This window comes from Mustela lutreola, chromosome 8 (assembly GCF_030435805.1).
Source record: "Mustela lutreola isolate mMusLut2 chromosome 8, mMusLut2.pri, whole genome shotgun sequence".
Taxonomy (NCBI): Eukaryota; Metazoa; Chordata; class Mammalia; order Carnivora; family Mustelidae; genus Mustela; species Mustela lutreola.
In genome coordinates, this window is record NC_081297.1 from 67,237,612 (window position 1) to 67,309,700 (window position 72,089).

General features: G+C 40.4%; 1 pseudogene; it reads right to left on the minus strand.

Annotated features, from left to right (window-relative positions):
- Positions 1 to 21,654: 21,654 nt before the first annotated feature.
- On the minus strand, positions 21,655 to 25,278 carry LOC131839775 (bifunctional methylenetetrahydrofolate dehydrogenase/cyclohydrolase, mitochondrial-like; annotated as a pseudogene).
- Positions 25,279 to 72,089: the final 46,811 nt, after the last annotated feature.

Sequence of the window (72,089 nt, forward strand, 5' to 3'; positions counted from 1 at the left end):
AAAGCTATAAATTTTTGACACTAGGATGTAGGGATTGAGCCTCATACCTACTACAATGTTGATTTAGCTATAGTGACATCTAGTAGTTTACATGGTTGGTTGAGTATGTGATACAGGCTGTTTTCTTTCTTTCTTTCTTTTTTTATTGTGTTATGTTAGTCACCATATAATACATCATTAGTTTTTGATGTAGTGTTCCAAGATTCATTGTTTACCCAGTTTTCCATGTAATACGTGCCCTCCTTAATACCCATCACGGGGCCAATCCACCCCCTCCCATCCCCTCCCCTCTAAAACCCTCAGTTTGTTTTTTGGAGTCCACAGTCTCTCATGGTTCATCTCCCCTCCTTCACTTTCCCTTTCCTTCTCTTAATGTCCATGTTATTCCTTATGTTCCACAAGTAAGTGAAACCATATGATAATTGACTTTCTCTGCGTGACTTATTTCACTCAGCATGATCTCCTCCAGTCCCACCCATGATGATGCAAAAGTTGGGTGTTCATCCTTTCTGATGGAGGCATAATATTCCATTGTATATATGGACCATATCTTCTCTATTCATTTGTCTGTTGAAGGGCATCTTGTCTCTTTCCACAGTTTGGCTATTGTGGCCATTGCTGCTATGATCATCGGGTACATATGGCCCTTCTTTTCACTACATCTGTATCTTTGGGGTACATACCCAATAGTGCAATTGCCAGGTCATAGGGTAGCTCTAGAGGTAGTTTTCTATAATGATTTGCAAATCTGCATAGGAATTTTAGGTCATTTTCCTCAGGGTGGTGGAAAGAGACCTGAGCTTAGGGGAGAAGCCCTATCTTACAGTCCAACATGGCCATGTACCATGTACCATGACTTTAGGCTAAGGTTGCCATAAGAATACTGGACATTCTGATAAATGTGGATTTCAGATAATGAATACTATTTGGGATGTATTTACACCAAAATATTATTTGTTATTATTTGAATTAGATTTAACTGGGTATCCTTTGTGTCTCTCTCCCCTGCCCCGCCTACATCTAGCAACCTTACTTTGGGCAGGTCATTTAAACTCTTGGAGCTCCAATTTCCTCATCTAAAAGATAGAATGCTACCCACTTTGGAGTGCTGTGCTTAGAATCAAATGGGGTTCCAGCAGCAAGGGGAGACTTTTTCTCTACCTTTTGAGGATCCCTGGCTGGGTCCAAAAATTGAACCAGCAAAGATAGGTTAGCAGGAGAACATCATACAAATTCCTTTAATACAAGTTTCGTGTGACATGAGAGCCTTCATAAGGAAATGAAGACCTAAAGAATCAGCTAGACCTGGGTTTTGTTTTTTTTTTTTTAATGACACACTAATTTATGTGTTCTACACAAACATCTGCCATCTTGCCCATCTTCCCATTTTCTCCCCTAGAGTAGGAAAATTAACAGTGTAATACATAAGGCATCAAAGAACCATTAGGATGAAATTATAAATGAACCAGAGGGCCTTGGCTCAATGGGCCATGCCTCCGCCCGCTGCTCAGGCCACAATCCCAGGCTCCTGGGATTGAGCCAGTATCCGGCTTTCTGCTCAGCGGGGAGCCTGCTTCCCCTCTCGCCCTGCCCGCCTCTCTGCTGGACCTGGGTATTTTTTATCCTAGTTTTGATAAGGAGTGAATGGTCATGGAGGACTGTGATAGATTCAAAGTTATGAAGTAAGTGGAGGAAGCTGGAGAAACCAGCAAGGCCTGTTTACTAGGATTCTTCTCCATGTCCCTGTTTCAGAGGTAAGGATACTTCTTTCCTCTGAGTATAGGAAGGGTACCTCTCCCATGAGGGTTCTATGGCCTATTTGGGGGGAAAGGATGGAGAGAAGATCAAAGTGACTTTCCTGTTTCTGTTTTCTCAAACTCCTTCAGCTTAAAGTATTTGCTATGCCAAGGGTGCCATATTTTAGGGCAGTGTATCCTGGACCCCATCATTACAATCGCTGACATGATTTAGAATCTATAATCCTGCGTACTCCTAGAACAGTTCTGAATTGTTAAGTCTGTGTTATATAGGACAAATTTAGGTGTTAATTCTTCTACTTAATAGATGTGTGTTCTTCATATCCATAATATAGGATCACAGTGCTATCTTCCTCAGAATGTAATTATGAAGCTTCAATGAGTTAATGACTGTCAGGTGCTTAGCTCTGCGCACGGTTATGTTATAGGTGCTTGATAAAGAAACTTGGTTACTACCGCAGTTGTACAAAGATGATGTAACAGTCTCTAGGTCAATCAGGAAGACTTGGAAAGGAATCATTGAACTGAGGACCCTATCTGGAGTGCTCTCTCTGCACTGGGTGCTGATGGGTACTATCTTCTCCTTCCAGTAGGTAATCAGAGGAGGACAGAAATTGGGAGTTTTAGTTTAGCAGGGAAAGACATTTACACCTTTCCCTGGGTACATTAAGAGATAGAACACCTTTGTGAACATTTCTGAAGAGTCTAAAAAATTTCCCGACTCTTGGTGCCTTCAGTAAACGCAGAAGAAATCAACAGCTGATGCCTACATTTTACCGCAGGCAGAAACATCCCCATAAACAAACGGGGGCGGGGTGGGGGGGGAGTGCGCAGCGGCCCTACATGTATCACTAGCCCGAGGCTAAAAGGCTCCCCGTGTATCAGATGAAACAGAGGCAGTCTGGGTGACAGCACTGGCGAGGGGCGAGCTGGCCTTGCCCCCATGCTCTGGGTCCTTGAGCACAGAGGGAGAAAAAGGAATGAATCAAACAGCTCGCCAGGGGAGTTTCAAGAGAGGCTCGGATACCTTTTAATAGAGGAAAGCCGTAAGATGTAAGCACACGGAAAGAAATAAGAGCTAGGGAAGAACGGCAGCGGGGTGCGTTTTGAACAGCTATTGACCTGGTGTAAAAACTCTAAGTATTTGTGTAGCTGCCTTTCTTGCAGTGTAGGCTTTTCAGGGACTCCAAAGACGTCATGGATGCGGGGACCGATCAGCAGATGCAGCTGGGGTGGAAAACCGCTCCCCGCCAACCTCCCTCTCAGAAGCCCTTAGCGCAACTTGCCTGCCACGCCCAGCCCGCGCACCCTGACGCCCAGGCAAGTGTCCTCCGCCGCTCTCCTCTCTCCAGATCTTTCAAGCGCCTTCTTTACCAAGTTTCTCCATCCGAAGCTCTCACAAGCCAGTTTCCATGTTGCTGCCTTGCGAGTCGTTTTTAAACATTGGGCAGGTTTCACTGCTCAAATAATCATGCGTCTCCCTGAACCAAGGTGCTGGACCCAAGAGTGGGATCTCGTATCTGTTTGTAGGGTGAAGAGCGCATTGACGTCGATCGAGATCGAACCACATGGTGTGAGCTGACATAGAAGACGCCCCTTGGGAATGACCAATTTTTCACTTTTTTTTTTCAGCTGAAGTATTTATTTCATTTCATGTTTCTTTAGCGGTGATCAAAGCTTGTTAGTGCAAATGCACAAGTCAACATTTCTTAAAAAACCAAAAACCAAAAAACAAAAACAAAAACAAAACACCCCAAAAGCAAAAAAAACCCATAAAACCCACAACTGCTTTCAAACCTGAGAGCCTGTGGAAGTCAGCTGTATTTTCTTATCTTAAGGTAAATATTTGCCTGTGTGGAAGCCTTGTTGTGTAAACCCACTGCAGAGGCAGTGGCAAACAATTCCTGGAAGCCATTGGCTGGGTGATGAAAGAGTCTTATAAGTTGAAAAATAAATCATGCTCTCTGCTAAAAGCATATATTTTCCCCTTTTCTTACATTAGGTTCCCGTAGAGCCAAATCCAAGGGTCGTCTAGAAGCCTCCTGCATTCATTAGTTTGGTTTCCCTGGTGACTCTCTTTAGATCACCTTGTCATCCCCAAGTCGCTTTCAGTTTGCTCTTTTCTCGTTTTCTCGTTCTTTCTCTCAGAAAGCTTACATAGAAAAATCCATTGCTAGAGAGCATGTGTTGACTGTGTCCCCAACATGGGGTCTCTCTGTGGTCTGGAGTTTGGGGAGGTGCAGATTGAAGAGTGGGGGTGGCAGCCCATGAGGCTGACCTGGTTAAGCAGGATGGAACCCGATCAGTCATCCCATCCCTTCTGCTTCCACCTTCTGCCCTACCAGCTCCTTCCATTGCACCCAGGTTTAGACAAAGGCCCTTTCTTGAAAGAGCATGGATTTTGGAGTCACACAGAGCTGTCTTTGCATCCTTCTACCTTGTCAGCCAGGCAAGGCATTTGGTACTGCAGATCAGGGTTTCTTTAGCTGAAATGGGAGTAGGATACCGTGTGCCCCACTTTCTCCTGGCCAGTCTTAGTTTATGCTTTGTGTCCTGGCACACTTATGCATAGCGTCTCCTTTCAATGTCTCAGTTGTCCCAACTAGGTTATATGGTGACCCTACAAAAGGAGGCTAACTCCTACCTCCTGTTGTTATGATGAGGGTGGCATTTTAAGTGGCTACTGTAGTGTCTGGTACATAGATCCTCGAGATGGTCCCTTTTGTTATTATTAATAATGATTTGAAATGATGCCCCCACCTGATCTAAGTGGTTTCCTTGATATGGTGAGTTCATACACTAACTTGGAACAGAAAAGTTCATTTCTGTTTTGCGTTCTGGAACCCATTTAGATTTTATGCTTTTCATCAGAAATGGAATTAACTCCTACCCTCCTTTTTTTTTAGGACTCCAGTTAAATGTAAGACTTACCAAAATGAATTCACCAAAGTCAGAAACAGTAATGATCAGCTTGGGTTGAAAAGGAGAAGAGAAATAAGGCACATTTTATTTCATTTTTAACAGGGAAAAAAAAAAGTGCTATTTAAAACAAAAACAAAACAAATAAAGCATTCCAGGGAAAGGTGGAATTCATCACAGGGTAGATTGCTTTTTCAAAAGTAATTCCCCTCAATGAGCTCTTTGGGTAGAGGTGAGAGCTGAACACTCTGGTAACAAAGCCCAGAAGTCAGAGATATTTAAGAAGATGGGTAAGGTGTCCTAACAGAGAGTGGGGAGTCCAACTGATGCTCAAGGTAAAACATACATTTGAAAAATAGTGGAAATGGCAGAGGAATTTATGGGAATAAGTTTGTTAGGGAGAAAACCAAGGTTTGGCCCAGTTTTTTTGTTGTTGTTATAGTTTTTTGTTTTGTTTTGTTTTATGGAGTCCTGAACCAACTGTCAGACCTATTAACCTCACCCAGGTGCCAGGCCCTGGACTAGACCCTGGTACTGTGGGGATGGGGCACAAGACGTACAGACTACTGAGAAGGAGACAGACACATGGGCAGTGGCAGGACTATGGTACTGCTGTGCTGTGTAGGTTAGGATGGGCTAGTTGCTGTAACAAACAGCCCCCAGCCCATGACTCAGCTTGGTAGACAGTTGTTTCCCTCTTGTATCCAGATTCATGAAGGCAGTCCACAATCTCCATGTTCTTGGAGTTCTCTTCTGGATCCTTGGCATCTCATCAACAGATGGGAGAAAGAGACAAATGAGTGTTGCACAGGAAGGTTTTTTTGGGGTTGGGTTTGGAGGTGGTCCCCACAAGCCATTTGTCAGAGCTTAGTCACATTGTCTCTGCAGAATGCCATGGCTGGGTAGCCACTTTCTGGCAACAATTCTACACGATGGAAGGGGAGTATTAGTTCTTTGGTGAACAGTCAACTGTTTTTGAGACTGATGACAGACGAAGAGTATAAGAAAGCTCAGAAGAGAGATAAAGCTAATTGTGTGTATGGTTGGGGAGGCAAGGGATATTATAGCAATTGATGGCTTCCCAGAAGAATTGATATTGAAAATGAGTTTTAGAGAAAAACAAGATTTAAGTCAGGAAGGCAGTGGGAAAATACAATTTAAATAGCAGAAGCAGCATGTACAAAGGCACTGGGGTATTCATTCATTTGTCTAGCCAACAAATCTTCATAAAATTACCTTTAAGGTGCCAGAAAGCATTCCAAATGCTGGAAATGCTGCTATACAGAAGATAGACAAGTTTTTCACCCTCATTACCCTATATTCTAGTGAAGGGAGATAAACTATAAACAAACCAATGAAAAAGTACACAACTTGTTATATGAGGGAGAACTGTATGTCTTTCAGTAGGATTGGAGCTAATGGTGTATATTGAATGTGGGGTCAGGAAGTGAGAAATGCTGAGATTGGAGGACATAGAAATGGCCAGCCAGGAAAGGGCCTTTCATTCATGAAGGGGTATCAGGAAGATGAGACGAGCTCAGCTTTAATTGTGGAAAGGTCTTTTCTTTTCTTTTTTAAGATGTATTTCTATAACATCACAGAAAAAAGCCAAAAAAAATTGGATTTCTACTCTGTAATCTTTTATTAGACAGTAGTTGGTGCAATTTATTAACTTAGTGCTATTTGATTTATGCATTTCAGTTGTTGTCTTCACTATTTCCATTTCTTACATCCTCCATCTGTCTTGGTCGGGGGTGTGGCCCTTGATATTGCCTGACTAGGGAGCTAGAACATGACAGCACAGGGAAACTCCTCAGAGCCTTCTGTTGGCCCCCACCACCATCTCTGAGCCAGGCTGGAGCACGAACCACTCTGCTGGGTGCTCCTTTCTTTTTAATTCTTCACATTTCACTTTCTTTCAGCTTTCAAATGAGATGGCTCAACATTCTTCCTGACTAACCTGGAATTCTAACTAACATCTTCTATTTTGAACCAAAATTTAAAAAAAACTTAATAGCAACGGATAGTTTAGAACTGATTTCTATTGTAATAGAAGTGTACAGATATATTTGGGGGACTAGGAAAGAAAAAGAATATTGAAGTAACAAATGTAATTATCATCACACAGAACAGCTTTCTTGAAGATTAGAACTTCAGTCTTCATATGTTTTTAAATTAACTTATAAATGATGTGACTTAAGGTGCCTATTCTCTGATTACAGCTTTGTGTGCAGCTGTGGCTCCCGGCATTTTTAGCATGCAATTTTATAGTAATGCTTTGTAATAGGAACATGGCTGTTTCTGAAAAGATTTAAAGTATTTCTCAGAATAAATATGACCATCAGCTAGGCAGGAGACTGTTAGAAAGAGAGTTTGATTTCCTAAGGTGTATCATTAATACCAATGGCTTTATGTTTAAGACCTTCTCCCCTTGGGTAGAAAAATGGAACCACAGTAGTCAAGGCAGAACATTATGCTTGTCATCTTCCGGATTCAAATGATTGGGCTTTAACCTCAGTGTAATGAAATTTCAAAGACGAACTGAGTTGCCAGAGGTGCAGCTCCTTAGAGCATGGAGAGAGGAAGGAAAAGCATCAGAGAGGCATTCCATGATTACTCTACTCCACATGTTCTGCAAATGTGACAGATGCTGCTGCTAAGGCAGGGATTAAGGTTGTGGAGCATTCCCTCTGGGCAGCGGCAGAAGATGTCACTGTGGAAGGAGCTGGGCTCCTACACCTACCCCTTGGCAAAGGAAGGGAAGCAGGAAGTTTGGAGACTAACTTGTTTCCTTAGTGAAGTCAGCCAAATCTAGACAGAAATCAGAAGCCTGGAATAAACAGTCCTTCAAAGTTCAAGTTATCTAAGAAGGAAAATTGTTTCCATTCTGTTGTGTGTTTTTTCTAAGAAATGATGTGCTAGATGTGAGTATGAATTAAAAACCAGTGTTATCGATTGCTTATTTATTTATTCAGACTCACACTTATTGAGTATCTACAGTGTGCCAGAAAGTAGACTTGACTCTAAGGATCTGAAGATGAATACGGTATAGTGTTTTACCTTCCCAGGCTCAAAAACCCAGGAGGAAGTCATTTAAACAAATAAGTTTAATTTGATAATTAATTTATTATCATAAATAATTAATTTAATTTGATAATTGATAAATGCTAATAGAGGTATGTACAACATGCCAGAGGAAACCATGCTAAAACCAGCTCAGTGAATTTGGAGAAATTTTCATAGAGGATATGATATTTGGGTAGATTAAACTTATCTTCCCTTATCTATCTAAACTCCAGTGAAAATCAATAAACATGAACAGATTTTCTAGTTCAGCACTTCTTCTTTTTGTTTTGTTTTGTTGTTGTTTTTAAGATTTAATTTATTTATTTGACAGAGAGAGAGAGAGAAAGCACAATAAGCAGAGCAGCAGGCAGAGGGAGAGGGAGAAGCAGGCTCTCTGCTCATGCAGGGCTCAATCCCAGGACCCTGGGATCATGATGTGAGCCAAAGACAGCTGCTTAACCGACAGCCACCCAGGTGCCCCAAGTTCAGCACTTCTTCTTAATTGCCTAAGCCACAAAGGACAGGAAAACAGTTTCCAAACCTGGCACTAATCAGATTCACCTGTGGGGCTTAACAAAAATTCCTGTGACCTTTAAACATATGAAAGGACTCACAACCACACTCACAATAAAACAAATGCAAATTATTTGTTGGATGGTAAAAATCTAAGACCTAAGACCCATTCTGTTTGTGAGACTTATAGGGGAAACAGATCCTTTCATGTACTGTTGGTGGGAATGCACACTGATTCTAAGCAGGGGCATATGGCAATATATTATACAGTAATAAAGTAAAGAAGCACTTATTCTTTGGCTGGGCAATTTCACTCCTGAAAATGTATCCTAGACATATACCTGCATAAATACAAAATAATACATATGAAAGTTATTCATTGTAATGTGCTCGTCCCCTTCCTTCCTTCCTTTCTATAATTTAAAAATATTGGAAATAATTCTAATGAGCATCAATAGAGGGCTGGAGGATAAGTCCAGCTACTCTGTGGGGCACTATGCAGCCATGAAAGGAATGAGGAAGATCTCCATGTACTGATGTGAAATGCTACCGGAATACTCTGTTAAGTGTAAAAAGCAAAGCAAAACGAAACAAAAACCAGAGTGAGGAATAGTGTGTGTGATACTACTTTTGCTCAAGAAGGGAGGACATAAGAATTTATGTATTTCTTTTCTTAATTTTGCTCCCCACAAACCACTGGAAGGTTAAATCAGAAACAAATAAAAATGGTAACCTATCTAAAATTTTAAATAATCTCAAAGTTAAGAAAAATTGCAAGTCTGGTGCCAATAATTTTTTTCAGAATCATATAGAGTAAATTGCTGAAATGGTGATTCCTTCACCCCCCCAAATTTAGTGTGCGTTTCCCTGAAACATGTTACATTCATCAAATCAGGACATTAACATGGAAACATTGTAAGTCTGGAAACCCTAGACCCCATCCAAGTTTCAGTCTCTGAGTGTACTTTAGAGCAAAAGAATCCTTGCTGAGAATCACTGCTACATTTAGTGTCAGGTTATTAAGTCTCCTAAAGTCTAGAAGCGTTCTAAAATTTTTTTAAAAAAGCTTTTTAAAATTTATTTGTCAGAGAGAGAGAGAGAGCATAAATGGGGGGCGGCAGCAGGCAGAGGGAGAAACAGAAGCCTAACATGGGGTTCAGTCCTGGGACCTTGGGATCATGACTTGAGCTGAAGGCAGATGCTTAACCCACTGAGACATCCAGGCTTCCCAGTTCCTTACTCTTTGCTCCATGACCTTCTGAAGGTTTTGAATATTGCTGACCCATAATGTTGAAGACTATCCCTTGGTTTGGGTTATCTGATATTTCCTCATGATTAGATTCAAGGTTGTGCATTTTGGGAGAAACATCACAAAAATGACGTGTGTTCTCATTTCAAAATTTCAAGCTGTCCCATCACTGATGATGTCGACTCTGATCACTTGATAGTTATTCTCTTTCCCTTCGTGATTAATAAGTAGGTGGCAGGAAGGGACTTTTGAGAGTGTGTAAATATCCTGTTCCTCAACAAACTTTGGATTAATTAATTCCTATCATGGTTTCCTATTCTATTCATGGATTACAGTTTTTTACTAGCATTATTTTGAGGCTCAAACTATGCCAGATTTGACTAGTAAGAGCCTCTTCAAGATGGTTTCTGTGTCTTTCTGAGATGATTTTGTTATTTTTGGAGTACTTCCTTGCTTTCTGGCACAAGGTGTTCAAATGGACTTTCCCTGCCCTAGCCCTGGAAGTAGTCACTTCTCCAAGGATACCGGATCTCTTTTACTGGAGAATGAGGTTTAGAAACTAAGATTTATGTGCTAGCTGTGCTTGCTATTATTTTGGCATCTCCTCTCAGGCCATATCAGTGGACAGATGAATGTACATATATGTTTGTGTGTGTATAAATTTACATCTATATTTATTTCTATATCTATGAATATATTTTGAAAACTGAGGTCAGATTAATAGCTCCAGTTCCTATTTCATATCCCAGCATTCATTCTAATTTTCTCCCTTCCTATGATTTGTTACTTCTTTCTCTGACACAGAATCATCTGGCTCCCATTTTCCTCAATAGATTCACTTATTTGCCCAATCCACATTTTTGCAATCAATCTCCCGTCTCTCATTTGCTTAAAGTAGAAGCTCTGTATTGTTTAATTTGAATTGGAAATTTCTATATGAACATGTGATTTAAAAATATACACGTGTTTATTTCCTCCTACCTTTATCCATTGAGGGGGGCTTAGAAACACTGTAGATCCAGGGACAGTGAGTACCCCTAGCAAGCAGATTTTGGTTTCTAGGACTCCTAAGGAAAATAGCTGATTTGGAGTCTGGGTGAAGGAATGAGCCTGGGAAACCTTGCTGTGCTAGAAAAAGAGCCAATTTAAAAGGAGTCTTATGGGACAAAGGTGGATAAATTTGAGCTTCAGAAAGAATGAACACAATGGGATGAAACATGCTGACTATATAAATCTGTAGGTCTATAAAATGATACTCAAAAAAGAGAAAACCAAAGACAAAACAAAACAAACAAAACACCATTTTTCACCTAATCCTTAATCTGAAAAGTGATAATTCAAGACAATTATTTACTTTGCCTTTCCAGAAGGAGCAGTTATGAGACAAATCTCTTGCTTTTCCTCTCTCCTTCTCATAAAGGTTATCAACTGATAAATATAGAATGAATGATAGAAATAGAAAAAAAGTCACCATTTTTAACCCCTAATGAAGGAACTGACTAAGACAAGAATCATCCGTGGATGATAAAGCCATTAGGTGATATACTGATGGAGAATGAGGTACTGTAGTGCAAAGTATTGCTCCACAGATGATCTGATGGTTTAAAAAGAAAATGGAAATTTACAGTGGAGGAAGGAAGCTATCTCTGGTTCACCAATAATGGTTCAATTAGATATGATACACCTCACAGTGTGTTGCAATGTCATACAGCATAAATAATGACATCTTGCTTAAAATGTTTAACCTGGATGTAATCCAGCCTCTAGGTCCAGACTCTAGTTCATGGGGAATGCATGAATGAGTGGAATAAACCACATGACACTACAAATACAGAAAGTGGGTCATTCTGAGGGATACCTGGCCTGGTACCCTCAAGTCATGCCTAAGAATGGGGCAGGGGGAGGATTGTTTTAGGTTATAGATGACTAAAGAAATATAACAACCAAACGTTATGTGATTGGATCTTGGTAGGACTAAACTGGGAGAAATACATATTTTTGGAGCAATTGGTGAAATTTGAATATGGATTAGGTATTAGATAATAATAATAAAGAATTATCATGATTTTTCAAAGCAGTATAATGGTATTGATTTTAACAAGGAAAATATTATTTTTTTGATGTCCATGTAATTTCTTTAAAAACCTTTAGTAAAAAAATTGGTGAGGCAAGTATGATAAAAATGTGAGCAACTGTTAATCTAGATAATAGGCATATGGGTGTCATTATACTCTATTTTTCTATATGTTTGAAAATATTCATTATTAAAAAGTTAAAAATAATTCTGATTCCCACTCCCCAACCCAGACCTACTGAATGAGCCTAACCCTCAGTTGGTATCTTATTTTATCAAGTGTGCTATCTCAGTGAGGGGCTGGATGAACAAATGTCCTTTTCATCTGTGTAATCTCCTTCAGTGAATATTGGTCAAATCCCTACTGAGGGTCAAGTACTTTTCTAGGTCCTAAAGAATCCGCAATGAACAGATACAAGGGATCTTAAACCCATGAACTTAGCATCTTGCCTTCTCCATAGTAGGACTCTTTCCAGCAACTCCGTCTCCCACCTGGATGGCCGTGGGCCCATCTCTATGTGGTGACGCCTCAGTCCCCTCCTGTGTAGATGGAGGCAGATTCCCCACAGAGATGCTGTGAGGATTTGTGGTGACACCTGCCATTGACTGCGTGCTTACTATGGGCCACCGTGCCCCTCCCGTGTGCCCCAGGCATGTCTGCTGTCTCCTGTGTTCTCAACGTTCCCACCTGCCCCCCACCCCCGTTACTCATGAGCAACTAGAAAATGGAGGACGCATAAGCATTTTGAAAAGAGCGCGCTTTGCTCTTTCTGCTCCCAGCCCCTTAGAGAGGCTGCTTGATTGCCTCCTGAGTCCTCAGTTAATAGTTTTAATCTCTCTCCAATTACTTAATCTCTCTAAACCTGAATTTCCTCAAGTTAAAAAATGAAGACGAAAAGAGGACCTCCCCATGGGCTGCAGTAAGGATTAAATGAGATAATGAGTTTTTGCTTTCATGAGTGGCGAGTCAGGAATAGTTCGCAAAGTCTGGGGCCTGAGGCCCAGCTGCCTGTGTGGCAGGCTTCCCTGTGCTCCCAGGACCCCCATCTCACCCCTCTTGGTCTAAAGGAGGGGGGGATGATTTGGAAGGAGCAGCTGGGGTTCCAGGATGACAAATGTCATTTTCAGTTTGTGACGGGAACTCCTGCTACGGTCCAGGCTTCCCACAGCGAGCCCTGGAAAACATCAGTGAGAGATGGGGAAAACACAATTGGATTTTCCTTCTCTCATTATCTATCACTGCCTTCTCTAGTCAATAAATGTCTCCCAGCTATTGCCTCTTGGCGGCTTCCTTGGGGTTTAGAGCCTGACACTTTAAGTTTTAATGAGGAATAATAGCCACATTTGGCCTTTTATCCCCTTTGCCCAAAGCCTTATATTTGCTTTCTGGAGGAAAAATAAAAGTGTATCATGTTGTCAGTCTTGGGCTGGACATCAGATAAAAACAGCCAAATTGAAACAAAATGTTAGCAATAGGCTCTGGGGTTTGGGAGTGAGCTTCCTGGCTCTGAGGCCCTGGGAAGGGTGGCTCCTCACAGAAGAAGGAGCGTGGCTCTCTCTTCCTGCAAGTCTTAAACGGCCTATTGTGACAGAAAGCCATTGGGTTCTAGTCTCAAGTTCTGTCCTGTCTACATTTTATTTCTCTTCATGGTGCTCATCTGCATGTAGGATGTGTGTCCAAGGACTGGGGGAATCATGCTGTGCTCCTTCCCAATGGTGAAATCCAGGAGAGAGCTTATGTATTCTACAAGGGTCTTTCTCTCCTTAAAATTTGAAGCAGTACCTGCAATTTCATCTGAAGGGATGAAAGCAAATGATGTTACTGCTTACACTTGTAGGAACACTTTATTACTTAGAGAAGTAAAAGATCTCAGTCTTCATGACATCCCTGCAGTTGGCTGGCAAGGAAACATTATTCCAATCTTATAAATGAGAAAATAGACTTGGGGCTCGAGCAACTTACTTTGGAATACACCATAGTCCATTTTGCCTCAGCAAAATAATCAGACCAGGGGCGTAATACACACCCTAAATGCACCCTGGTATCTGGTGGCTTTGAAAACAGAATCTTTGCTTGGATGGAAGGAAAATAATATTTATGGAGTGCTTACTGTCCAGCGCAAAAGGGTAAGTCAATTTGCCTGTATTCTTTCATGGTGGGTGACCACCTTCCTGGGTTGTTGTGTGTGAATTATCCCCACTTTACAGATGAGAGAACTGAAGTTCAGGAAGTGTATGTGGCTTGCCCTACTGGAAGTTGGGGATGGATTTGAACTTGTCTTCTTCTACTCCAAAGCCCAGGACAGCCAGGGATCATGGAACACAAGTCCTGGCTAGACTTTCCTAGCAGGGTCATTGTAGCAGAGCTTCCCTTAAGCAAGGGTGGTCAAGGCTGGGTGTGGCTATACAACTCAGGCCGGACTGTCCAAGAGCCACAGACCTTTATGGAGATTCGTGGAAATCCTTCATTAATGTCCCTGTTGACAATGCAACGTATTTATGCTCCAGGCCATATTTCTTCATGTAGTCGTCAAATCATTTAAAAAGGCATTTAAGTAGGCCTATTTATTAGTTATGCTCCATCTGACTGATAAACACAATCTGTTGGACTGGCTTGAACTAAAAGTGTATTTATTATTAAAACATTACTGAAATATAACCAATTTCCTGGTTTCTTGGGTTTACATGGAATCTCATGGTGTTGATAGATTATCCATTCTGATACTTAGGCTCAAATCATTTTGTCTCTCTTTGTAACTCGTGCTTTGTCATGAAGTTTGCTTGGCCAAATGGCAAGTTAGATATCCCCACAGAAAACTCTTTTATAACTCCATATATATATATTTTTTTTTCAGAAGAAGACAGAAGTTATAAATATGCCTGGAGAAGGAGGCTGGGAAAAAAATTTACAACTCTTGATAACTTTGGGCGAACCGTGTACAACATCAGAGAAAGGAGAAAAGTTATCTTGTGGGCAAATGAGTATGGTTGTTGGTTGAAAAGTCAGCACGGGGAGGGGGTAAAAGTCCAATGGATGAAAAAAAGTTCCCACTGAATCATTTTTCTTCAAAGTTTTGAAATGTTTGATTTATGAAGGTAATATATTTAGGTAGTTGTGGCTGAATCGTGTTTTTAAAAGGACGCTTAGGTAAAGTTTCTTTCCTGTTTAGGAATTCTGAGCTTAGGAAGAAGTATAGAAGAAATTTGTTTCCATCCTCTTGATAGAGACCCAAAAGGTGAAGTGACTTGTCTAAGGACACACAGCTGGTTGGGTCAGAAGCAGAATGGATGGGGTCTCCTGACTCTGACTGGGCTGAGCTCGCCTTTGTAAGAAGTAGGAAATTAATATGTTGGTTAATGGGAAGTTGCTGCACCTGAGTGGTCCCTACTCACAGGTGACTGATTATGTATATATTTATAATGTTACATACCTGTAAAAATTAAAACAAGATGAGGGACGCCTGGATGGCTCAGTTGGTTAAGCAGCTGCCTTCAACTCGGGTCATGATCCCAGCGTCCTGGGATCGAGTCCCATATCGGGCTCCTTGCTCCGCAGGGAGCCTGCTTCTCCCTCTGACTCTGCCTTCCACTCTGTCTGCCTGTGCTCGCTCTCACTCTCTCTCTCTCACAAATAAATAAATAAAATCTTTAAAAAAAAAATTAAAACAAGATGAATATATATAGAGTATGTACAGGTGAAAGCCTACCTTTTCCTGTCCCCTTCTGGTCTCACTTCCCAGAGCTCACCACCAATAGCCCGGTCTATAGCCACCGGATTTTTCTATGTACATTTAAAACTCTTCCTTCTTCCCCCAAACACACAAAATTTACTTTTATAAATTAAAATTAAACTGTTTACATATACATAATTTTCTGTTATTTGCATTTCCGTAGCAAATTTAAAAAAATTATTATGATGTATTTTATAATCTATTTCAAGAAAATAGATCATGGGTTTCTTCCCATGTCAGTATATATAAGGCTATCTCCCTTCCTTGTGTGGTATTCTAGTAGGTAGAACAGAATTTATGTAACCAGTTTTCTACTGGTATAAACCTTGCTGTACTCTATTGCCAATTTTTTAAAACTGCAAATCATGACCATGGCATATTTTATTAGCAGAGTCCAACACCATCATCCAACCTGCCTCTTCCCTCCCCTTGCAGTTTAAGAGTTCCTTCTACCCACCTCTGACCATCATTCAGTTTTTGGTTCGATGTTTCCAGTGAGGTATTAAAGTCACTATCAGCATATGCTGGGCACAGGCAACACATAGCTCTAAAATGCAATGTAATTTGTGCTCCTGTAGTGACTCAGAGTTTTGCAGAGCTGGAGGCGCATTAAGAATATGAAAAGCCATTAATCTGTAGAAGTCAGGCAGTGCTGGTTATCAGAAGCTTGGACCAAGAAATGTCAAGATCAGTCATCAGCAAATGTATATCTGAAAAGTGCTGCTACTAATTCTTTCTTTTCTTTTCTTTTATTATAAGAGTAGAGGAAGTTAGTGTCTGAAATTAATAAGCTTAAAAAACTCTACATATTATCCCTTATGTCATTCATAATTCAGCAGACATTTATTGAGTACGTGTTCTATGGCAGGTTCCATATTAGACCTGAGGCTTCAATGAACATCACATGTGGCTTCCACGCCGAGGTGCCCCAGACGCTGATGCTTGAAAAGACAGTGTGTTCTTTTGTTGGTATTTGATGCTTTGTTAACACTAAAAAAAGGGAAAGAAAGAAAAAAGACAAGATGAACATGAAGAAAGAAGAAGAGGAGGAAGAGGGGGAGGGGAGAACTTCCTTTTGAACGCTGTGTGCCTGGGGCAGTGGTTTGCATATTTCAGTGGGTATCAGAAAGGCTAGTGTGCTGTATTCAAGCTTCTTGCCTAAGTTATTAAGGAAGGAAAGAAAGAAAGAAAAAGTAGGAAGGAAAGACAGGAAGGAAGACAAAACCTCAGCTCACAGCAATCTCCCCTTTGTCTCCCCAGTGCTTCCCCTTGCCACCCACCCCAAGGGCTTTACCTGCCTGCCCCACCCCCAGCCACTCTCCAGGGGGAATGAGGGGCCACATCTGCAGGAATTCAGGCTCTTTGATTCTCTTCGCCTGCTTGGTTTATTGGACTTCCCATGGAATATATTATTGTAGCGAGTCCCACTGCTAAAAAGCAGCACAAACAAACCAACTTTGAAAGACACTGGCCTAAAGGATGAAGCCCAGGCCCCTTAGCCTGGCATTTAGGACCACCCCCCTGTGTCATCTGGCCCAGCCCCTCCTTCCTGATTCCCTTCCAGCTTCTCTGCAGTGGGAACCTCCTCTCTTTGGGTCTTCTTTGGAAGAGAAGAACCAAACACCTTTGCCATCTTGCTGCTTTTCCTTGTGACAAGCGCACCCAGTCGTTGAGCCCTCAGCTCCAGACTCCCCCACATTCTACCTCCACCCCCGCTGGGGTGCCAGCCAGGGCAGCCTGCTAGGCTCCTGCTGGAGTCATTTGTATGGGTGTTAAAACCAAACTGAGGCCCTGTGGCCTGAGGCCTAGGGGTTTAGACTCTGAAGTCAGAGCCCCTGGGTCCTTCCTCACAGTGTGACTTTGATGAGCAAACACCTCAGCTTTGTGAGCCTTTGATTCCTCACCTGTAATCACTCCAATTTTATAGGGTTACTGTGGGGATTAACTCTCTCCAGGGATTTCCCATGGACCCTGAGGAAAAAAAAAAAAAACAAAAACCTAAAGCCATAACAAAGCCTCCCGCCCCACCCCTCAAGGTCCAACACAGTCTGCCTCCCTCCCACCTCACTGCCTTATAGCTTCATTATCTTCCCTGCCTCATCTACACTCTTCATTGCTCATTCCTCTTGAGTTCTTCCTTAAACATGTAAAGCACGCTCCTACTCCAGGGCCTTTGCACTGGCTGTTGTCTTTTCTGGGAATGTTCTTTCCCTCAATATCAACATTGTTCCTTCTCATCTCCTTCCATAATTTGCTCAAATGTGGCCTTCTCATTGAAGACTTCCCCGGGCCACTTTATCTAAAATGACCCCCCCACCGCACCCCTGCCACCAACAACACAGCAATGGAACTCTTTCCCTCTTTTAGGTTTGCCTCCTCTGCCATACTTAGTACTTATTACTATATAACTCTATAATTCACCTATTTATTGTATTTTTTGTCTGCCTAGATTTTATCTCTTGTTCACTCCAGCACCCAGAACACTGCCTGGCCACACAGTGGGTACTCAGTAAATATTTGAACACACTAATGAATGATGAAATAGATAAGGCAGAGAGATCATTTTGAGGGACATGAGCTTTGGATGATTTAGAGCCTCTGTTTGCTTGCTATGTAGCCTAGTTGTACGCATGTGGAAAATCAGATTTAGAGGGAGTCTCAAGGACTAAATTCACAGGTGTTGTTCTGCCTTCATTTTTTTTTTTTTAAAGATTTTATTTATTTATTTAAGAGAGTGAGAGCAAGCGCACAAGCAGGGGCAGAGGGAGAGATAAGCAGACTCTCTGCTGAGCAGAAAGCCTGATGCAGGAGTCAATCCCAGGACACTGGGATCATGGCCTATGCTAACGGCAGACGCTTAACTGACGGAGCCACCCAGGTGCCCCATCCTATTTACTTGTTTGCAGTGAGCCACACCTAGCCTAGTTTCAGCTCCTGCCACTGGGGAAAGGAATCCTCTTCCTAGTATACACATCTGTGTGGGAGCCCAAGGACTCCTCAGGAGACTGACTGAGGCATGCAGACCAGAGCAGAGACAGCTGGTTATTCTGCAAAGACCCTTCTCATTTATGATTCATCTGTATTTATGGTTACATTGGTGTAAAGAATAAGGAAAAGTCAGAAACTCCTTTCTTTGGTAGGTGCTGGAAAACTGCTGTAACTTTTTACTCTCTGACTTTGGTTTTTCTGTTCTGTGGGGGCTATGACCTATGCTTGCGAGCCAAGAGAGCTTCCTTCCTTTCATCATTTCCCCCTTTTGAGTTACATGTCTTCAAGGTTACAGACCTTCTTTCACTGATTTTATTGTAGGTTGATCTTCTCTAAGGGACCTATTTTTTCCTTTTTTTTTTTTTTTTTTTTTAGATAGGCTCCTTGCTCAGCATGTAGCTCAATGTGGGACTTGAACTCATGACCCTGAGATTAAGACGTGAACTGAGATCAAGAGTCTGATGCTTAAATGACTGAGCCACCCAGGCACTTCAAAGGACCTATTTCTTAAGGCCCTTGGGAAAGTGATTCAAATGTGATAGACTCCCATGCTCCTTTCAGCTGAGGGAACATGCTCATAAATGCTTAAATAAGATGGTGGATGAACACCTTTACCACTGGAGCTAGTCTGTTTTTCATATTGGTAAGTATCAATCCTTATCAACCTCATAACTTAAGTGAACTTCATTGATGTCTTAGCTCATCCCAGTTGCTATAACAAAATACTACTGCCTGGATGGCTTATACACAATGGAAATTTATTTCTCACAGTTCTGAATGCTGGAATGTCCAAGATCAAGGTGCCAACACGGTTGTGTTCTGGAGAGGGCCCTTTTCCTGGTCCATAGGCACTACTTCTCTTTGTGTCTTCACCTGGTGGAAGGGGATAGGGACTTCTGCAAAGCCTTTTCTAGAAGGCTCTGATTCTATAAGACAGATTCCTCATGACCTAAAGACCTTTCCCTTTCCAAAGACCCCATCTCCTAACATCATACATAACCTTTGGGGTTAGGATTCAACATATGGATTTTGGGGGCACAAATATTCATGGCAATAAACACAGTTCTATCTGATTAGACTCAAAGAACATGGGACCCCCATTTTTAAACGACAATCATTTCGTGCACAGTAGGTATTTCATTCACTTCATTGTCATAGCTCTCTTCTCTCTAACCTGCCGTCTGGGTTTCCAGGCTGACATTTTGTGTGAGAAACAAAATTTTCCTTGGCTTGTCCATTCATGACCATGCTGTCTCCTGCACCTTGCTCAAAACTTTTACTGACCTTTCCTCTATATGTGGCTCTATGACAGTAGCCAGCTTTGGCTCAGACTGAATGAGTTATGTATGGATTCATAGCTGTTGATATCTGCTTAAGTCACGATTATTATTGTAGTGACGCTTTGCTCACTACAATCGTGTAATTTCTAATTTTTTTCTTTTTGTGGTGGAAAAAATTAAGATTTGGGTCTTAGCAAGCTTGATGTTCATAATCCAGGAGTGTTGTCTATAATTACTATACTGTGCATGAAATCTCCAGGACTTAATAATCCATTAGTTGCAAGCCTGTACCATTAAACAACATCGCTCCTGTTCTCCCTCCTCCAGTTCCTGGTAACCACCACTCTACTTGCTGTTTTAATTTAAGAGTTCAGCTTTTTAAGTTGCATGTGTAAGTGAGATAATACATTATTTGCCTTCCTTTATCTGACTTATCTCACTGAGCATAATACCCTCAAGGTCCATCCATGTTGTTGCAAATAGCAGAATTTCCTTTCTCATGGGTGAATGATGCATATACATAAGCATATAAATCACATCTTCTTTACCATTCATCAATGGACAGACACTTAGGTTGTTTCTGGCTTATCTTTTGATGATTCAACTAATAGGGTCCAGTAGCATAAAGCAGGGTTGGGTTCTGCAAACTCTTTTGTATTAGTTTCATATTAATGATTTGAAACTACTTTAATAAATGTGGATGCCTGTTTGCTGGTCATGGAAAATAGCTGAGTGAGTTTCTTCCTGCACACAAATATTGATGTCACACACTGTATGTGGCCTGTGTGGGTGAGGCATCCTGTGATCACACCACTAACGGTAAGACTAGTCTTTTTTTTTTTTTTTTTAAGATTTTGTTTATTTATTTGACAGAGAGAGAGATATCACAAGTAGGCAGAGAAGCAGGCAGAGAGAGAGGGGGAAGCAGTCTTCCTGCTGAGCAGAGAGTCCGATGCGGGGCTTGATCTCAGGACCCTGAGATCATGACCCTAGCTGAAGGCAGAGGCTTAACCCACTGAACCACAGAGGCCCCCCAAGACTAGTCTTTTTTCTTTTTTCCCCCACACCACTCAGAAGTGTTTTATTTAAGAAAAATGAAGCAAACAAAAACCCCTTTAAATCAGTAAGTCTGATTAAATTCAATATTAACTCAAGTTCTCAAAAACCCACCAGGGAAAGCCTCACAGGTATATTAAAGAAAAGCAGGCAGCTGCTGACAAGTCTTCAGTGGAAAAGTCAGTTGCACACTTATGCCAGGTGCTCTAATGACATCAGGCCCAAGTTTTGTTTTTCAGAAAAAGGTTTCAAGATACACCAAAGAAACCACATGGACACCCCCAACAGTACAAAGATGTGACAATGAAGTTCAAGGATATAGGAAAAACCAAATATGACAATACACACCAATGACCTATAAAATAAAATAAGCCTTTCAATCCTGGAAAAAAATGGGAAACTTCATAAATGTAACACATAAAAAGAGAATTAACCCCACGTGGAGCAACCCTAAACGTTTTTCAATGACTAAGCCAAAGACGGATGACAGCTTAGGGCACCATTAACGTGTAGTTTTTACATACATATGTATGTAAATTAGAGTAATTTTTTTTACTCAATTAGCATTTCTTCCTTTTGATCATTTCCTTAATTTTCTCTAGGAACATTTTTCCTTTGGTTTGGCCAGTTGAACTCAAAAGTTTTGGAACCTAAAGTGAGTATCAACTCTTACTGGAATACAAGTTGGGAAATGCAATCCTAGAAAAAGCTAATTTTAACTGAAGTGGCTCGACAAAGTTAAGCATCCATGCTCAACGTCACAATGTTTGCCATGTTAATCAGTAGGTGAATGGCTTCTCTTGTCTGCATCACATGACCCAGAATGATATTGGCATTATCTATGGTGAGGTACTGCAGAACTATGCACAGACGCCCACCTCTTTAAGCTTTCAATAAATACAACCATTTTAAATCATTTAAAACAAATTCAGTAAAATAAATAAAAAATATTGCTTTTCTATTGGCTTGTTTTGTCTCTCGAACTAGCTTGGAGTGGTATTCATGTCAGAAAACACAACAGTTAATTAGTTGTTACTCCAAGCTCCTTGGGGTTCAATACTTCCTGCTCTTCAAGCCTCAGCACCTTTTTTGCGATAATAATGATATTCTTCATTAAGATTGCTACTGTCATGGGTCCAACACCCCTGAGACTGAAGTGATGTCACTGGCTTTCTTTCTGACTCCTTCAAAATCCACATCTACAATCAATCTAGGGTTAACAAGTACGGGATCCTGAAGTCTATTTATTCCCATATTGGTGATTACTGCGCCTTCCTTTTAAAAATTTTTATTTTATTTTATTTAAATCCAGTTAATTAACATATAGTGTATTATTAGTTTCAGAAATAGAGGTCAGTGATTCATTAGTCTTATATAACACCCAGTGCTCATTACATCATGTGCCCTCCTTAATGCCCATCATCCAGTTACCCCATCACCTCCCCTCCCACCCCAGCAGCCCTCAATTTGTTTCCTATGATTAAGGGTCTCTTATGGTTTATCTCCCTCTCTGATTTCATCTTGTTTTATTTTTTCCCTCCTGTCCCTTATGTTCCTCTGTTTTTTTAAAAAATTCCACATATGAGTGAAATCATATGTCAATTGTCTTTCTCTGATTGACTTATTTCACTTTGCATAATATCCTCTAGTTCCAGCCATGTCATTGCAAATGGCAAGATTTCATTTTTTGTTGGCTGAGTAATATTCCATTATATATACCTATATGTATACATCTCACATCTTTATCCATTCATCTGTCGATAGATATCTGGGTTCTTTCCATAGTTTGGCTATTGTGGACATTGCTGCTATAAACATTGAGGTGCAGGTGCCCCTTTGGTTCAGTACATTTGTACCCTTGGAGTAAATACCCAGTAGTGGAATTGTTGGGCTGTAGGGTAGCTCTATTTTCAACTTTTTGAGAAATCTCCATACTGTTTTCCAGAGTATGTCATTCCCACCAACAGTGTAAGAGGGTTCCCCTTTCTCTGCATCCTTGCCAACATTTGTTGTTTCCTGACTTGTTAATTTTAGCTATTCTGACTGTTGTGAAGTGGTATCTCATTGTGGTTCCTATTTGTATCTCCCTGATGCCAAGTAATGTTGGGCTGCTCCCTCCTTAATTATATCTGTTGTAATCAGTTTTGGACTTCCTGTATTAGGGACCACAATATCTGCCAGAACTGTATGTTTGAGAGCATATGGATGAGATATTATAATCTCATTGCCTTTATGTCATTCATGTGCCCCATCTGTGTGTAGTAGTATTGCAATGGGCATTTCAACATTTTTGATCTTCTTGCCACAATCATATTCTTCCCTGGGGTTGGAATGCCAGTTTGCTTAATTATTTCCTAGACACTCCATGAGGTCATCAGTAATATGGAATACTGGTCCATACAAATTTGCTTTACATGAATGACATGAAAGCCATCAATATCCTTGTCTGGAGAAACAGTATTACAGATCTCTTCCTCATCCATGTGATCTGGAAGAGGCAGCTGAACCAAGGAGGCCACCACTTATGTTATCATTATTTAGTTTATGGATTCAGTTCAACAGTTCTTCCTCTGAAACTGAAGTCAGTTTCACCATGGTGCAGTGATTCCCATATCTGCAGCTGCCCTGGTTTTGTTGAGGCTGGAGGAGTGACTTACGGGTTGCTCACTAACCAGAACCACACTCCTAACAAACTTGGCAGCATGTGGCCCAATGCCACCCAATCTTCCACCTCCCGCCGCACTTCCTGCTTGATCTGCTGGGCAAGGTTCCTTCCAGAAATGAGAACAGCTTCATTTTGAACTATGGAAAGGGTGATGGAAAAGCCAGAAAGGCAGAAAGGATGGTGGTGGAGGTGGCAGCCCTTTGCAGGCTGGTGGGGGGTGGGGGTGGCCAGTGAGCAGTGGCGGTGGGGCAGTGGGTGGTGGGCAGCCGGTGGCTGATGTGGATATGGATGATGCAGTGGCCATCACCTGTTCTGGTGTCCACGCCAGGCAAGACTAGTCTTCAGTCAACTCTGTTAATATTAAAATAATTATTACATGGCTGTTCTCCAAATGTAGTGATTCTAAGTTTAATAATTCCATTCAACCAGTAATTTTTAAATTAAAGCAGTGGTATCCCAACTGTTTTAATTACATCCCTCATGAATGAAAAAATGTATCTGCATATTCTCCCAATCCATATGGACTTATTTATAAATTATATACCCATGCCAGGATACCAATATGTTATCGTATTAGAAAGCATGAATAAAATGGCAATTTTAAAAGGATGACATACAGATGAAAATTAGTGACTTTTTTCTTTTATTATTAATTGCTAGAACAATGTCACTCAATTATGATGATGTCTCTTTAAGCTGCTTCCTTTTAAAAATACCCTGGTAATCCTGATGGCTTCATGCTCCCCGTAGCTAATACAACAAGCACAACACAAACTCAAGGCAAGGTTCATAATTAACAAGAAGGGAGGTAAATCCATATTTTAGGTAGTCTTTCTATTAAGTTTAAGCTTGGAGGTTGACTTTTGGTTGGATAGATCAGAACCTTGCTTTACCTCATAACGTGGCTGATAAAAAGCTTTCCTGTCTGAAGAATCAGAGATATGCAGGCTGTGCCATTTCTTTTTTGTTTACTTATGCTTATTATCTAGGGGATTTGTTTTAAATTCTCTCCATTTTGTGAAAGGTAGTTTAGTTGAAATCAGATGGTCTATGCACTACACCCACCGAGACACATCTAAACTCCAGCATGGGGCCACTGGGGACAAGTGAACAGCAACCACAAAAAAATGTGTCAGCTCCTTGCTTAGGGAACTTCCACTTCCCCCAAACCCCCAGATACCTAAAGAACCACAGGGAGTGCCCCAGGCAGGTCACACCTGGCAAGCTGACCAAGCAGGTGAGGTGCTTGTTACTCACTCTCTTTCTCTCAAATAAATAAATAAAATCTTTAAAAAAAGAAAACAAAACAGGGCACCTGGGTGGCTCAGTTGGTTAAGTGACTGCCTTCAGCTCAGGTCATGATCCTGGAGTCCCACGATGCAGTCTCACATTGGGCTCCCTGCTCAGTGGGGGGTCTGCTTCTCCCTCTGGCCCTCTCCCTTCTCATTCTCTTTCTTGCTCTTTCTCTCTCAAATAAATAAATAAAAATCTTAAAAAAAAAACAAAAAAAACCAAAAAGGCAAGTCTGGAAGCTACTGGGCTTGGCATTTAAAAAACAAAACAAACAAAAAAGAATATTTAAATAGTAGTGCGGCACCTGGGTGGCTTAGTCAATTAAGCCTCTGCCTTTGCTGGAGTCATGATCCCAGTCTTGGGATCAAGTCCCACGTGGGTGTGGGGGCGGGGGAGGGGGTTCTTTGCTCAGCGGGGAGACTGCTTCTCCCTCTCCTCGCCACCTGTGCCCTCTCTCACTAGCTCCATCTCTCTCTCTCAAGTAAAAAAATCTTTAAAATGAAATAAAATAAAATAAAATAAAATCTCCTTAAAAAAATAAATAGTAGTAAAACTCAGCTCATTTCATATGCTTACATATAAATGTAGATACAAGTGCATCCTGTCTTCAGGACCCCGACGGTACACAGACTCCAGGCAGGAAAATACTTGCTACTAACTCACCCTGGAAAGTTCTCTGGGAACCATTGCTGCTTATAAATGGACATCCCAGAAAACTTCTCAGGTGCCAGGTGCTTATGTCATAACTTCACAAGTTTGTCTTAAACATACATCCTGTACTTTTTTTTTTTTTTAAAGATTTTATTTATTTGACAGAGATCACAGGTAGAGAGAGAGGCAGGCAGAGAGAGAGAAGAGGAAGCAGGCTTCCCGCTGAGAGAGCCCGATGTTGGGCTTGATCCCAGGACCCTGAGATCATGACCTGAGCCGAAGGCAGCGGCTTTAACCCACTGAGCCACCCAGGCGCCCCTCGTCTGTACTATTATTATTGATATAGATTTTGACTTTTTAAAAAAATTTCATTTATTTTTTGACGTATTTTTAAAAGCTGAATTTATTTTAAAAGGAAACACTGTGTTGCTGGCAGGAATGGAAAAATCTGTCTCACTTCCCTGCCTCTTGTTTCATAAACCCACGTTCTTCTGACCACAGTCAGAACCTCACTGCCGAGAGCCTAGAGTGCTCCTTGTCCTGCTTCCCTGCATTACCCGGCATTCCATGCGGCCCCGCGAGACCGTGGATCCGGAAGTGCATCCCATGGAACCTGCTGACGGGATTCTCCGAGTCAGTGCCCAGAGGGCGGAGAGGGTGAGTGTGCTGGCTGGTTTGTGCCTTCACAGATCAACTTGTAGACCATACGTGAGGAAGGACATTTTTTTTTCTTCTAGGAAATGCAGAATCAAATATAAGATTCAAAGGTAGTCGCGGTATTGTCCTGACGGCTTGCGCATTTGAGCTGGTGTCCCTTACCACTCCTAACCCTGGGTCTTGATTTCCTACCCTCAGTTGTGTTTTTCTCAGTGCTTATTCATTGTTTGTATTTATGGCTTGCTGGCATGTATGTGGATGCATTCGTGTACCAAACCACCGCAAAGCTTTGTGGAACGGGGCGGAAGTACACAAAATACCTCACACGACGTTCCCTGCTCCCAGATGTCATTACTGACTTCATCTCTCGTGAGGCTATAAGTCTGTGTACCTTATGGAGGACAGCACTGAGCCGGGGCGTGTTGGATGTCTTATTATATCTACTTCATGACATTTCACTGCTTAGTGCATAAATTCTACACAGAGACTGACTGACTTACTACTCAAGACAAACTCGCCTAAAGGGTACACCAAAAGAATGTTGTGGAAGTGTTAGATGGCCAGTTCTCTCAAGAGACCACCTCTCTCTGTCTCCCTCGCTTTCTCTCTCTCCCATCCTCCTTTCCTCCCTCTTCCTCTTATCCCCTCTATTCCTTGCCCTTCTCTCCTCTCCTGTTCTTCCCTTCTCTCTTCCCCTGTTTCTCCCTCATTCCCCTCACCACCATAAGAACAATCCTCGGCTAGCTTGCTGGAGGTGGAGATAAACTTCCTGAAATGGAACCAATTTGTCACAGCTGAAGCCATCTTAGAACTGCCAGCCCCCAAATGAGCTGCCAGTGGACCCCAGCTGAGCTCAGTTGAGCCTCTCTCAGATCAGCGGTAGATTTGTGAGAAATCCTAAGTGGGTGTTGTTTTTAGCTACTAAGTTCTGGGGTGGTTTGCTGTGTGACAATAGCTAACTGAGCTAGAGATCGAGGGTATGTGACCCTTTGTTGATGGCAGAGCTAGGAGTAGAATCAGGCTGCTGCTTATTTGTGGTCTGGGTGTTTGTCTGTCATAGCATACTTCTGAATTGATCTACCTGCCTGCCTCTGGAGGAGCTGAGCTGTTGTCCTCTGAGAGTGACCACTGGTACATTCTGTCTCCTCCGAGTCAGTGGTGGCCCCATGGATGCCTGGTGACATCCTTGTGCCAAGAGGTTCTGTTCAGATTTTGTGGAATGAATCTCTGTTTTAGAAGCCATATCAAACAATCTTTGGTGGTTCTGTAGCGATCTGACATCTCCATCTGCCTGCTTTTTAAATAAAAATTTCATAAACCAAATCAAATTAGCTCTACTTGATTTTCCATCTTAACATGTAATGGCAAAATAAAACACAGCGCATTGTCATCTGGAGGTCACGGAATCCATCAGTTCCCTGTGTTGTTGTGACTCTGAGATGCCTTCAGGGAATGTCTGGAGGTGGCTCTCCCTCCCACTGCACCTTGGCTGACTGCTTCCCTTCTGGCTGTGGTACAAAATGTCAGCCTATGGTTGATACTAGGCTTCATTTCTAAGACCAGGCTCGTTCGCATGCTTTGTAAAATCTCATAGCAGCATAGTAAGAAAGGTCACTTAGCAATGAGACAGTCAATATGTTTCCACCCCATGAATGAAGTTTGGTGTAAAAAGAAGCAAAAATAGTGCCAGGAATAAATTATCAGCTTATCAACATGTTTATTAAATGCATCATACTTAGAGCACCAGATGTGAGAAAGACAAAGGCTAAATGCCAGCAGCAGGGTTGCTAAGTAAATTATTTGGCTTGTTGCTGGTAATGAGAGGTTGTACTTGGTGGGAGTTGCCATGAAATTATATGTTTCTGCTGTTTTGTTCCTCAATGAACTGTGATCAACTCTAGGAATTGTTTGGATAAGTTTTCCCTTTGGTGTTGATAGAAAAGAAAATTACTTCTAAAAGAAAACCTTTATAAGCTCCAATTTTTTTTTTTTTTGAATTTACAGTTTCCTTAAGTCTTTATTTTGGGTTGTTGGTGACACAGCAATACATAAGTTAAACTGATTAATAAATGTATCAAATGTAATTTTATGATTACCTCCAAGTCTCCCTTTTCCTTATGCCTTGCAGAAAAACTGTGACTTGAGTTATGGTCAAGGGTTAGAATGGGCAGAAAGAAAAAAGATCCTAAAAAGATGACTTTTGTTAGCATTTTCAAATCATATTTCTGCTGGAGAAATGGACAAATCTTATGCTAAAGCTGCTGATTTGATTAGGAAGACTACTAATTACACACTATAGCAACACCCTCATGCACAATCTCCTATTCATAGAGCTGGCATTTTCCCCATTTCTTGTTTAGAAAAACATTTTCTGGCTTAGTTGAGAAGAATAAGTCATTAGAAGCTCCAGTAAACAATTCTGTGTGGGGTGTCCATTTGAGCAAGCAGCTGTCCTTTGAAAATTGTGTTTATTGTTTGAGGCTCCCAATTTTGCAGTCAGGAGGTCGTATAAAATCAATTAAGTCAGAGGATCTCTGGGTAATCAGTTCCAAGAGCTGTTGCCCCAGCTGTGATTATTTGCCAACTGTGGCAGCTTACACCCTGTTCCTGTGTCACTGGCGCCCACACGTTAGCCTTCACCTCCTGGCAACAGTGTGGTCCCGCCCCTCCCCCCCGGGCTTCCCTTCCCCCCCTTTAGCTTGTCTCCTTTGGCACCCTTGCTGGTTGGGCAGTTGGGCATAGGCTGCCATGTCCAAGTCTTTCCCCGATTGCACGCTCCAGAGGTGCCAGGAGGATGCCCTGCTGGGTTAACAGGTTGTGGCTTTCACTTCCTCCTCACTGGCAGGTAGGAAGCTGGAAGGAAGGACTGCAAATTGCTGCTGTTGCTATGACAACCAGAGCGGCTCCTCAGAAAAGCTGTTGAAGAGAAAAAGCTTCTCTAGTCTTCTGATTATCCTGCTATATCTTCCCCCTTTCTTCTCCCCTTATTAGGCACCTTAAGCAATCACATCTCCTAATAACTCTGTGCACCTTCCCCTAAGAAAATCACTCACACTGAGGCTTAAGCAACTGACAAGTGTTCATCCTTTAAGGTACAAATTCTTAAACCCAAAGAAGTAACTCTCATAATATCTAATATTCTGATTTTATGCATCATTTGGCTGGGTGAAGAAGTATTTTTGATGTAGAGGGCGGAGACGTCATTCATTCATTTATTCACTCACCAAGCACGTATTAAATACTCACCAGTAAGTACCAAGAGAAATGCTAAGCCCTGCAATTCAGAGACGAAGAAGACATTGTTTTTATCTCAGTCTGGTGGAAAGGCAGATATGAAAATAAATAGTCACAATAAGGTAGTGCTGGTATCTGGTTAAAGCTCATCTGGTCCTGTGGGGTATCAGGGATGGGGAAATCATTCTCCTAGGGAAGGGTGTGAGAGCCAGGCAAGGCTCAGGCCGCAGGGCAAGTTGTGAGCAGACCCAGGTATGTGGTATGAACTTCTTACATGCTCTCCTGAGTTCATTCGCTTGGTTTCATTTACTGGCTAGTGGGTTGAGACCTTAGAAAGCCGAGGCAGACTTGGTGAGATGAAGTGTAAATATGATTCAGAGAAAGCTGGGGGAGTGTCATTTATGAGTGTTTAGAAGGTGGAGATGGTAGTGACAGGAGCCGGGAGGCTGGAGGCTGGGAATGAAGGGGGACCTTGGGGACCCTCATGGGGGAAAGTCCTGGCTAGAACTTTCAACTGGAACTGAGGGGCAGAGTGGGGACAACCGGAGACTAGTGTGGGAGGTGTAGTTGGTGTGAGGTAATCAAGCCCTGGGGGGCATGGGAGCCCCAGTCTGGTGGGGATGCAGATGAGAAAAGTCCGTCTGACTATTATGAAGGGCAGTAAGTAGTGTAGTGAGTGGCCTGGTTAACAGCTGGGCTCAGGGATTCAACAGATGGAAGTTTGTCTCTGCTCTACCACCACTAGTTGGAGCCTTTGAAGCAAGTAAGAATCTTTCCAGGCCTGTCTTCTCCACTGTATGGTGGGGAATAGAGATCTGTTATGGGTTGAATTGTGTCCTTCCCAATTCACATGTTGAAATCCTAACCCCTGACACTGTGTTTGATGACAGGGTCTCCACAATGTGACGATATTTGGAGAGAGAATCTTTAAAGTTACAGTGAGCTCATTTGGGTGGGCCTTAGTAGTACAGTGTGACTGGTGTCCTTATGTGAAGAGGAAATTTGGACACAGACACATATAGAGGGAAGACAGTGGACAGTGTGAAGACATAGGGAGAAGATGGCCATTGACAGCCAAGGAGGGAGGCCTAGAAGGAGTAGTTCCTTCCCTCACAGCTCTTGGTAGGACACCTCGATCTGGGACTTCTATCCTCCAGAACTGTGAGAAAATAAATCTCTTGTGTAACGTTCCACCCAGTCTGTGGTGCTGCATTATAGCAGCCCTAGGAAACTAATACCTAGAGTGGTTGTGAGGATTAAATAATTTATATAATATAGCAAAGCATGTGATAATATTCAATATGTGGTAGCTGTTATTATCAATAACAATAAAATTAGCTCTACTTTAAACAAAAATAAATCCTAATTCACTTGCATTATCGGAGGGATAAGGCTATCAAGATTACTTGATGTCTGTTTAACTGAGTGCCAGAGGGTCCTTTGTTTCCATTCTGATGTATAAACCTTTTAAATATGCCTCATCCGTCCTTACACTGATTAAAATTAAACCTTTTTTTTTTTTTTTTGACTTACAGGCCCGAGTGCCACTCTAATTGCAAGAGATTGAAATTGAACGTGTCCTGCTTATAGAAAGTTTTGTTTTTAATAAGTGAGTCGAGTTGTCAGTGTTTTCTAATAACTTGCTTCTTTTTTTTTTTCACAATGGAGTGCTGAAAATTCCAGTTAACTTTAAGGTTCTACGCAATTGAATAAATCCAATGTGTCAACATTCTTTGCTTTGCATGGGCACAGTCTGCAAAACACAGTCTTACATAACTGCTCTACATTGTAAGGACTCAAACTTGTGTCTGGAACTTTAATTATAATAAAAAAACATATGCAAATTACTATCATTGTCTCTATTTATTTTGGACCAGCTGCTTCTAAACAATTAACAAACAAATCATGTAAATGTAATTAGTTAGGAGCAATACCAGGCTCAAGCAGAATGCAGAAAGAACTGAATTCTGTTTAGTCTTCCAGATTTATGTTTCTCCGTTGCATTTATGAGAGCTGATACCAGACAGTAAATTGCACTTTATCATTGCCCCGATCTGACATTTCTGCTTATTTTTTAAGACTGAAATTTATTCAGTTTCTTTCTCTCCCTTGAGAAGAGGGTTATATACCACGGAACAGATGATCTTTATTGGTTCTTATCTACCTAAGGAAAGTCTGTGCCTGGAATTTCAAGGAAAGAAGAATGGGAAAGGAAGATGTAATTCAGACTCTGAGGAGCTGGGACTACAGGATCTTTAATGGGTATGGTGGATTAAAATGCCACTTCTCCCAACAGGAGGTGAAACCTAGTACACAACTTCTTGAATCTGGGCTGTACTTTGCAACTAACTTTGGCGAATTGAACAGTGTGTTTTTCAATCAAGGCCTAAAGAGTACTTAGAACTTCACTCTCATTTTCCTGCATCATTATCCTGAGATTGCCATATAAAGAAGTTTGCTTGAGTCACCTGGAAAATGAAAGATCACATGAAAAGAGACCCAGCTGACAACCAACACCAACACCAGACATAAGAGGGAGGCCATCTTAAACTATCCAGCTCTAGTCCCAGGCAAGACCAGGAGAAGAATAATCTGGCTGAGTCTAGCCTATATTGCTGACCTACCAAATTGAGAGTCAGTAAAAAGAATGTTGTTTTAAGTCACTAAGTTTTGGGTTGTTTGTTACACAGCAATAAATACCTGATACAAAAGTACATAGGATATTGACAAAAGGATTTTACAAAGTCTAACATTCTATCATTATAAAAAACACTGTTTCAACAAACTAGGAATAAGAAGGTAATTTCCTTAACCTGATAAAAACTATCTATGAAAAACTCTTGACAAACATTGTCCTTAACTGTGAAAGACAGAATGTTTCTGCTCCAAGGTCATAAACTAAACAAGGATGTCCACTTTCACCACTTCCATTCAACATCGTACTGGAGATTCTAGCTAAGACAATTAGGGAGAAAAAGAAATAAGAGGCATCCACATTGTAACGAAAGAAATAAGATATTCTACTTGCAGTTGATATGATCTTCCATGTGGAAAATCGTAAGGAATCCACTAAAGAAATTACTAGAACTAATAAATGAGTCAGGGAAGGAGCAGATGCCAGATCAATGTACAAATATCAGTTGTGTGTCTATACACTTGCAATGAATAATCAGCAAATGAAATTAAGAAAACAATTCCATTGACAATAGCATTAATAAGAACAAAGTACTTGTATATTTGTTTAACATAGGAAATCTAAGACTTGTATAATTAAAACTTTAACACACTTTTGAAAGAAGACAGATCTAAATAAATGGAAAGACATTGTGTACATTAATGAGAAGACTTAACATTGTTGAGATGGCAATACTACTCAAACTGATCTACAGATTCAACACAATCCTTACAACCCTTGTCAAATCACAGTTGACCTTTTTTGGTAGAAATTGACAAGCTGATCATGAAATTATTATAGGAATGCAAAAGACCCAAATTGGATCAAACATTCTTGAAAAATAAGATAAAAGTTAGAGGACTCACTTCCAGATTACAGTGATTACAATACGTCCAGTTATTATAAAACTACAGTAGTCAACACAGTTTGTTATTGGGATAAGTATAGACATATAGGCAAGTTGAATAGACTTAAGGGTCCAGAAATAAACCCTCGTATTTATGTTCAACTGATTTTTTTGTTGTTGTTCTTCAACTGATTTTTGACAAGGCACCCACACAATTACACAGAATGAGTGGTCTTTTCAAGAAATGGTACTAGGACAAATGGATATGCGGTACAAATTAATGACTTTAGAACCCTACCTCACACCACACACACACACACACACACACACACACACACACACTAACTCAAAATGGTTGATAGAAAAGTTAAAACTATAAATCTCCTGGAAAAGATAAAGGAACAAATCTTTACGACTTTGGGTTAGGTCTGTGACTGCCTGCCTGCTTATCACTTTGCCTTTCTGCTTCACATTGTGCCCTCAGAGTTGTTAGTCTTGTTTTTGAAGCTGACAAAGTTCTTTTGGTTTTCTTTTTATATGTTCATGCCATGTCTAAGTAAGTGTTGGAACGTGGTGTCACGAGGTAAAGAAAACCAAGTGTGAATTTACAGTGATGCCCTTGGACAATATATTCCAGTCAGGATGCGATGCACTGGTAAGCGAAAGCCAGTGATCTAGGACGGATGGATACTGTTACCTAAAAGAAAGAGCATTCATTTTATGAGGTGCTCTCTGGTGAAAGAATTCCGGGGGAGAGAGCTCTGGGAAATGCTGCATAGCGTAATCTACTCATAGAGATTCAAAGTGAATATTAGCAGATTAAGGATTCTGAAAAGTCCTATAGTAAATAAACTTCTTTGTCTTTATTTAATCTGGTATTTCTCAAATTTTCTTGACCATGTAACAATTTTTTTCCATAAATCTCATGAACACTTTGGCAAATACTGGCTCTGAAAATTCTCTCGTTATTAATATAGAATCACATTGCTTACAGAGCTAGTTTCTAGAAGATGTAGGAAGAAGTGGATACTGTATGAATTAAAATGAAGTTTAGAGGGCACCTGGGTGGCTTAGTCAGTTAAGCATCTGCTTTCGGCTCAGGTCATAATCCCAGGGTCCTGAGATTGAGCCCGACATCAGGCTCCCTCCTCACTGGGGAGCCTGCTTCCACTCTTTTCCTCTGCCCACAGCTCACCCTGCTCGTGTTCTCTGTCTGTGTCAAATAAACAAAAAAAATCTTGAAAAAAAATGGAGTTTAGAGACTCAAAAGACTCTAGGCCCATTTAAAATCTTTTTGCTCCTCTCTTTGCTCTAAACAAATTTTCTAACAGTCTCTCAGAATTTAGACGTGGTTTATTCTGGAACTGTTTCTCCTCTGGTTAGAAGCCTTCCTGGGGCACCTTTGCATGGCAGCTCTTTCTTGCTTCAATTGCTTTGTGCCTCAGCTTGTCAGAGAAGCAAGTTGGCTTGCTTCTCTTGTCTGCGTTGGTACCCGCTTTTCACAAGGAGCAACTTTGGGGGCACAGCAATTTCTCTTTCAGCACCTGAGTGGATTCCAAAAGAAAGCGAGCTCTTCAGCAAAATGGGAGCTGTTTAACACTGTCCATTCCTGAAATGCGCATATGCTGTTTGCCCAACTATGGACTCAGTGATACCCAATGCGTGATAGGCACATGGAGTTCATGGGCTGGTTCTCTGCTGCTGGTTTGCCCCTCCCCCTTTCCATTCCTAACCCAAAAGATCTTCAAGAATCTTCTGAGAGCTAAAGACAAGAGTAATGTACCTCAGCTCATCATGTTGTCAGAAAATGCTTTCTATTTAAATGTTTGTTTCCTCCACTGGCCACTGTGTTTCTAAGGATAGAAATTGTGTCTCATTTTTCTTATTTCTTCTACAATAGGTAGAGATGATAATCCATAGTAACTGCACAGTAAATAAATATAATATGAATCAATGCTTTCCCTATGGATTAAAATGATTTTTGAATAAGTTCAAACTTCTAAAAATGTACATGAAGGGTGCCTAGTTGGCTCAGTTGGTTAAGTGTCTGACTCCTGATTTTGGCTAGGTTCATGATCTCAGGGTGGTGAGATTGAGCCCTGCATCTGGCTCCACACTCTGAGCAGTCTGCTTGGGATTCTCTCTCTCCCTCTCCCCTAGCCCCCTCCTTGTTCATATGCTTGCTATCTCTCTCTCAATAAAACAAACAAACAAACAAAAACTTGAACCAGACAGTGACCATTACCAAAGATTTGAAATAGGAGTTTTTCTCCAAATAGTAAGATGACAAGAATTGATTCTTACCTTGGGTCCATTTCTCCTTAGTCCCTTCTCTTCTCCCAACTCTTAGCTTTTTCTTTTGGGGGAAAAAAAGTGAACTGCAGAAAAGTTGAAAGAATAATATAATGAATACCTGGGATACTTTCACCTACCATTATTATATGCAAGAAGATTAACACTGATCCCTAACATTATTTGAAACATAGTCCATATTCTAATTTCCCTGTCTCCCTCCCCCAACCTTTTATAACTCCCCCCCCCCCCCCCCCGCCCCAAGATTCCATCAGGGATTTCGTATTGCATTTGATGATGAAGGACCTCCCACAGGGCACCATAGGGCTAGGAATAGTAGCTCCTCCTTACTGGGCTGGGCCTGCTGACAACTCAGGGAGTGATTTTATTATCCAGTATACCTCCCCAGGTCCCTCTCCCGAGCTTGTACCCATAAATTACAACCAGGTTTCTCTTGTTTTCACTTTGTTAGAGATTTTAATGAAATAGCATTTAAGATGTTGACTTTCCTAAGACGAATACATCCTACCCAGTCAAAACAATAGTGATGTCAGCTTTACCGATTTTATTTTCTTGTGTACAAGGAGTCTAAAAATAGCAAGTTTCCTATTAGCCCTTCCTTCCATCACCACTAGAGTTTGGTATTTGTTCTCATGGTAGAACATGGCTGCAAGAACTTCAGCCATCACATCTGTGTTCCAGGCAGTAGGATGGAGAAAGGGAAAGAGTTCCCATTTTAAAACTGGTCCCTGTTTTAAAAAGGAAACTACTTGGAAAGAGTACATAGTGCTTCTTACATCTCATTGTCAAAAAGCAGTCACATGACCATAGCTATCTGTAAGGGAGACTTAAAAAAATGTAATCTTAGCTAGGTGGTAATGTGCCTAGCAAAAATTGGGGTTCTGTTTCCAAAGAAGGACAGAATATTGGGTGATAACTAGCGGTCTCTGTCTGCCATATCTCCCTTATTGGGGGGGGGGCAGGGCATAGGTCTTCAGCTTAAAAAAGATTACAAACTAATGTCCCCTAGGACCTGTATTGGCCTAGGTTGGTTCTGGTTCCTTGGGGAAGATGCAGTATAAAGTCTTGTGGGGGCTTACATTTCCTATTTTATTTAACAATATTAAGTCTAGGGAGAATAAGTATTTATCAATCGATTTAGAATAAAAATTCTTCATAAATTCATTAAAACCATAATAATTTATTTATTTTTTTAAAAGATTTTATTTATTTATTTGACATAGATCACAAGTAGGCAGAGAGGCAGATAGAGAGAATGAGGAAGGGAAGCAGGCTCCCTGCTGAGCAGAGAGCCCAATGTGGGGCTCAATCCCAGGACCCTGGGATCATGACCTGAGCTGAAGGCAGAGGCTTTAACCCACTGAGCCACCCAAGCGCCCCAAAACCATAATAATTTATGTAAACATGGTTGAAAAAGCATAGGCTTGGGTCAGAGAGACCCGGTTTGCCCCATTCCCATTGTGAGCATCCAGTGGTACACGTGAATGGGTTCAATAACTAGTCAACAAATTGTAACTGCTCAGCGACCTTCCTGTCTATATCCCATCCTTCCATCAGGATTCCATGTCAGGGCAGAGAGGCCTCATTAAGAACTGCTGCTTCCCAATTGCTCTTTAAAGCCAACTGTGTCTGGCTAAATTGAAAAGGATCCTTAGCCATGGCCAGGGGGCCATTTGCTGACTAGTGCATATCTCTGGGTGAGCCTGCCTCGATCTCAAGCTTTAAGTAGGGCACTTCTTATGTGAGGGCGAGTTTCAGGAAGAGCTTAGAATAAACGTATCCTCCATTTTTGTTTGTTGGTTTTGTTTTTATATAGCAAGCGTTGGCTATGGAGACAGGAGGAAAAGCTTCAGTGAATTATTTAGGTTTCCTGACCCCCTGACTTTATGTAAAGAGTATGCTTTCTCCGAGGTAGACCCACAAAAGACCCAGGAACCTCCTCTTCAGTTCTGGACAATTCCCATCTCAGCTGTTTCTCTGGAATCCACTGCCTGAATCATGTAAACCGCTGAGAACAAAGAATAGAAGGGGAAGCTTTTTTTCTAAAACATCTGTACAGCGTCCACTTCAAGTGGGGATGGGGAGTGGTGGGGAAAATTAATGGTTGTTTTGACAAGCTGACTCTTCAAGCTGAGGCACTAAAAGTATGTTTCACATTGTTAAATACAACTTCCCTTACTTACTCAAAGTTGAGATGTGACAATGCTTGATTATTATGTACAGGCTACTTTATTTGACTCTTTCTCAGTAGTTCACATGGGAGGATGTTAATCACAGATTACTTCTGAGGCTTGGATAGAGTGATTTTGGTCTTCTTAATAGGTTTGATGTGAAATTGGTGAAAGTACCTACTAAAATGTTGACAAGCTTACCACCATGTTAGGGATATTTATTATCTTTGGGAATCTCAGGGACTAAATATATGAGTAATTTGGGGGACTACCTCTTTACCTAGATGCCTTTTAAGTGGAAAGGTCGATTCTTGATTCACTGAGTAGTAAGTGTGGAGAAACAGAGTGGTGAAATGGGTAGAGCTTTGGATTTAGAGTTGGACCATATGGTTCAAAGCCCCTCCTTAGAAATTAGGGTGAACTTGATAAGGGTCACAATGAGATTCATGATAAATAATTTGAGGTGTTAGGGATTGACTTTGATGTCTCAACTCTGTTCTATTATTTAATTCTGACACTGATTCTAGAAAGTGGTTTCACTTTAATCTCAGAAAGACTTGGTTAATCTCACAGTTAGATCCACCTGGCATGTTTCCCTGGGCTGCATGTCTTCACATGGGACACTTACTACCATTTTGTAACCATGAAGACTAAAGCCACACACAAAACATGGAGAGCAGAGAAAAATAAGTTAGGTCCATGATGGCACTATAGAACATCTCTCCCAAACTTAGACTAAAGAACCCAGGACTTCTGGTAATATGAGAAAAACAAATCTCTATGTGTTTAGTTCCTTTTGGTTGGGTTTCTGTTGTTTGTGGCTAAATACATTTCTAATTGATGCTGCCTCTCCCCCATAAATTGCAAATTGTGACAGCTCAGAAAGGGGGACAGGTTAGGCAAATTTTCATGTAACAGGTTGAATATAAAGAAATGTGTTTTTCTCCTCCTTTCACTTCCTTTCCTGAAATGGTTCCTTGACATATGTTTGTTAGGACAGAGGATATTATGTTCAGAAACCAGGACTCTTTTTTTCGTTGCTATAATGATGATGATTTTTTCAATTCTAAAGTTTTTCCTGCTTCTCACAATTTGAAGAAAATTAAAGATGACATCTTCTTTAGAGATCAGCTGCTTTTGCTCCATTTATGACAAAAATCATTTAAAAATGAGAATTATTAAGTTATTTTATCTGACATAACTATGCTTGAACAATTTGTGGACAGATCACACTGTAGTTTTTTCTGGTCCTAAATGAACAAGGTTTCCTACAGCTTTAAAGGTTATTGAATTTTTTTTTAAATACACTAAAATTATCTGTGGAGATCTATAGATTAAAAGAGACTTTATGGAAATATCAGCCAGTTGTAATTCATGGAGACCTTATTTGGATACTGACTTAAACAAACAATATGTTAAACAAACTTATGAAACATTGCGATAATAGTGGAATGTTTGTGACGTTTATGCAATTACCATTAATTTTTCATTGTGGTGATAATATTATGATGATATTTTGGAGTTTTTATCTTTCAGAGATACAAACTGAACTATTTATGGACAAAACATCTTAGATTTGTCCATGAATTCATAACATGGCCATGAGGCTCATTGTTGATTCTGGGAGATGAGGTTCATTGTTCTAGTCTCTCAGCTGTTGTCTACAGTTGACATTTCCTGTAATAACAATATGAAAACAAGTAAACAAAGGTGATTAGAGGAGTGATGGCATCACACAAGAAAAATTAATTGGGGGTTCTGCATACTGTCCCCCAAACAAGTAAAAAGCTGGACAGATTGAAAAATCTACAACTTTTCCAGGAGCCATGAGAGAAGTGATGAAGTAGGGCACATAGCAGCCCTAAGGAGTGGACAACAGGCAGCAAGGACAGGGAATAACAGCTTACCTGAACAGAGACTCAGAAACTACCATGGGAAACAGTACGGGGTAGGCAAACCACAGCTGTAATCGGTCAATTGCTAGAGGCTCCCTGTGGACAAGTCTGAGTTAAAAACTTGAGGGTCTTTAGTTTTTTGTGAGATTTGCTTCTAGGGCCTTGTTCAGGTTCTCACAGTAAATATCAAAGGAAAATCCCCTCATGCTCTTAGCGAGGGGAAGGGAAAAAGAATCATTTGAAATACACCAGAGACTCTGTCCCTAACAAGGTCTGTCCTAAAGAGAAAGTAGTTAATGAAATCTTGAACTGCTGTGCTGTTATCAGAGCCTAACTGAAAACCTGGGGAAATCCTAATCTACTCTAGCCATCCTCCATACAGAGGGAGAGAGAAAAAATGTAAACACCTGTGACATTCACAGATCAGAGGCATTGGCTTATAAAAGACTGAGACTTACTCATAAGACTGCAGAATGCCTTCCCCTCTTTGCACATCTTACCAGCACATTGCTAAAGGCCTACTTACAGAAGTTCCTTTTACCTGGTATAGCATGTCTTGCTATCAAGAAAAATATTATAAAACATAACCAAAAGCAAAAAACACAATTTGAAGAGACAGACCAAGCATCAGAATTAGACATGGCAGGGATTTTGGAATTATCAAACTCAAAATATATAACTATGATTAATATGCTAAGGGAGCTAATGGGTAAATAGCATACAAGGACATATGGGCAATGTAAGTAGAGAGATGGACATCCAAAAAGAAAACCAAAAAGAAATATTAGAGATTAAAAAAAAAAACACCAAAATAAATGAAGAGTGCTTTTGATGGGCTTACTAGTAGTAAGTCTGCACATGACTGAGGAAAGAATTTCTGAGCTTGAGGATATCTCAATAGAAACTTCCAAAACTGAAAAACAAAGATAAAAAAGTTTGAAAAAACATGACAGAATGTCCAAGGACCGTGGCACAACTATAACAGTGTAACATACATGCAGTAGGACTGCCGGAGAAGAAGAGAAAAGAAACAGAAGATTTATTTGTAATATACTTACTGACAATTTCCCTAAATTAATGTCAGACACCAAACCACAGATCCAGGTAGCTCAGAGAAGACCAAGCATGATAAATGCCCCCAAAACTGCACCTAGGTATATCATTTTCATACTATAGGAAATCAAAGTGCTGAAAAAAGCAAGAGGAAAAAAATACCTTTATTATAGAAGAATGAAGATAAGAATTACAGCTGACTTCTCCTCAGAAACCATGCAAACAAGAAGGTAATGGATGGCAATATTTAAAGTGTTGAGAGAAATTACTACCAACAGAGAATTTTGCATCCTTCAAAAGTGCAACATGGACGGGACTGGATGAGATTATGCTGAGTGAAATAAGTCAAGCAGAGAGAATCAATTATCATATGGTTTCACTTATTTGTGGAGCATAACAAATAGCATGGAGGACAAGGGGAGGTGGAGAGGAGAAGGGAGTTGAGGGAAATTGGAAGGGGAGGTGAACCACGAGAGACTATGGACTCTGAAAAACAATCTAAGGGTTTTGAAGGGGCAGGGAGTGGGAGGTTGGGGAGCCCGGTGGTGGGTATTAGAGAGGGCACGGATTGCATGGAGCACTGGGTGTGGTGCAAAAACAATGAATACTGTTACACTGAAAAGAAAAAAAAAGTGAAGGTGAAATAGACTTTTCAGACAAACCAAAACTGAGGAATCTGTTGCCAGTAGACCTGCTTTGCAAGAAAGGTTAAAAGAAGTTCTTTAGAGAGAAGGAACATAACATAGATCAGAAACTCAGATCTACATAAAGGAAGAGTATCAAAAAAAGATTAAGTTTTAAAGATTAAGTCTTTAAAGATTAAGAGTAAAACAAAAAAGATTAAGTCAGAGTAAAACAAAACTCAAAACTTTTTAATTTGTTCAAATTACTAATTCTAATATATATAATTATATATGTTTATATGTAAGTGAAAATGAATGACAATGACACAAGGGATGGGAAAAAGGAATTAAAGTTATCTTTGTTATTAAAAGGTACTCATACTACTTGTGAATTGATATAGTGTTATTTGAAAGTGGACTTCTGTGAGTTGTAAATGTTGCAAATGTGGAAAACACTCCTGTGTTTCTCTTTTGTGCTTACACAGCTATCATACACTATTTCTAATATTGTTAGAATCCCAAATTGTTGGGATTTTCCATATGTCAAACAATTTTGTCAAACACGTGCTGGCTGTCCTATAATTTGATTTAATTCAGACACTAACATGAGTTAGTGCAGACCATATGGATTAAGGGCTCAGTCCCACAAGACTGCCTTCCACTTTAGGTCCCAACCACTAGTAGGTCCCCAGGTTACCTACAACTTCTGCTGACTTGGCTACAAATTGGAGGTTTCCATGACCCCCTCCTTGAATTCAATCATTTGCTAGAATAGCTATAGAAATAAGGGAAGTGCTTATTTATGTTTACCAGTTTATATTGCATAATAAATATGTTTATGTTTATCAATTTGTATTGTATAATAAAGGATACAGATAAACAGTCAGATGTAGGGTGAGATCTGAAAGGGTCTTGATCCACAGGAACTTTTGTTTCTGTGGAGCTGGGCAGCACCCCTCTCCTGGCATGTAAATATGTTCACTAACCTGAAAGCTCTCTGAACCCTGCACTTCTGAAATTTTTTGGAGGTCTCGTTATGTAGGTATTATGGATTAGTAATTCAATTTCCAGCCCCTCTAACTCTTCCCAGAGGATGGGTGGTGGGGCTGAAAGTTCTGAGTTTCTAATCATGACTTGATCTTTCTGGTGATCAACCCCCATTCACAAGCCCAACAAGAGTCTCATTAGAACAAAAAACATTCTTATCACCTGGGAAATTCTAAGAAATCTGGGAGCTTTGTGTCAGATGTTCCTAGCATAAATAAATGGAGAGATATTCCATGTTCATGGATAGGAAGTCACAATATTATCAAAATGTCAGTTCTTTCCAACTTGTTCTATAAATTCAACGAAAACCCAAATAAAACCCTAGCAAATTATTTTGTAAGTAATGACAACTGATTATAAAGTTTGTATGAGTAGTCAAAAGACCCAGAAGAGCAAACACAATATTGGAGAAGAAAAATTAATTTGGAGAACTGACATTATATGCTTTCAAGACTTACTATAATGTTACAGACATCAAGACAGTATGGTATTGGTAAAAGAATAGATAGATAGATAAATGAAATAGAATATAGAGCTCAGCAATAGACCCACAAAAATATAGTCAACTGATCTTTGACAAAGAGGTCAAGGCAATACAATGGAGCAAAGATAGTCTCTTTGAAAATGGTGATGAACAATTAGACCTCCACATGCAAATAAATGAATCTAGACAAAAATTGACTCAAAATGAATCCTACATCTAAATGTAAAGCCAAGCTATAAAACACCTAAAAGAAAAGAGGAGAAATTTTAGATAATTTTAGGTATGGTAATGACTTTTTAGATACAACCAAAGGCTTTAACGATGAAAGAAATAATTGATAAGATGGACTTGATTAAAATAAAAACTTCTGTCCTGTGATAGGTTATGTAAAGAGAATCAGAAGAGCTATAGACTGGGAGAGAATATGTTCAAAAGACACATCTGATAAAGTACTGGTGGGAAGGGATGAATAGGTAGAGCACAGAGGATTTAAGAGCAGTAAAAATAGTTGGTATATATTATAATAATGGATATAGGTCATTATACATTTGTCCAAACCATAGAATGCATAATACCTAAGTAAACCCTCATATAAACTATGAACTTTGGGTGATTATGATGTGCCAGTATAAGTTCATCAGTTATAAGAAGTATTTCACTCTGGTGAGTGATGTTGATAATGGGAAAAACTCTGCGTGTGTAAGGACAGGGGTAAATGGGAAATCTCTGTACCTTCCTCTCAATTTTGCTGTAAACCTAAAAACTCTGCAGAAAGTTTTTAAAAAGTACTAAATAAATTGAAGTCAGAAATGTAACTCACCTATTAAAAAATTAGAAAACAAAATCTAATTTTCTTCATTTCTTTATGAGAACCTTCATTTAGTTAACCCAGCCTTGAAAGACCTCTCATGGGATGCTTCTTACATCATAGCTGTTCCAGTCTTTTTCAGTTTCTGGAGTTCCATTTCAGTGATGTCTTTTGTGGTTTATCAGACACCCATCATTTATAGTCCTGTACTGTCAGTTACTATATAACATATATGTATTTCATCTCAATTGGATTAAAACCTTCCAGAAAGTAGGGACATATATATTATTACAAATATAAAAAATATATTTTATAAATATAAATTATATATTTAATATATTAATATAGTATATATTTAATGTATATTTAATATATTTTTATAATTATATAAATGTGTGTGTGTGTGTGTGTGTATTAAACTCTCTCTCTCCATGGCTATTGAGGGTCTATACAAGAGAGGCATTTAGAAAAATATTCCTTCATTTGGTGGCCAGCTCTGATTGTTTTGTATGGCTTACAAGATTACTCACACCTTATTGAATGTCTGCTATGTGCTAAATGATTTTTTTAAATCACATTATCTCTGATTTTTAAAAACCACAGTTAAGGGTTTTTAAAAAGGGTGTTACAATTATTAAACAGATGAGTCAGCTTAGGTTCAGTGAGGTTAAAAACAGCTTGTATGTAAGCACACAAGGAGAAGTCTGCAGAACTGTGATTCCAACCCAGGTAGGACTGATTGCAAAGACCTAGCTTCTTGCACAAAAGGCAGAAGATGCTAATATCCTGGGAACCCAGAAAGACAGAGGACAATTGAAGAGAGCTGCCTATCAGAATGCATTCCCTTCCAAAATAGTTGTGTGATTCTTCTGGCCTCCAGCTGGCCATGCAGAGTCCATCCCATGAAGTGAAGTGCATCTCACCCTTGCCCCTCAGTGGTGTGGTCCCTGCAGCTGAGCTCCTGGAAGGCCACTCTGGATCTCTGGGTGTTTCCCTCTACAATCCCACCACTTCCACCAGACAAAGGCAGGTGCTTGAGAGCTTCTAAAGCGAAAGACGTCTGCTCTTGAAAAAGAAAAACACCTCTCTGGAGGGTTCAGGAAAGGATGTTACATAGCACAGCTCATGGTTCCATTGCTCCCAGATCACAATTAGAGGTCTCTTCTGCCTCTACAATTCTCACAAAAGCTGTCCTCAGATTGTCCTGTCAGGTCCAAGCTGCACCATCCCCAACCCCTCTCCCCTTGCCACTCCCCACTCCCCTCATCCCTCCCTGCCCTCTGGATAGGACCCTTTTTCCAAATAATGTTATCTCCATGCCCAAACTCTTTAAAAGAGAGGAGAGAGAAAACGTCAAATAATATATTTATAGTTTGATATTTTTATTCTAATTCAAACAACATAGAAGTGCCAAGTAAAATATTAATATTTACTCCTGCCCTCTTCTCCTCAGTCCCACTCATTAGATACAGAAGATGGCCTTGGAACCTTCTATATTTTCCTCTCTTCAAAAGTCATCATCCATTTCTAGAATTGTATATGGTTTCAGCAGAAACAGGAAAAACTGATCTTTTAAAGCTGTCAGATGTATGTGTCCCTGGTTCTAGGAAGAGAGCCATCTTTTGTTTAGGGAAACAAAACCGTTTCCTGGGCTTTCTGAAAAATACAGAGCCAAGGTCTAGAGCCCAGTTCACAGGGAGAGAGGGAGACTGAGAAACACTAAGCTGCTTTGCATGATACAATAAAAGCGTGTCCTCAGTAAGTGGAGAATGGTATGACCTTGGATTCCTCAAGAATCTTTGAAAATATTGGGAGGCCCCTGGAATTGGGAGGCTACTACCCTAGAGGAGAAAGGCTTGAATCATTCTTTGGATGTTGCAGGAAAGGGTGGCCCGGGAAGGCTGGGGAACTGGGAGCCAGTGGAAGCAGCTGCTCTGAGAAAGCTTCCACCCTAGCATTCTGAGACATCTTCCCTGTCCATGCTTATCCTTGTCCAAACTTAGTGGGCTTATCACAACTTCTCAGTGATAGTGAGAGAAGCAGCCATCAAGAATACAAGAAGATATCTCATTAGTAGGTGAAAATAAATGGATTATCACTGGGCGGGAAGTAAATTAACTTTGCTTCAAATGTAAATGTTCCTGCAAGAGCTGGAAGAGCATTTTAATGACCTTCCTATGGCCAAATATAAAACACATCAGCAGACCAGAGCCTGTCGTCTTTTCTAGACTTTAATTTCCTCCTTTGAACAAAGGGACAATGAGACATCTGATTTGGAACAGAATGTGTTGCACTGTTGTTAAATTAAATGTGAAGGGGAAAAGATTGAGACTTTAAAAATGTGTGCTCACTTTTACCATCAATAGGAGGTCTCTGCAAAATCATCACAGGACTCAGTGAGGGCTCTGTTGTTGGGTTATCAGACACCCTGGGCTCTTGGGAAATGAAAGGACTTGAGGTTGGTTGCCATCTGTTTGTTGCTGGGTACAACACTGCGCCTCCCCCACCCACCCCCAACATCAATGCCCTTGGTTACCCTCTGCACTGGCTCCTTGCCTCAGTACACACTTGGTCTGGTCTTTCTCCTGAGTCCTGTCCTCAGGACCTGTGGGCTCTCTGGAAACACTCACCTGCTGTCCTAATTCCTGAGACTCCACTTGGTCATAAACAGAAGGTTCATCTTGGAGTTTAAGACCTGGGCTTGAGCCTTGTTTTATCTCCGATTTGTCCAACTGGGAAGTGTGTTCTTTAGTAGGTCTTTACAACCTTAGTATGGTAATGGGTGATAGTGGACATGGACATACTTGCTATGAGAATTATAGAAGACAATGCAGTTGGCATTAACAGAAGCATCCAGATTTACAACTCCTGTCATTGTGGTGATGACTTCTCAAGGTGCCCCCTCTGGGCCTTGGATAGGTAGGTCATTTGATGCGTAGTACTGGGCTCCTCCCTCACTCCATGATGCCTTTCCTGGTCCTGTCCTTTGTCCAAATACTCAGTCTCCCATTGTTAATTTCTCCAGGATGCTCCCGAGGAAACTAGTGTTCTGAACTCTTACTGAGAAATTAGAGTAACGGCTTGATGTCTTTATTGTTTCACATGATAATTATGTATATCTATTTCATGAATTTTATTTATTGTAAAGAAGTATAACAGTAATAGTAAATGAAAAAAAAAAAAACCACCACTGTTTCACCCTTGGCCATACCAACTGTTTTCATTCCTTGGGTTCCCTGCTGGTCTTTGTCCATATGCTACCTGCTTTATGGAGCAGTAACTCATAGTAAAGCTACTATGAGTAAAGCTACAGTTCAGCCTTTGCTTTAGCCACACGAATATGTTCATTTGCCACGTTGTTACACAGCTCTCAGAATCATCATATTTGTTGGTCATGATATCTCATACCATGGGTATATTAGGACTTATTTAGCCATTCTTCCCATTTTGGTTATGGGGGTTATTTCTATTTTTCTTCATTATCAGCAACTTTGAGAAATAGATACCTAAATTTGTTTCTCTTTTTGAATGATTTCCAAAGAATGAATTCCAAAGACTTGAACTGAGTCAAAAGCTAAGAACAGTTTTTGGGATGAACTATTAATTTAATAAATGTGTTCTGAGGATCTGCTATGCTAGGTCTTGAATTGTTACACATGAAAGTCATAGAACCTGCACTCAACTCAGCATCTAGTGGCAAAAAAATGACATCATTATCATAATTACTCCCCATTAAGTATTTGTTCAGTGCTAGGCTCTATGCTGTCAGGTGTTTACATATATTATTTGAATCCCACAATATTGCCAAGGGCAGCATTATTGCATTCCTATTTGGTATATGAGAAAACTGAGGTTAAGAGAAGTTAAGTAACCTGCCCAAGATCACATAGCCAGTGAGAGCCGGAGCTGGGGATTCAAACCAAGGTCTACCTGATTTCAAAGGCCCTGGGCTTCTCATCAGGCTGCTCAGTCCCTCTTCATACACAGATATTTGGTAAATTGTTTCCCCTTAAGAGTGTGCAGTGTAGTATTCTTTCTTGGTCAACAGCACGAGTCTTTGTATTTCATTTCTTACTGATAGCATAAGGTATGATTATTTTCTCCACCGATTGTGTAGGTTTTTCAACTGTAAAAGTATAAATATTATTATGCTTTTAAAGGGAGGCTTTCAAGAACTTAAAGAAAAGGATTGACTAATACAATGCCTCAGAGATTGTGAAAAGGCTTGCCCTCAAATTCTACTCTGGAAGCAGCTGCTTAGTCCTAGGGTTTTGCCTTGACAAAGGCAGAACTCATTCACATGGTTTCTGGAACTGATGCAGATAATGTCATCATTTCTACTGAGGGAGATTTGTGGGATGTACTCAATCATTATCAGATTTCAAAGGCTATGGCTATTGAGGCTCTTCAGCTCATCAGGTAATCCAGGACATGCGAGTTCCATCATAGTACATTTTGTTTTTTTTTTTTTTTAAATTTTTTATTTATTTATCAGAGAGAGAGAGGGGGAGAGCGCGAGCACAGGCAGACAGAATGGCAGGCAGAGGCAGAGGGAGAAGCAGGCTCCCTGCTGAGCAAGGAGCCCGATGTGGGACTCGATCCCAGGACGCTGGGATCATGACCTGAGCCGAAGGCAGCTGCTTAACCAACTGAGCCACCCAGGCGTCCCTACATTTTGTTTTTAAATAACTTTTATTACACAAGGGATTCCTATTCATTGCAGACAAATAGTGTAATCAGATAAGCATTTTTTTCCCCCAAAAGCCATAGTTTCACCTCTGAGATATAATATCACTGGATGTATTTTGTAGCATAACCCTTGTATATATGATCTTGCCACACCCAGTTTCCTGTGAACTGTTTTTCACATTCAGAATATTCCCTACACATCTCCCAGGTCACTGAAGATACTTCAATAGTCTTCTCTAATGGCGTCCATGGTGTTTTGTTCTGTCATAATGTACTTAATAAATTCTCTGTTATTGGATATTTAGGTGGATTTCATCTTTTTGACGCCTAAACAGTCCTATACTTAAATCTCTTATCTACATGTTTACTTGCTTTCTCAGGTTAAATTCCTATAAATGTAACTACTGGGTCAGAAAGCACGTGTTTTTTAAAAGACTTTTATCAATATTGGTAAGTATCTGACACAAAGACTCTATCAATTTACGCTTCCCAAACTCTTGGATGCTATTACACACAGAACTTAATTTTGTTCCCACCACCTTAATAGTCCTATATATATGATCTCATTTTAGTTTTAATTTGTATTATTTGTATTATTAATTTGATTGTATTTCTCAGGCTGAACAGATGCCAATTATTTTTTTGTGTGTGTGCATTTTTTCCCCAAAATGCCCTTATTTTAAATACATGTTTGACCAAATTCCCATTTCTAACTCACCACGTGAGGTTAGGCTAGCTTCGAGGCACCATGAAATCTGGAAGCTTCCATTCTAAAACAGATGTCCGTTCTAGAGGTGTTTGGGAACATGGCAGCCATGATGAGTACCTTGGAAAGAAAAAGATGACAGAAAGAGATTTTTCTGGAAGTAGGATTTTACTGTGCTTTTGTGGCTGGAATCAAATTATTGTTGGATGAAAAAATGGTGAGAGCCATAAAGGGTGTTCTGTTTAACCTAAAAGAGCTTCAGCCGCTGTGAATTCTTGAGTGCAGTGTAGATACCGACTATGACACCCTCGAGGGGCGGGTACTGCTGACTTATCCACATACCGTTTCTATTTGTTGGTGCTTCACCCTGGCAATCTGTTGCCAAATGTTACTTTCCTCTCCTCTGGAGAGTCACACATTTTAATTAGTCGAGGAGGGAGTGGGATGTTCTGTTGCCTGCCAGATGACAAGTCTTGGCTAAGAATGGAAATCAGTAAAAACATTAAGGCCATTTAAATAGAGTTGCTTCTGTTTCCGGAAATGAAATCTCTCAAGGGAGTCTTAGCATGACAGGACTGTAATAAGGGCTTTGTATTTTACTTATGCTTATTTCGGTAAACATGTTTAGAATTATGGACCAGAGGCAGATAATGTTAGAGCTTACAGTTACATATGATTGAATAGCCGCACATCATCTGATAATACACAAAACAGGGGAACGGTATCTAAGGCAATACTCGCTATGAAAGCCAAAGTGATGGCGTACGTCCTTACATCTTATATTGCAGCACCAGTTGTATTTTCAAGGTATTCAACTTGAATACTAAACCTTTCACTTATTATTTATTCATTCAGAAGACAGTTTTAGAGTCCGGTTTATGCCAGAGACAATACTAAGCAGTGAAGATAGTGAGATATGGCTGCAGTCCCAACAGGAAATTGTATCTGGAGAGGATAGTTGGCTAGACAAACAGCTGTTATATAAAGCATGACACAAATTCTGAACCAGAGAGAAACAAAACATAATAAAGGGGGTCTAAATGAGTAAAATCATTGCATGAGAAAGTTAACTTTATGCCTCATTTCCGGTATTATGAGTATACAAGATTCAAACAACTTAAAACAGGCAACTTAAATTGCTTTGTTTAAGGTGGTTATCCCTGCAGGGTGGGTTGATAGGCAGAAGACAGGACCCTTTCCTTGACCTCTGCCTCTGAAGCAGTCCTGGTCTTGAACCTCAGTCTGTCTGCTGAAGTTTCTTGACATCCTGGTTGCTGAAGGCTGGCGAGCTGGGGCCATGAATAATAAGAGGTCTTATTTCCAAGCTTAGCACCATCAGATCATAGGGAATTCTGTTTCCTAGGTTTTGACAAACTCAGTTACACCCCAATACATGTCTACTGGGATCTAGAAAACCCAACTTTATGGGCTATATTATTTTAGTCCCTTACTTTGGCTTCAGAAGCATTAGAATATATGAAGACCCATATGGACTCAGGAGCCTTGTGAGCTGCAGAATGCCAGGAGCTGTGAGTCATCCATGGTATCTTCTTGGCAGTTCTACGCATGGCTTGTCTCACACAGAGGTCTGCTCTCAGAGCATTGCTGACTTTTGTCTTACGATTGTAACTGTCTTATGGTCACTTAAGAAAATCTATTTAGTGTTTTTATTTGCATTAAAGATTATAAGCATTGAGTGTTATATGTATAGTTCATATGTTGGCTAAATGAAGTCACTGTGCTCTATTCCAGTGGTAATTATGTTTTCAATGTAATTATTACAAAGAGAGTCTATAGCTTTCAGTAGGTCATCAAAGGGGTCAGTGATCCCCCAAAAGGTTGAGGTGGATTTCAACCCAGGTAGAGGTCTCTTCACACAGGTAGGGGAGGGTTTCCTGATGGGGAGGATGCTGCTCAGAAAGTGTATAATCCACCAATATGGCACCCACTGATTTTCCAGATCAGCACTGTCTGTGCTTCTAAAGAAATGCCATATACATTCTCTGGTGCTGCCTGTGAATTATTGTTCATATTTTCTTTTATTAGGTTGAACAATATGAAATTGCTGCTATTTGACCAATTTTTTACTTGCAAAAATCAGAATACAAATGATTCAGCACAATACAGGAAGTCAAGTACCTAGTTTGAGCCCTTTTAAGAAGGAAAATGGGAATTCCACTTAAATCCATTTGTGACTTTGACACTTTTCCCTCCTTTTCCTCAGGACTGTAATGCCAAACATCTGAATCACAACAACCACCAACTCTCTGTGAGGAGTTTGATGACTGACTCTTAAGGACAAGACTTTAACCATGACAAAATGACTTCTCGGTTCTAGGGCCAGCTAGAACAGATGCTAGGATTAAGGGAAGAGAAGAGAATTATTATTAAGAATTATTTCATGTCAAAATCTTACTGGGCTGAGCTATAGGAATGTAACATGCAAGAGCTGGGAAATGCTCTGTATATTTTATATTTGACACTAGTCTGGCCCTCACACAAGCATTTTGTGTGGTTTATAGCCCTGTGATTTGACAGGTGAGGGGAAACAGGAGGAAGGACCAGAGAAATGCTGTACCATTGACAAAAGAGCCAGAACATCATTCCTTTGAATAAAAGGATAAAGGGCCCGATGTTCTTTTGCCTGGAGAAGAGGGTTGGAAGTTATTTAGTAGCTATTGTATTTAAGGCACTACTAGGACCACTGCTGTGATTCTCTACCTCAACAGAGGCCTGACTAAGGAGGAATGAACTTCAAACACAGGCAGGGATGGCTTCTTGATCATTATGGCAACAAATATAGGAGGCGCTAGGTGATATTTCAAACAATCTTTTCCCCACCAACTATGGAATCTTAGTATCATCCTTTCAAGATATCATAACTGTTTCATCTTTATCTCTAACCAGTAGGGACAAGTGTTTCAGATGAGTCATCAGGAATTAGAAACAGACTGGAGGGAAAGAGTTGGGGTGGGGGCCGAGACTTTTATGTTGTCTTAAACACACTTGAGCTAAGGTCAGTCCTGCCTGTGACAAAATCACATAATCTCTCAGGATCTTTTTCTACTTGTCAACAGAAGGTGAATCAGGAAAGAATACCATCATCATATCATTTATTGAGATGAAATCCATATGACATAAACCATGTTAAAATAAATAATTCAGTAGGTTTTGTACACTCACAATACTGTGCAAACACCACCTCTATCTAGTTCCAAAACATTTCCATTAATCTGAAGTAAAACTTCTTGCCCATTTAATAGTTTCTCCCCATTCTCTCCTCCCCTGGTTAACCCTTGGCAACCACCTAATCTGCATCTTCTTTCTACAGATTTATCTATTCTGGAGATTTTATATAAATGGAATCATGCAATATGTGACCTTCTGTGTTTGGCTTCTTTCCCTTAGCATGATGTTTCCATGCTTCATCAACATCGAAGCCTATAGAAGTATTTCATTCCTTTTTATGGCCGAATAATATTCCAGTGCACATTTGTACCATAATTTGCTTATCCATTCATTTGGGCTATTTCTCCCATTTTTTGGTAAAGTAGGCTCCACACCCCAGCATGGAGCCCAGCATGGGTCCTGAACTCACTACCCTGAGATCAACACCCGAGCTGGGATCAAGAGTTGGATGCTTACCCAGTCGGACGCTGGGTGAGTCACCCAGGCACCCTGGGCTATTTCTATATTTTGGCTGTTGTGAACAGGGCTGCTATATGACATGTATGCACATATACTTGTCTGAGCACCTGTCTTCAATTTTGGGGGTACACGCCTAGCAGTTAAATAGTGGGGTAATATAGTAATTCTATGCTTAACGTTTTGAGGAACTGCCAGACTGTTCTTCACAGTGGCCATTCCCACCAGTAATGTATGAGGGTTCCCACTTCTCCACATCCTTGTCAACACCTGTTATTATCTAACTTTTGCTACAGGCCATCATAGCAGTCTGAAGTGGTATCTTATGGTGGTTTTGATTTGCATTTCCTTAATGACTAATGATGTTGATCTTTTCATGGTTGTTTGTTGGCTTTTTAATATATTCTTTGGAGAAATGGCTATTCAAGCCCTTTGCATGCTTAAAAAATTGGATTGTTTGTCTTTTTATTGTTGAGCCATGTAATTCTTTATGTATAGTAGTCTAATTCTCCTCCAGGATTTTTAGAGGATTTTTTTCTTTGTTTTGGATGCAAGACATATGTATAAGAATCACCCAGAAAGTTTGTGTTAAAACACAGATTCATGACTCCCTCACTTTTTCTCTCCCAGATTCTGACTCCAAAGTTCTGGGATGAGACCAAGAATTTGCATGTCTAATCAACTCCCAGATAATACTGATGGTGTTGACCCATGGACCACATTTTGAGTAGTACAGCTAATATAGACAGCTTTTTGAGTGGCTGTCCCATCCTTAAACTCCTGTTCTGAGACTCTACTCTTATTTTCTTTAGAATAATAGGTTCCTGTGACCATATGTGTACTCCATGATTGTGTCCCTTGGCCACAAGCTGGTTGATCAAAAGAGGTGCCCGACCTAAGCTGGACCAGCCACATTTTCTCTCTTATGAATTTGCAGTTGGGACTCAGAGATACTAGTCAGTTTTCTACTGGTTTCATAATTGAATTGTGTAAGTGCTAAGCTGGGGTGTGACCACTCTCTGTCTTGTGCTTATAGAAAAGTTACAAGGATAACACAGAGCTCCTGTGTATGTTTCACCCAGTTTCTCCTCATATTAACATTAAATAACTATAGTATACTTACCAAAACTAAGAAATTAATATTGGTACATTACTATTAACTAAATTTTAGAGTTTATTTGGATTTTTATCAGTTTTAACACTAAATTGTCTATCACCTCTCCTTCCCCCCTTTTTTTCTGGATCCAATCCAGGATACCTCACTGAGTTTAGTCATCTCATTTCCTTAGTCTCTGGGCTTCTGACAATTTCCCAGATGCACCTTGCTTGCCATGACCTTGACAGTTTTAAGGAGTACTGACCAGATATTTTGTAGAATAATCCCAATTTGAATTTGCCTGTTGTTTTTCTTATGGAGAAAGTGAGGTTAGTCATTTCTGGGGAGAAATCTATAGAGGTGAGGTGCCCTCCTCATCATTTCATATCAGGAGTATTATGATATCTACATGACTTATTGCATGTGATGTTATCCTCAATCATTTGGTTAAGGTACTGTCTGCCAGGTTGTTCCACTGTAAAGTGATGATTTATCCCTTTCCATTTTCTATTCTTTGGAAGTGAGTCATTAAGTCCAGCCTATACTCACGGAGAGGGGAATTAAGCTCTACCTCCTGGAGGGAGCAGTATCCACAAATATAATTTGAAATTTTGTAGGGAAGAACTGTCCTTTTTCCTTAAAAATAGTTATTTATTCAGTCATTTAATTATATTAATATGGGCTAGCAAATACTTCTATGCTTTGGATTATAATCTAGTACTATGCTATTTATTTTGCTGCTCAAATTCTTTCAGCTTTGGCCACTGGGAGCTCTTTTAGTTTGGCTTCGTGTCCTTTGACATCCTTGCTTCCTCCTCCCCTTCCTCTACCTCCTTTTCTTTTTCCTTCTTTTTGCACTTCTTTACTTTCCAGGCACTGAAAGAACTTTCTCTCTCAATTTATTCATTTAACAGAACAACCCATGAGATAGGTTTCCAATATTTTCCCCCTTCTACAGATGAGAAAACTGAAGTTCAGACGTGACCATGTGTTCTGTGTGCTTGTGCTTGTGGGCATGTCCTAGACACAGAGGAGGTGGGCGAGGCTTCCCAGTGCCCGAAGGCTTTCTAGTTCTTGATTCCTGCATCTCCTAAAACTTATCTGTATTTTTCTTAGGTTCTATGAGAAGTCTCTGTTTGTTTGTTTGTTTGTTTTTAAAAGATTTTGTTTATTTATTTGACAGATAGATCACAAGTAGGCAGAGAGGCAGGCAGAGGGAGAGGGGGAAGCAGGATCCCCACTGAGCAGAAAGCCCGTTGAAGGGCTCAATCCCAGGACCCTGAGACGATGACCTGAGCCGAAGGTGGAGGCTCAACCCACTGAGCCACCCAGGCTCCCCTCCCTGTATCTTTATAAGATGATTTCTCTCCCCAGAAAGATGGTTTGAATGGAATTCTGTGCGTTCTGGGGTTCAGACTTGACCCCACCATAGCTCATGGCATCATCTTAAAATCTGAAGGAAGCATCCGCACCATCATTTTATAAATGAAGCATCTAAAATACAATGAGCATTAGTAGATCAGATATCAGTCCATGGACTGACTGCCAGTCCAGGGTCAGCTCTACAGGATTTCACCACCTACTGATGAAAGCTGGGCAGATGAGGAAGGAGCTCAGGGTTTAGGTGAGCAGTGTTGAAATAGCACTGCACACCTAGTACCCTATGGCTCAATGGAGACACCCACTACCTCTCCCAGGCATTGAGGGAAATGACTGCTCCACCCCCAAGAAGGCGCCGCTGAAGCTCATGAAGCAGGTGAGTCTTACCAGCAACAGTGTGGGGAGAGAGACAGAGAAGTCCAGGTGAAGACGCAAGCACAGCAGGGTGGGGGTAGTGGCTAGAGCTGGGAGCCATGGTTCTTGCTTCTTGTCACAGAAAATGATGGGGGAAAATCCCACTGAATGTTGGTTGCAAGATTTGTATGGGATTTATAACTGACAACATGGACTGTTTACATTAAGCTGGTGGCCCCTCTGAACACTCTTCAGCATTGGCAAATAGAGGGGGCATTAACTTGTCCTTTTTCTGCTTTGCCTCAGGAAACACCACTACCTAGGTAGAAGGTGTAGCTTTTTCAGAAGACCGTTGAGAGAACAAGCTGCTTTTATTTGTTTGTTTGTTTATTTGTTTATTTATTTGTGTGTGTGTGTTCAATATCCTGCCTATTTTCGTTAAATAGCTTAGAATTTATATTTATGAAACAGACATATTTTCATTTTATTTTATTTAAGATTTTATTTATTTATTTATTTGAAGTGGGGAAAGGCAAAGGGTGAAGAAGAGAGAAAGAATCCTAAGCAGACTTCCCATGGAGCACGGAGTTGTGGGGGCTCGATCTCACAACCCTGAGATCATGACCTAAGCCTAAATGAAGAGTCAGACACTTAACTGACTGAGCCACCCAGGCGCCCCATGGAACACTTTGAGGAAGGAATTTTCCCCAAAGATCAGAGAAGTGTTTGGCAACTTTGTAATTTTCAGGTTCCATAGCTTATCACACTTTTAAGTGGAAGATCATTTGAGCCTCAGCCTTTAGCCTCCTGTCTTACTGATTTACAGACTGCTATCACTGAGGAACATATGAGTTGAATGAGAGTAAACCAGAACACTTGTTCTTGGTTGTTTTTAAAAGCAGATTATTTACTGTATTTTTATGGCAGGCAGGAGAAAAAGTGTTAAAATGGTTTTTAATGAATTCAGATATTTAAATGATAAATGACTAATGTGTTTTGTAGATACAAAATAAACCAATAAGTGATTAATGATTAAAAAAAAAACACAGATTTTTCCAGTCTCCTAATTCTGGACCTGCCCGTACCCTGTCACTAAAGTCCCCTGAGTGAGGTATAGTGAGGGGTCAAGGGTCCTCCCTGGCCCCACCTGCTTCTGTGAGAAGTAAGAGACTCACCAATCCTGTTCCATGTAGCAGCTGATAAAATCAGGTTGCCCCTGTCACTCTCCCTCTCCCACATACACCTAGCACACATGGGTGACTTAGTTTGGAAGGAATTGTATGTTAGTATGAGTAAAGATAATAATAAAATTATAAGAACAGCTAACATTTAAACACTTACTATGTGGCAGATAACGTTCTAAGCACTTTATCTTCCTTAACTCAATTCTCAGAAACTGTCATAGAATGTATACTAACACCCTGAATTTACAGATCGAGGCACAAAGAACATCACACAGCATGTGGGTGGCACAGTGAGCACTTCATCTTGGCCACCGTGATCATAGCTTTGTATACTGCCTTTCATATGCTCCTATTCACATTGATGTGTGTTTCCCACATTGTTCTCTCAGGGAATATTGTCTTTGTGGACATATTTTGTCCTTCTGGAGACTTCTGAGGGGTGGAATAGGCAGAGAACACCAAACTCAACTGCTGTAACTCTTCTCCCAAGATTGTTAGAAATGCAACATGATGACGAAATCTCTATCTCTGTCACACATGGCTTGTGGGTCCTTTATGGAGATGCCTACCTTGCTTTGGTGAGGAATCTGGGCAGAGGGTTGACTGGCTCTCTGGTTTAAGGGAAGAAGCATGTGCTTTGGGAGATGGGTGTAGTGGGTGTTGGGGGGTGGCTCTTGGTCAGAAACAGAAGGAAAGTTGTCCCCACTTTAAAGAGGGATGGCAGAGGCCAAGGGGGAACGGGAATCCCTAGTGGCAACATGAAAGCCAATGCTGTGGAGAAAGGTGCAAGAGGAAGAAATTTCAGAGTGAAATGATGCATGCTTTGCAGTGTGATCCCCTCACGACTTCCCTGCACTCAGTCTTCAGGAACGTTCATGAAAACCAGAGAAGGGTTATAGTCACTGGAGCAGGTGGAGTCAGAAGCAGCCAATCTGAACACAGAGCGGGTGTCAGCTAGGTACAGAAGGAGGGAAGTAAGAGAAAGAGTTGCCAATGTTCTGTGATGCACACATATGTGTTATATATATGATATATATATATATATATATATATATATATATATATATATGATAATATACAGGTTGATTACAAAGAAAAAGGCATGTAATGAACATGAAGTTGGGAGATGATGGACAAATCTGTCTTTGCCTGGCCTTCACCTCACTGCACCCCCAAGATAAAACCATGGTCCCTTCCTGAATTACCTTCCACTGCCCTAGGATGGGCCACCTGGCTTCTTTCATGAAGGTCAGAAGCAAAGCCCTTCCCCTGTGCCAACATCCTTCTCCTGCTTGATACTGAGCCATCTCTCATCCCTGGAGACTCTCTTCTTGCCAGCAAGATGCGGACCCACCGCTTGCTGGTACCCACTGGGTGGCTCTGCCTATCTTTACTCCTGGAGACAGGGCCATGCCTAAAACTGTAAGCTGGCCTGAGGTTTCCTGCCTTATAAAGCACGAGGATCACCAGGGCAAATGCTCTGGCAAAGGCTTTGGGTGGCTAATAGGCAATTGTAAGGATTTTGATCAAGGTGACTTTGGTGCTAATTTGGGCTTCCAGTAAAGAAAGAAGTGGAGTGACATCGTGAATTTAGCAGCTGGATGCACTCTGCTCTTTCACCAACTCTGGGTTCCTTCTCCTGGCTTGTTGATGGTGAATCCTTTGGTAGAGAAGCCATGCCCTTGGGACCCGAGCCTTGGGGAAGCCAGGCCAAGTCTTCCAGTGAGGGCCTCTCACTTCATGCATGCATCAAAGGAAGTGTGTGCCAAGCGGGGGTTTTCTGGCCATCAAAGCACTGAGGGTGGGAGGCTTTCTTGAGTACTTCACCAAAGATGTAGTCATGTTGTCGACAGTGTGTGCTGGTTAGACTGACTTGTTGAAAGGAATGCAGACTCACTCATGCTGCCTCAGGCAGTGATGGGGAATTCACATTTAGGGCTCTAGACATAATTGGGGACTTGCCCACATGGCCAGGCCTCATGGGCACTGAGGTCTGATAAAACAGCCAGTCTTCAGGAGGACGTGTGACCAATGTCTCTCAGAAGGCAGAGCCATCCTAGGATTTTCTGACCTTCACTTGAATGTTCTCCAAGGCCCAAGACCCAGGGCCTGGTCTTCCTCTGCTCCTCTTTGCGCATCATTTTGTTTCTTTTTTTCTTAGCCCCTAACTGATTCTCAGCACAGCATGGCAGCTTGCTTTTCCCAGAGCCAGAGATCCAACAGAGAAGGTACTCTGAAGACAGAAGCGATAGTTTTTTCCTAACCCAATGTTAGAAGTGACATATCTTCACTTTTGCCATATCGTAGTGGTCATGAAGACTAACCCTGGGAACAGGTGGGCGTGGTCTACATGTGTAGATACCAGGAGGTGGCAATCATCGAGAGCCCAGTTGGAGGCTGGCTACTGCATTATCTCAAGAAGCATTGGATATTTTCTTTTTTTGAATTATTTTATTTCATTTTATTTATTTATTTTTTCTTTTCAGCATAACTGAATTCATTGTTGTTTTTTTAAAAAGATTTTATTTATTTATTTTACAGAGAGAGAGAGATCACAAGTAGGCAGAGAGGCAGGTAGAGAGAGAAGGGGAAGCAGGCTCCCTGCTGAGCAGAGAGTCTGATGCAGGGCTCGATTCCAGGACCCCGAGATCATGACCTAAGCCAAAGGCAGCAGCTTAACCCACTGAGCCACCCAGACGCCCCCAGAATTCATTGTTTTTTGCACCACACCCAGTGCTCCATGCAATATGTGCTCTCCTTAATACCCACCACCTGGCTCCCCCAATCTCCCACCCCCCACCCCACCACTTCAAAACCCTCAGATTGTTTTTTAGAGTCCATAGTCTCTCATGGTTCACCTCCCCTTCCAGTTTCCCTCAACTCCCTTCTCCTCTCCATCTCCCCATGTCCTCCATGTTATTTGTTATGCTCCACAAATAAGTGAAACCATATGATAATTGACTCTCTCTACTTGACTTATTTCACTCAGCATAATCTCTCCCATCCATGTTGTTACAAAGGTTGGGTATTCATCCTTTCTGATGGAGGCATAATACTCCATAGTGTATATGGACCACATCTTCCTTATCCATTCATCCGTTGAAGGGCATCTTGGTTCTTTCCACAGTTTGGCGACCGTGGCCATCGCCGCTATAAATATTGGGCCCTTCTTTTTACTACATCTGTATCTTTGGGGTAAATACCCAGTAGTGCAATTGCAGGGTCATAGGGAAGCTCTATTTTTAATTTCTTGAGGAATCTCCACACTGTTTTCCAAAGAGGCTGCACCAACTTGCATTCCCACCAACAGGGTAAGAGGGTTCCCCCTTCTCTACATCCTCTCCAACACATGTTGTTTCCTCTCTTGCTAATTTTGGCCATTCTAACTGGTGTAAGGTGGTATCTCAATGTGGTTTTAATTTGAATCTCCCTGATGGCTAGTGATGATGAACATTTTTTCTGATAGCCATTTGTATGTCTTCTTTGGAGAAGAGTCTGTTCATATCTTCTGAATGTCGCATGTTTTATGTAAACTTTTTATCAGGGAAAATTTTAACCAAACACTAAAACAGTACCCCTTTCCCCTGACACCCACATACCAGCTTTAACAATTGCCAGCTCATGGTTTGTCTAGTTTCCTCTACATCTTCCCCTCACCATTTTCTCCTTTCCTCAATGGATTATTCTGAAGCAAATTCTAGACATCACATCATGTGACCAGTAAATATTTCAGTCTTTTTTTAAAGTAATGAACTCTTGTTAAAAAATCACAATCATAGGATTGGAAGAATAAATATTGTGAAAATGTCTATGCTACCTAAAGCAATCTACACATTTAATGCAATTCCTATTAAAGTACCATCCATCTTTTTCAAAGAAATGGAATAAATAATTCTAAAATTTATATGGAACCAGAAAAGACCTCGAAAAGCCAAAGGGATATTGAAAAAGAAAGCCAACGTTGGTGGCATCACAATTCCGGACTTCAAGCTCTATTACAAAGCTGTCATCATCAAGACAGCATGGTACTGGCACAAAAACAGACACATAGATCAATGGAACAGAATAGAGAGCCCAGAAATAGACCCTCAACTCTACAGTCAACTAATCTTCGACAAAGCAGGAAAGAATGTCCAATGGAAAAAAGACAGCCTTTTCAATAAATGGTGCTGGGAAAATTGGACAGCCACATGCAGAAAAATGAAATTGGACCATTTCCTTACACCACACACAAAAATAGACTCAAAATGGATGAAGGACCTCAATGTGAGAAAGGAATCCATCAAAATCCTTGAGGAGAACACAGGCAGCAACCTCTTCGACCTCAGCCGCAGCAACATCTTCCTAGGAACAACGCCAAAGGCAAGGGAAGCAAGGGCAAAAATGAACTACTGGGATTTCATCAAGGCAAGGGAAGCAAGGGCAAAAATGAACTATTGGGATTTCATCAAGATCAAAAGCTTTTGCACAGCAAAGGAAACAGTTAATAAAATCAAAAGACAACTGACAGAATGGGAGAAGATATTTGCAAACGACATATCAGATAAAGGACTAGTGTCCAAAATCTATAAAGAACTTAGCAAACTCAACACCCAAAGAACAAATAATACAATCAAGAAATGGGCAGAGGACATGAACAGACATTTCTGCAAAGAAGACATCCAGATGGCCAACAGACACATGAAAAAGTGCTCCATATCACTGGGCATCAGGGAAATACAAATCAAAACCACAATGAGATATCACCTCACACCAGTCAGAATGGCTAAAATCAACAAGTCAGGAAATGACAGATGCTGGCGAGGATGCGGAGAAAGGGGAACCCTCCTACACTGTTGGTGGGAATGCAAGCTGGTGCAGCCACTCTGGAAAACAGCATGGAGGTTCCTCAAAATGTTGAAAATAGAACTGCCCTATGACCCAGCAATTGCACTACTGGGTATTTACCCTAAAGATACAAACGTAGTGATCCAAAGGGGCACGTGCACCCGAATGTTTATAGCAGCAACCTATACCTTCCCATTCCCCTTCACTCGACTCTCTTCTTTCCAACATATTTCCAAGGAAAATTATTTTTCTGTCACCTTTCCCATAATTGATGAAAGGTTTTAAAATTCTTCCTCAAATGTTATTAAATGATTTAGAAAATGAAAAGGAGAAATCAAAATGTTCTATACCTATTTTAATTCTTAATTCTACTTCCTTTGATTTTTAAAACATGGTTTAAAGCATCTTCAAATAATATACTTTTTTATTGGAAGTATAGTTGATGCTCAATGGTATATTAGTTTTGGACATACAACATAGTGATCTGACATTTCTATGCAGTAAGTTATGCAAACTACAATAAGTATAGTTACCATCTGTCATGTGACACTAGTACAATATTATTGACTGTATTCCCCATCCCCATGCTGTACTCTCTATTCCCATGACTTATTTGTCTTATAACTAGAAGATGGTGCCTCTTAATCCCCTCCCCCCTTGCAACCCAGTTTTTTCTCTGTATTTATGATTCTATTTCTATTTTTTTGTTGTTGTTGTTCATTGACTTTATTTTTTTATATTCCACATACAAGTAAAATCATGTGGTATTTGTCTTTCTTTCTTTGACTTATTTCACTTAGCGTAATACCCTCCAGGTCCATCCATGTTGTCACAAATGGAAAAATCTCATTCTTTTTATGGCCGAGTAATATTCCACTGTATCTATAGCTATGTGTATGTCTAGATCATCTATATCTATCACATCTTTATCCATTATCTATGGATAGACATCTAATTTACTTCTATTCTAGTTTTCTTTCATTCTAGTTTCTTCTAGTTTGCTATCATAAATAATGCTGCAATAAACATAGGGGTGCATATATGTTTTTGGATGTGCTTTCATTTTCTTTGGGTAAATACTCAGTAGTGGAATTACTAGATCCTATGGTATTTCTACTTTTAATTTTTTGAGGAAACTTAATATTCTTTTTCACAATGGTTGCACCAATTTACATTCCAACCAAAAGTGCGTAAGAGTTCCCCTTTCTCCACATCCTTGCCCAAAGTTGTATTTTTGATACTAGTCATTCTGAATGACTTAAGGTGGTATCTCATTGTAGTTTTTTTTTAAGATTTTATTTGTTTATTTGACAGACAGAGATCACAAGTAGGCAGAGAGGCAGGCAGAGAGAGAAAGGAGGAAGCAGGCTCCCTGCTGGGGCTCGATCCCAGGACCCTGGGATCATGACCTGAGCCGAAGGCAGAGGCTTTAACCCACTGAGCCACCCAGGCGCTTCCTCATTGTAGTTTTGATTTGTATTTCCCTGATGGTTAGTGAGGTTGAGCATCTTTTTATGTGTCTGTTGGCCATCTGTCTTTTTTGGAATAATGTCTATTCAGGTCCTCGCCCCATTTTTAAATTGGATTATTTGTTTTTTGGTATTGAATTGAAAAGTTCTTTATGTATTTTGGATATTAATCCTTATTTAGATACATCATTTGCAAATATCTCCTCCCATTGCCTTTTATTTTGTTGGTTTCCTTTGCTGTGCAAAGGATTTTTATTTTGTTATAATTCCCAATAGTTATTTTTGCTTTTGTTTTTCTCGTCTGAGGAGAAATATTAAGAAAAATGTTACTAAGGCTGATTTCCAATATTGCCTGTTTTCTTTTAAAAGTTTTATGGTTTCAAGTCTCACATTTAGGTCTTTAATCCAAGTTTATTTGTGTATATGGTATGAGAAAGTGGTCTACTTTCATTCTTTTGCATGTAGCTGTCCAGTTTCCCCAGCACCTTTATTGAAGAGACTATCCCTATTTTATAGTTTTTCCTCCTTTGTCATAAGTCAATTGACCATATGAACATGGGTTTATTTCTGGGGTCTCTATCCTGCTCCATTGATCTATGTGTCTATTTTTGTTTTAGTACCGTACTGTTTTGATTACTATTTTATTTTTTGAAATCTAGGATTATGACACTTCTAGTTTGTTCTTCCTTTTCAAGATTGGTTTGCCTATTTGGGGTCTTTGATGGTTTCATACAAATTTTAGGATTGTTTATCCTGGTTCTGTGAAAAATTCTATTGGTATTTTGATAGAAATTTCATTGAATCTGTAGATTGTTTTGGGTAGTATGGACATTTTAGTAATATTAAACCTTCTAATCCATGAGCATGCTGGATCTTTCCATTTGTTTGTATTGCTTTCAATTTCTTTCATTAGAGTTCTATAGTTTTCCGAGTACAGGTCTTTCACCTCCTTGGTTCAGTTTATTCCTAGGTTTTTTATTCTTTTTGGTGCAGTTGTACATGGAATTGTTTTCTTAATTTCTCTTTCTGCTACTTCATTATTAATGTATAGAAAAACAACAGATTTCTGTATATTTTGTGTACTACAACATAACTGAATTCATAATTCAGTTATAATAATTTATCATAATAAACTATTATATTATAATAGTTATAATAGTTATATGGCTATTAGTTATAATAGTTTTTTGGTGTAGTCTTTAGGGTTTTCTATATATAGTATCATATCATCTATAATTAATGATGGTTTTATTTCTTACCAATTTGGTTGCCTTTGATTTCTTTTTGTTGTGTGATTGTTGTGGTTAGGACTTTCAGTATTATGCTGAATGTAAGTGGCAACAGTGGACGTCCTTGTCTTGTTTCTGATCTTAGAGGAAAAGCTTTCAGCCTTTCCGCATTAAGTATGATGTTAGTCAGAGGTCTGTCATATATGACCTGTCATTTATGGTATGCCGTATGTGTCAAATAATATACTGTTTGATTTGGAAGAGATGTTGGAGGCTGCCAACCTTCTCGTTTTACCTATGTAGAAATCAAAGTCTTTGAGTACCAGGCATGAGGTCATCAGGGAAAACTGCAGACATAACCAGGGCTCTATGATCCTGTCTCTGGATTTAACTGTTTTCTTTTTCACCACACTTACTATTCTTTTCAGCATCTGTCAAACAGGAATCAGTATTAGTTGGCAATTTCATATTTTACATGTTCCAGGTTAGTTGAGGTTTCTAGTGATTACCCAAAAGATCAACAGGTAAACTGTGTTCAGTGTTTGCTCATTCCATCATATCCAGAAAACTGAGCAATTCTGTAACTGAGCAATTATTGCACTTGGTAACACTTCTTAGCCACCAACCTCATTTCAGTCTCATTCTGTATTTGAATGGTTCAAGAGGTATTTTAGGAGAATTCTTCACTCCTTCTTTACTGTCCTCCCTTTTTGTCTCAGTGGACCTCAAAATGTCTCATCTTTTGGGTAGGCAATCCTTTGGTTCCCCACACAGCAGCCCTTAATTGGAATTTTTAGGAAGCTATTTCATTAGGTAGGCAGTGTGGATTAGGGTAAATGTTGGACTGTGCATAAACTTCAGAATCACACTTCAGGTTTTAAGAGTCCCTTGATGTTGCTCAACAGTACTGGCCGGACCACATTTCACTGTCTTGGCACCACCTTTCCCCCACCCCCCAATCCTCATCCAATCCTCAGCTCCCCTTAACACAATTTTTCAAGGCAGTATCTGACATGTAAAATCTCTTAATGTAAAATTTAAAAAAAAAGTTGAGAGGACAAACTAACTCTTCAGCTCCTTTATAATTATGGTTTTTTGTTTGTTTGTTTTTAAACTTCCAGGCTACTGGCCCAGCCTGTCCCTCCTTCTGATCTCTGGTGGATCTTGCCCCTTTTAGGAAAAAAAAATCAACATATATTCCTCTGAAACAGTGTTCCTTGTAGAGGTGTCTCAGACTCCTAAGAATACCTTACTCCTTTACCAGAATAGTTTAGAAACAGTATTTTATTCAATCAATAACTACTACAAACACAATTAATGTTTGCTTGGCACTTTCCTCAAAGCTGTGGATTTACAAGCAGGTATGAGGTATGATCCCTGCTGCCATGTTACAGAAGGATTTAGGACCCAAGTTTAAAACCACTTACTATTTGATCTTGAGCCTGTTTCACGTCTTCAGGTCTTAGTTTCCTTGCCTGTAAATTTGGTTGGTAATCCTTCTGTTTCATGCAGTTTTAGTCAGGATTTAATGAAAGAGTAAACAAAAGAGTTGAACTTAGTGCCAGCTGCATACTAAGGACTCAATAAATTTAGCTAAATTACTATTGTTATTTAGAGAATTAGAAACATAGATTTGGGGTAAATGATGAAAACTACAATGAAGGAGTAAGATTTAATGAGGTTTGGAATGTCAGGAAAGTTATTTAACATTCTTGAATGGGTGATATTAAGGCAGAGGTGTTTTAGAAGTCTAGATGTATCTGACCTGGGTAAGTGGATGAGAGAGGCAGAGAAGCCAGAGAACTGTGGGGTAAGGAAGAGGGACTCAAGCTACGCCCAAGGAATTAAGAGTAGAGGGGCTCTTTGAGTAGCATTTCCTTGGAAAGAACAAAGGAACTTGTGTCTATTTTGATTCAGGGAAGGAGGTTGAGAGGAGAGCCAATGCTACCTCCCATCCCCCCAAGTGGGAAGAGGAGAAAGAACTTTCCATGGTAGCAGTCAGGTATTCAGGTAAACATGTCTCTGTGTAGGAAGTGTTGTGAGTTGTTGTTGTTGTAAGTTATTGAGTTTAAATTAAGGTAACCTATTTAACCTATTTGTCTTATTAACCTCAACATCTTCAGCAACCAGCACAAAGCCAGGTGCATAGTCTTTGAACAGAACTGAATGGAGTTTGAGGTGACAGCTGGGAAGTCAAGTGAAGCTTTAGGCATCTGGACATACGGTTTCCTTAGGGACGCATTCCTCTAAAAGTCGTATTAAAACTACATGAAAGGAGGATTATACTTGAGATTAAATGTAGAGGAAAAAATAAGAGCACAAAAAAAGGAGAAAACTTTAAGGCAATTCCTAATTTGAGACTAAAAGGAAAGAAAGGGACTGTATCAGTCAGTTGTAAAAACAACTTCAACATCTCTGAGGTGGAGCACATACATCTTTTTCCTCATTCACAACACATGTCCAGCACAGGTGTGGGGGGCACTCTGCTCAGCTGGTCCCTCAGAGCCCTCTCTAGACGTAGGACTGCTGCTTCCTCATATGCTCATTTTCTGCATTATTCCTCTGTGATTCTTTAGTTTTCCTTCCAGTATCAACTACTAGCTCTCTCACTGGGGAGCCATATTCACACTTTTGGAGAGAGGAAATTGAATTGACCCAAGAAGTCAGAACCCTTGCTATTGTACCATAGGCCACTGTCCAGCCTACTGTTAGCCTTTTTGTCCAATTCTCTGTGGCCAAGAGGTCACATTAAAGTAAGTGACAGTCCAAAATATTTACCTGAAGTCCTTCTCAGAGGTTGGTCCTGAAGCAGCCTCACTTTATGTGGCTGTTCTCAAAGGGAGACCATGAGGCCAGTGTTCAAGTGAGAGTCCAGTGTTTTCTTTGAGGGAGCTTGGTCTATTTGTAATCAAAATCTCAACTAATTTGCACTTGTAGACTTATTCTTATTTTCTTCTTATTCTTCAATTTCTAAAGTCATCTCAAGGTAAGAGTGTCAGTTTTTGGTCCATATGGGCGGAAGTAAAAGAGGTAAGAAATGCTTTAATGTGCTACCTTTGATTTATTTGTAATATGAATGCAGTTTGGGAAAAGCACATACACTGAGTTATCATCACTACTAGGAGAGATGTAATGTCAACTGTCGTGTTTATGAATGTAACATGGCAAACAAACACAGGCAACTGGAAGTCGGATCACAGATGCTTCCCATTGAAACTCAGCATCTTGAGCTCAGAAACTTGGTAAATTAAAGGGCTCACCGGGGCTTGTCCTACATGTAGCCAGAGTGCTTTGCTTCCTAAAGAAACATGCCTTTAATCTGTGCAGAATTTGAGAACTAACAAATAGCTTTGCCCCCTTTCCCTCACTGGCGGATCTCCAGTCTTTTAAGGTAAACAGGTCTCACTGTCCTAATTTTCAGCCAAGGAAACCAAGGCCAGAAAAGTTGTATGTAGCCTTGAAAGAAAGGTAGACAGACACAAAGATTAGAATAGGGGTCTTCTGTTTCCAAGTGTTTTGTTCTTTGGGGCTGTAGGAGGCTGCAGGCCCTGCCCCCTCCCTCTCTCACCTCCTGCAGGGACTAAAATGGCTTGGGGTGGCACAATTTAGAGCACAGATGGCTCTCAGCACCACCAGCTATGTGACCTTGGGAGAATAACTTGGCTCTCTACTCTTCATTTTCTTCCTGTATAAAATTGAGGTAATTATAACTTAGCTCCAGGGCTTAATGTAATTTAGATAATGTCTTTAAAGTACTTAGCATATGCTAACCACTTATTAAATGGTGATTATTATTACCATTAAAATTATTCCTTTGGGTTAAGCTATTGCTGTTGTGTCCAGATGTAAAGAGGTCTTTTAGCAGGTCAAGCCCATTAACCTACAGCCACTGTTAACTTATGAAGAAGGAACTGAGGCAAGCAGGGCAGTTATGTCGCTAGAGAGAAAAGTTGGTAGGTGGCAGTGCCAGGAAGACATGTCCAGGTGGGGATCCTCAGACAGGGACAAAGACAGCCGGTGCAGTGGGTAGGAAATTGGGGTATGGTGGTGGCTCAGAGCCCTGATGTGGGGAGATGAGGTTGCAGCAGAGATAAACCCCACTCTGGGTGGGTTTTTTTTTTTTTTTTTCTTCCCTGTGTGTTGGTGTTTGCTGATAGGAATCTTCAGGACATTTTCAAGTGAGTGAGGTTAGGAATCTTTAGTCACAGCTCAGGAGAAGCCATTCAAGAAAAGTTCTTATTCACATGGGGAGGGGACACACTTTAAGAACCACCATAGACTAGTCTATGTCTCTACCCCCAGCTCTACCCCTGTTGCCAGATAACCGCACTAAGGGGGTATGAAGTCAAGCTGGTGTGCAAACTTGTCTTGGGAGAAATAGAGATAACCAATAAACTGAAGAAAATATTCTCACCATCCCTAGAAATACAAGAAATGAGAATTACATTAATTATCAGAACATTAATAAAATATTTTTCAGTTATTTTTAAAATATAAATTCAATTAACATATAGTATATTGTGAGTTTCAGAGGCTGAGGTCAGTGATTCATCAATCTTATATAACACTCAGTGCTTATTATATCACGTGCCCTCTTTAATATCCATCACCCAATCACCCTATCACCCCCTCCCCTCCAGCAACCCTCAGTTCGTCTCCTATGATTAAGAGTCTCTGACAGTTTGTCTCCCTCTCTGATTTCGTCTTGTTTTATTTTTCCCCCTTGCCCTATGCTCCTCTGTTTTGTTTCTTATATTCCACATATGAGTGAGATCATATGTCAATTGTCTTTCTCTGATTGACTTATTTCACTTAGCATTATACCTACTAGTTCCATCCGTGTCCTTGCAAATGGCAAGATTTCATTTTTGATGGCTGAGTAATATTCCTGTGTGTGTGTGTGTGTGTGTGTGTGTGTGTGTGTATACACACACACACCACATCTTCTTTATCCATTCATCTGTTGATGGACATCTGGGCTCTTTCCATAGTTTGGCCTTTGTGGACATTGCTGCTATAAACATCGGGATGCAGGTGCCCCTTCAGATCACTCCATTTGTATCTTCAGCATAAACACCTAGTAGTGTAATTCCTGCATCGTAGGGTAGCTCTATTTTCAACTATTTAAGGAACCTCCATACTGTTTTCCAGAGTGACTGTATTTTAGATGTGTTTTCGCCAAGAGAGGATTATAGTCAGAATTCAGAAAAAAATTTGCCTCTGACTCTCTGGGTATGTCAGTGTGAAAATTGTTAAGATTCAAGATTTTTGTAAAAAAAAAATAACAATATCCCAAACTGGTATTTCTGTCACTATAGATATCATGCTCAGTGCTTCTGTCATTCACTTAGATGTGTACCTCCTTCCGGACCTGTCCCCACCCACCCCATCGCCCCTCTCGGCTCACTGCGTTTACCTGTTTCTGCTGCCGGAACACCACCAGACTCCACTGTCTTCTTTCTCTCTGAGTCCTTTTATGTTTCTTGTCTATGTTGCACAGTTAGAACATTTCACCCATTAAAAGTACTTGAGTGCTTTGCAAACCAAGGCAAAACCTCTGCATTCAAGTTGTTTATAGGCCTCTGGAATTGACCAAAACAAGGATACAAGCAAATGTAACACAAGACAGAATGGGAAAAATGTCACCTTTTGAATATAAGTTAAATATTGAAGTCTTTTGAGGAATAAGGAAGGTAGATAGAGCTGTGAATTTCTCTCTGTACCCCATTTTACAGATGGTAAAGTTGAGGCCCACGGGGAAGAAGTGGGGATCTTTGGTACCAGGAGCTGGTTTGTGTATGTAAGCTCAGGTGCTTCCTCTCTGTCTGCCTTTGGTAGCAGGACTCTGAGTGGACCAGGGTTCCATAGAGCCTTCTGAGGAGCTTGTCAAACAAGAGGCTCTGCTTTTGGTGGTCAAGTGTTTGGGAAACGTCTACCCTCTTCTGGGAGGCTCAAAGTAGCCATTCACACATTGAAGTCTCCTAGAAGTTCAACAGAAGAGAAAGCTTTATTCAACCTGGAGAGACTGGAATCTCCCCACACACTTTCTGACCATGTGAATCCAGCCTTCCAGTCAGAGAAGCCACCAAATACTCCTGGAGAGCCCCCATCTTTGTCAGTCACTCAATGACTGTTCCTCTGCTCTTAAGTTGGAAAACTAGGAGGAGAGGAGAGAAAAGCCTCTGAAGGTAAGCTTTTCCTCAGCTCCTTCCTCTGGCTAGCTTGCTTCTAAGGCACTTATTTTGTGCTTTTGTTAGAATAGACTTGACCTAACTTTTTTGATTAGGACATTTACCTCAGCATGTTGGTTTGTGACAACATTCTGGACCATGTGTCTGAGCCCATTTGTCACTACCTGTGATATAATCCCTTCTCTGGGAACTATCTAGTTAATCTTTTTTTCCTACTTAATTTTTAAATACCAAAATAATATATTTGCTTTTATTTATTTTAATATTATTTGTTCTTAAAATAAGTCATACTGGGCCATGGTGCAACATTCAAAAGTCAAAAGGATCGGAGGTGGAAAGTGTCACCCTCAAACACTGTGCACCAGTAGCCCAGTTTTGTGTGTGTGTGTGTGTATTTTCCTTGCCTTTCTTGACCATGTACAAATGGCCACGTACACACATTGTTAGCATCTTGTTTTTGCACTTAGAACTGCATCTTGGTCATAGTGCATCATGGGTACATAGGATGTCCTCATTTGTTCTGTAGCTATGTGATACTGTATGTGCCGCAGTTTATTTAAACATAACATTTAGGTTATTTCCAGCGTTTTGCTCTAGTCAGTGTTATAGTAAATAATTTGAGAAACTGAGGACATTGGTAAAATTAGTAGCAGCCTCCTGCCACTAGAACATATCCAGAAAATTAGCTGATGGTCTATAAAAGCCCTCTTCGTAATGTGTGACATAGCAAGGCAGCCCGAATAAATAAATCACTAATAAAGTGGGGTAGGAAAACTTCAGATAATTTATGCATACTGGTGAGCATACAGCATACAGGGGACTAAAGGCAAAGGATCTAAGACCTGCAAAGGGTCTGGGTGATTTTATTTCCGTGTGAGACAGAATTGTCTTGGGCATGGTTACCAAATGCCCGCAAGGGGCTCACCCAGCAATGAAGCTGGTCCTGTAGCACTCATATTTACTGTGTTTCCCAAGTTTTAAAAACTAAGAATGTTCAACAATTTTTACTTTTATTTCTAACAACAATAAAATAATACAACATTTGGACCTTGAGCAATGCAAGGCTTGGGGTGCCAATCCCCCACTCAGTCGAAAATCTGCCTATAACTTTTGTCTACCTCCAAACCCAACTAATTGCCTACTGTTGACTGGAAGCCTTACCCATAACATAAACAGTCAGCTGACAGATACTTTGTATGTATGCACATTGGTGAACTGAATACATATTGTATTATTTTTGCCATAAGTAAGCTAGAGAAAAGAAAATGTATTAAGACAATCAAAAGGAAGGGAAAATACATACTATATTTATTAAAAAAATCTGTGTGTGAGTATGAAAAAAAATCAACAGAGTTCAAATTGGTGGTGTTCAAGGGTCAACTATAATTATATTTTAAAAAAATATTTTGTTTATTTGAGAGTGAGCAAGACAGAGCCCAAGAAGGGTGAAGGGCAGAGAGAGAAGCAGACTCCCTGCTGAGCAGGGAGCCTGTGGTAGGACTTGATTCTGGGACTCCAGGATCATGACCTGAGCCAAAGGCAGACGCTCAACCCCAGGTGCCCTGGTCGACTGTAATTTTAAAAGCTAACATTTAATTGAGCACTGACCATATTCAGACACTATATTAAGCACTTTATAAATATTACCTTATTTAATCCATTAACATCCCATGAGATGGGTGCTATTCTTATCCCCATTTTAGAGAGGAAGAAGTTGAGGCTCAAGGAGGTAAGGAGCTCAACCAAGGTCACACAGCCAGTGAGAAATGGAGCCAGGTTTCTGAATCCAGAGCTTTCTCCCTTGACCACTGCTACCCACCGCAGGTTTTCACTTTGTGAAGCAACAGCAAAATAAAAAGAGATTTGAGATTTTTATACTCCTAAATGTGTCATGGAGGTTTGCAGTCAGCTTGGAGGACTTTAAAAGCTGTCTGACTGACCGGTGATTCAAATATGTGAGTCAATGTCTTCCTTGTCTCCTGTGTCACTCTTATGGCTTCACGTGCCAGGACTGTATTTCGATGCTTGTTTTTGTTCCCTCAGAGTAACCTGCTTGAAGTGCAACAGGAAATCAACACTCTGAAAACGACTTTGGCATTGTGTAAGAAACGAATGTCCCTCATTGGCTGTGATATTGGATTTCTTCTTCTCACCATGTTCTTTCAAAGGCTGAATTTATTCTTCAGATCTTCTTCCAGATGCTTATGTATGGATTGTAGCGCAAATCCCCTCTGGTGAGGTCCAGTTAGGTCCCTGATTCAACTGGGAAGC